The 72,089-nt window shown below is 36.3% G+C and overlaps 1 long non-coding RNA gene across 1 annotated transcript; it reads left to right on the top strand.

Annotated features, from left to right (window-relative positions):
• Positions 1–31,291: 31,291 nt before the first annotated feature.
• Positions 31,292–47,436, top strand: LOC116273713. Its single transcript, XR_004182033.1, has 3 exons — positions 31,292–31,330; positions 46,091–46,174; positions 46,661–47,436. It is a non-coding gene; the product is annotated as an uncharacterized LOC116273713 (long non-coding RNA).
• The last annotated feature ends 24,653 nt before the right edge of the window (positions 47,437–72,089 follow it).

Genomic DNA, 72,089 nt, shown 5'->3' on the forward strand with positions numbered 1-72,089 from the left:
TTTTGGCAGTATGGTCATTTTCACAATATTGATTCTACCCATCCATGAGCATGGGATGTGTTTCCATTTGTTTATGTCATTTATGATTTCTTTCAGCAGTGCTTTGCAGTTCACCTAGTAGAGGTCTTTCACGTTTATTTGTTAGGTATATTCCTAAGTATTTTATTTTATTTTTCGTAACTATGGGGGTTAAGTTCTTGATTTGATTCTCAGCTTGGTCACTGTTGGTATATAGCAGAGCTACTGATTTGTGTACATTAATTTTGTATCCTGAAAGTTTGATGAATTCGTTTATTGGTTCTAGGAGTTTATGGATGGGTCTTTAAGGTCTTCTAGGTACATGATCATATCCTCAATAAACAGTGACCGTTTGACTTCCTCTTTACCGATTTGGATGCCCTTTATTTCTTTCTCTTGTCTGATTGCTCTGGCAAGGACTTCCAATGATATGTTGAGTAGAAGTGGTGAAAGTGGGCATCCTTGTCTTGTTCCAGTTTTCAGGGGAAATGCTTTCAACTTTTACCGATTCAGTATAACATTGGCTCTGGGTTTGTTTAGATGACTCTTATTACCTTAAGGTATGTCCCTTCTATGCAGATCTTGCTGAGGGTTTTAATCATAAAGGGATGCTGGATTCTGACAAATGCTTTTTCTGCATCTATTGAGATGATCATGTGATTTTTGATTTAATTCTGTTTATGTGGTGTGTCACATTTATTGACTTACATATATAGTAAACCGTCCCTGCATCCCTAGTATGAAACCCACTATATCATGGTGGATTATCTTTTTGATATGCTGTTGGATTAGGTTTGCTAGTATTTTATTGAAGATTTTTGCATCTATGTTCATCAGGGATATTGGTCTGTAGTTTTCTCTTTTTGTTATGTCCTTCCCTGGTTTTGGTATTAGGGTGAAGCTAGCTTCATAGAATGATTTAGGAAAGATTCTCTATCTTTCTCTATTTTATGGAATAGTGTCAATAGGATTAGCACCAATTTTTCTTTTAATGTCTGATAGGATTTAGCTGTGAATTGATCTGGTCCTGGACTTTTTTTTTGGCAATTTTTTAAATTACAATTTCAATGCCGCTGCTTGTTATTGGTCTGTTCAGAGATTCTATATCTTCCTGGTTTAATCTAGAAGGGCTGCATATTTCCAGGAATTTAACCCCCTCCTCTAGGTTTTCTAGTTTATGTACGTAAAAGTGTTTATAGTAGCCTTGCATAATCTTTTATATTTCTGTGGTATCCATTTTAGTATCTTCCTTTTCATTTCTAATTGAACTTATTTGGATCTTCTCTCTTCTTTTCTGGTTAATCTTCCCAATGGTTAATCAGTATTATTTTATTTTAAAAAATAACCAGCTTTTTGTTTCATTTATCTTTTGTGGTTTTTGTTTCTTTGTTTCAGTTTCACTTAGTTCTGCTGTTATCTTTGATTTTTTGTTTTCTTCTACTGGGTTTGGGTTTGGATTGTTTTTGTTTCTCCAATTCTATAAGGTATGACCTTAGACTGTCTATTTGTGCTGTTTCAAACTTATTGATGTAAACATTCAATCATTCAATGCTATGAAATTTCCTCTTAGCACCGTTTTTGCTGTATCCCAGAAGTTTTGATAGGTCATGTCACTATTATCATTCAGTTCAAATAATTTTTTAATTTTGTCTCAATTTCATTGTTGACCCAATGATCAACCAAGAGCAGGTTTTTAAATTTCCATTTATTTGCATGGTTTTAAGGGTTTCTTTCAGAGCTGATTTCCAATTTTATTCCACTGGGGTCTGAGACAGTACTTAATATAATTTCAATTTTCTTAAATTTACTGAGACTTGTTTTGTGGCCTATCATATGGTCTGTCTTGGAGAATGTTCCCTGTGCTGATGAATAGAATGTGTATTTTGCAGTTGTTTGGTAGAATGGTCTGCAAATATCTGTTAAGTCCATTTGTTGTAGGGTATAGTTTAAGACCATTGTTTCTTTGTTGACTCTATCTTGATGACTTGTCTAGCGCTGTCAGTGCAGTATTAAAGTCCCTCACTATTATTTTATTACCATCTATCTCATTTCTTAGGTCTAGTATTAATTGCTTTATAAATTTTGGAGCTCCAGTGTTAGGTGCATATATATTTAGTATTGTGATATTTTCCTCTAGGACTAGTCCTTTTATCATTATATAATGTCCCTCTTTGGCTTTTTTTAACTGCTGTTGCTTCAAAGCTATAAAAATAGCTACTCCTGCTCACTTTTGGTGCCCATTTGCATGGATTAACTTTTTCCACACCTTTACCTTAAGTCTATTTAAGTCCTTATGTGTTAGGTGAGTCTCCTGAAGACAGCAGAAACTTGGTTGGTGAATTCTTATCCATTCTGCCATTCTGTATCTTTTCAGTGGAGCGTTTAGGCCGTTTACATTCAATGTTAGTATTGAGATGAGATGTGAGGTATGATTCTGTTCATTGTGCTATTTGTAACCTGAATGCCTCATTTTTTTCATTGTGCTATTGTTATATAAGTCCTGTGAGATTGGTACTTTAAGGAAGATCTATTTTGGTGTATTTCAGGAATTTTTTTCAAGATTTAGAGCTCCTTTTAGCAGTTCTTGTCGTGCTGGGTTGGTAGTGGTGAATTCTTTGTCTGAAAAAGATTGTATCTTTCCTTCATTTATGAAGTTTAGTTTTGCTGGATACAAAATTCTTGGCTGATATTTGTTTTGTTTAAGGAAGCTAGAAATAGGACTCCAATCCTTTCTAGCTTGTATGGTTTCTGCTGAGAATTTTGCTGTTAATCTGATAGGTTTTCCTTTATATGTTACCTGATGCTTTTGACTCACAGCTCTTAAGATTATTTCCTTCATCTTGACTTCAGATAACCTGATGACTATGTCCCTAGGGGATGATCTTTTTGTGATGAATTTCCCAGGTGTTCTTTGAGCTTCTTGTATTTGGATGTCTAGATCTCTAGCAAGGCCAGGGAAGTTTTCCTTGATTATTCCCTGAAATATGTTTTCCAAACTTTTAGATTTCTCTTCTTCTTTGGGAACACCAGTTATTTTTAGGTTCGGATGTTTAACATAGTCCTAAACTTTTTGGAAGCTTTGTTCATTTTTTAAAATTCTTTTTTTCTTTGTCTCTGATGGATTGGGTTAATTCAGCAGCCTTGCCTTCAAGCTCTAAGGTCCTTTCTTCCACTCGTTTAATTCTATTGCTGAGACTTTCCAGTGCATTTTGTATTTCTCTAAGTATGTCCTTGATTTCCAGAAATTGTGATTGCTTTTTGTTTATGCTATTTTTTTCGCTGAAGAATTTTCCTTTCGTATCCTGTATCATGTTTTTGATTTCTTTAAGCTGGATTTCACGTTTCTGTGGTGCCTCCTGATTAGCTTAATAACTGACCTTCTGAATTCTTTTTCTGGCAATTCAGAGATTTTGTCTTGGTTTGGATCCATTGCCAGTGAGCCAGTGAGCTGGTATAATCTTTTGGAGGCAATAAAGAACCTTTTTTGTCATATTACCAGAATTGTTTTACTGGTTCCTTCACAGCTGGGTAGACTATGTCAGAGGGAAGGTATGGGATTCAAGGACTGCTGTTCAGATTTTTTTGTCCCATGGGATGCTCCCTTGATGTGGTGTTTTCCCCCTTCTCCTAGGAAAGAGGCTTCCTGAGAGCCGAACTCTATGGATTGGTTTTGGTCTTCTGAATCTAGCCACCCAGAAGAGCTACTGGGCTCTGGGCTGGTACTGGGGAGTGTCTGCAGAGTCCTGTGATGTGATTCATCTTCGAGTCTTACAGCTGTGGATACCAGCACTTGCTCTAGTGGCGGTAGCAGGGGAGTGAAGTTGACTCTGTGAGGGCCCTTGGTTGTATTTTTGTTTAGCACACCGGTTTTGTAATTTTTGGCCTCCAGCCAGGTGGTGGCACTTTCAATAGTGCATCAGCTGCAGTCCTACAGGGAGGAGGATGCAAACTCACCCTAGGGACACCTGGTTAAGTATTGAGGTTTCTTAGGCAGTGGGCGGGGCCATAGAGCTCCCAAGAGATTATGGACTTCGTTTTTGGCTACCAGGGCAGGTAGAGAAAGACCACCACGTGGGGGCAGGGATGGGCATGTCTGAGCTCAGCCTTAGCTTGGGCAGGGCTTGCTGCAGCTGCTGTTGGGAATGGGGGTATGGTTCCCAGTCCAGTGGAACTATATTTTCAGAGGGATTATGGCCACATCTGCTGAGTCATACAGGTCACCATGGAAGTTGGGGAGAGCTGGCAGTCACAGGCCCCGTCCCATTCCCACACAGCCTGCAGTCCTAAAGGCTGGTCTCACTCCCCTCATCTTCCCCAACAGTACCAATTCTATTTCCAGGAAGCCGGTGACCAGAGCTGAGAGCTTGCCCCAGACCACGAGCCTCCCCATTGAGAAAGCAAACAGATTCCCAATTTTCCAGCATCTCGGGGAGCCTGCAGCAGTGATCCAGTTTCCTCAAAGGGTCTGTGGATTCTCTTGTCACTCCTGGTATGTTCCTGTAATAGTTCGTGGAGCAAAAGTTTGTAATGTGAGTGTCTACATGCTGCTCTTTCTGTCTGAGTTGGGGAAGCAAGCTAGTTCTGCTTTCTATCTATCATCTTAATCAAAGCCAGTGGGTTTCTTTCTGGCCCAGGGTGTTTGTAGAAATGTCATCCAAGAACTAGGGCTTGGAATGTGAGAGTCTATTCCAGAGCTGTGACCTATGCTGCCTGTGGCTGGGGTTAGGGAGATGCAAGCACTCCCTTGGCCACTCCAGCTGATGTTTTACTAGGTCACACGCCCCTCAAGTCCACTAGCTCTGAGCCCAGCACGGCAACAAGGTTTTACCCTGGAATTTTTGTCCTTGTGGCCTGGACTGCCTTTCCAGTTTATTTAGAACCCCAGAGCACTTTAGCCTGTGGTGGCAAGGCTTGCCAGAACTCTGGTTCTGCCCACTGAGATGAGTGATCCTCTCTGGCTAGGAATGGACTAAATGCTCCCTCTATGGGCACCAGGTGAGTTTTGCCTGGTGTTGCTTTCACTGTGATAGGGCAGTGCTGAGATCCAATGCAAAGTCCCACAATCACTGTGCTCTCCTTCCCCTAAGTGCACAGATTCTCTTTCAGTGCTATGTGACCACTGCCACAGGAAGGAAGAGGGTTGGCTCTGGCAATTCAAGACTGTCTTTCCCATCCTCTTTAGTGCCTCTTTCTGTGATATAAAGTTAAAACTAGGTACTCTGGCTGGGCGTGGTGGCTCACGCCTGTAATCCCAGCACTTTGGGAGGCCAAGGCGGGTGGATCACGAGGTCAGGAGATCGAGACCATCCTGGCAAACAAGGTGAAACCCCGTCTCTCTTAAAAATAAAAAAAAATTAGCCGGGCGTGGTGGCAGGCGCCTGTAGTCCCAGCTACTCCGGAGGCTGAGGCAGGAGAATGGCGTGAACCCGGGAGGCGGAGTTTGTAGTGAGCTGAGGTCGCACCACTGCACTCCAGCCCGGGCCACAGAGTGAGACTCCGTCTCAAAAAAACAAAAAACAAAAAACAAACAAACAAACAAAAAAAACTAGGTACTCTGATCACAGACCTGATTTTTGGTTCCTGTGAGGATGTTTTATTGTGTGGATAGTTGTCCAGTTCGGTGTTCCTGCAGGGAAAATGATGGGTGAAGGCTTATATTTGGCCACCTTGGAAAATAGAGTTTTAAATGTGATATTTGACTCCTTCACCTTCTCAAGATCGATGTATCTTCCAATCTACTTTCTACTTTTCAAATTTCCATTTATCTTGTTTTAAAAAAAAAATTAAAGCAAATTTTAGCAGGAAGTAATTTATAAAAATGGAGAAATTTATAATGAGTTGCCATTGTATATGAGACTTCCTAAAGTTGAACTGAATTTCAGGTAAATACAATTCCTTAAGAAGGTGGTTAACATTTCAGGCCCTCTTTGATCAACAATTTGTTCCTCTGTTATGCTCTGTAGTTATTGAAAACCAAGAGCAAATTTTCCTAATATACTAGCTATGATTTCAGAAAACTGTCTCATCATGTTTTTATTATAAGAAGGGATCCTAATTGCAACAGAATTTTTGAAAGAAATAGACAGGAGCCATATGGAACTTCATCTATTTTCTGCCAAGAAATTGTCTTCTCATTCAAAAGCTACAGACATCTAAGATACATAGAGGAATTTAATCCTTTATGTACAATGATGCATTTGCTTGAGCGACATTGATTGGAAGTGTAGAATGAGATTTGTATTTATTTATTTTTTATTATTTTTTAATTTTTTGAAACGGGGTCTCGCTCTGTCGCCCAGGCTGGAGTGCAGTGGTGCTATCTCTGCTCACTGCAAGCTCCGCTCCCCGGGTTCACGCCATTCTCCTGCCTCAGCCTCCGGAGTAGCTGGGACCACAGGCGCCCACCGCCATGCCCGGGTAATTCTGTTTTGCATTTTCAGTAGAGACGGGGTTTCATCGTGTTACCCAGGATGGTCTCGATTTCCTGACCTCATGATCCACCCGCCGGGGTGTCCCAAAGTGCTGGGATTACAGGCGTGAGCCACCGCGCCCGGCTGAGATTTTTATTTTTAAGAAATTATTTAAAGGTCATGGTTGTGAATTGAGTTATCCCAACTGGATTTTTCTGATCATTGGATTTCTAATTTACTTTTATCAAGCTTTAGATTGCCATTCATAAGCACACTTCAAGTTGGCCTTTTGTCAACTTTTACAAGATTTTGTGTGCATCCGTGTGGGTGGGGTTGCTTAAACTGGAAAAAGTAGAAGATAATTTATCCTTTGAAAGGTATTTGAAACATTCATGGTTAAGAGTAATAACTTGGTTCCAGTAAGTTATGTTTTTCCGAAATCACAACATGACACTGAATATTAGAATTAAATAAATCTAAGAATATTATTAAATTTCATATGCCAACTTGTGATATGAAAATTATGGATTGCAGAACAGAAGGAAAAATGGGTAACAGCTCCATGTAAGATGGTAGTGTTCAGTAGTGTAATAAGACTAGGGAGGAAGGAAACTCTGGGAAGGAGGCAGGGGTTTAACTCTGAGGAAGATGCATCTTCTCTTGTTAAAAAATTCAGGCTGCAAAGAATACACTGAACAACTCACCATCTTTCTCAGAAACAGAACTGGCTAGGTGTGGTTTGATGTATTTCATATTTGTCTGTTAATTTGTGGCTGTGTCTTTATTTCATTGTGATATAATACACCTCCAGAAAAATACACCTATCATAATTGCTCACAATGGTAAGGCTTGGAGGTTGTTGTATGGAGGGAGCAGGGGCCCATGGAGAAGTGACAGAAGGTCTTAACCTGGGTTGAAAAGTGTGGACTTTCAAGAAGTAGAAGCAGATGACTTTCAAATGCATAGTAGAGGATAAAGAAACACCACTTTAATTTTTTAGGGTGGCCTATATATTTTGTTTGGAAGCTTAAATTCTTGGTCATCACCTGGTAGTGTCCCTTCCCTGCTGCTGTGGCCCCTCTTACTGTTACTCTGACCTTCACAGGTCTTTGGGAACTGATCACTCATTGTTGATGGTATTTTTCTTCTCTATAGCAGTCTTTGCTTTTCTTCCCATCATCAAACAGATTAAGGATGGACACTCTCCTCATCTGTCTTACAATTCTTTATTTAGAGACTAATAAAGGATTTCATTCCTTGTTTCATATAAAGTCCTTTGTGTTAAAACTCTTTTATTTCTCTCTTTCAGTTTCTCAGAGTCCTTCCAGAGTATGTAGTTTGACATAAGATAACTTGAGCAATACTTACAAGTCAGCACTGCAAATCATCTCCTGCAGCATTCAATTGCAAATGACCCTAAATGACACGGAACACCAAATGGTAGGCTCTCTTACCTCAGAATGAGTTCCTGGATCATTAATTAGAACTTTCAGGAATGAATATGAGATTAGCTATCCATGTTGCCCTAGGATAGACATTCCAGTATACTAATAGAAAAACAAAACGGTAGAAGTAATTCAAAGATAGGTTTGCTGTGCTGCTTTTTTTTTCCCAAATAAAATTCTCCTTTTCTCCCTCTTTCCAAATTAGCATATATGTCAATGAATGTGTGCGTTTGTATGGATGACTTAGACATCCTGATGTAGAACTTCATAGGAATGAATTTCAGTGAGGTTTTCTAACACAGAAGACCACATCAAAGAAACGGAAACACCCTTTAACTGTTGACTGGCTTTCATCACTTATTATGTGAGAAAGGAAATGTCGGTAGCTTAAAAGAAGTTCTAAGATCAGTGTATTTGAGCCTTTCTAATTTTAAAATTTGTTATAAAAACCCATCAAAAACATGCATTGGAAACAAATACATTGATACTTTTCAGGGTGCTGGAGAAATTTATTTGTTTTCCCTGAGTGCAAAAGGTAGAGAAGTATAATCTTACTTTGGAGAGACGCCATGCTGGTTATCAGTGTACATGTTAGTTGTGTACAGTTATTGCTTTTCAGGAACTACTCCTCTGACTTTCACGGAGACAAAGACTGTGCTACAACCATGCATTCACAGAGCCATGGTGAAATAATTGGTGAGGCAAAGGTAGTAAATAATCCAATTGTTGGGGTCATTCAGACCTAAATAGACTTTCTCTTGAAGTGACCTGAAGTTGCCCTAATTATTTCTCTGTTCCAGGTGTATAGATCCTGTCTTAGAAATGTAGTGGGAGGTGAATGTGTCAGGCTGCGACTTTATTCTCTCCCTGGAATAACCAAGAATGTTCTAGAAAATCAATTTGCCCTCACCAGAAGGACTCCACTGAAGTACAGAATCATTGTCTACTGGGACAAAAGTTCCTTTGCAGATGGATATGGCTTCATTTCTGTTTCGTTAGCAGTGCTTCAGAGAAGATGATGGATAAACTTAGTTATTTGTTGCTTTTCTTATGAAAGATTTTACCCATTTCTTTTCAATGTAGAAGAATATGGGAGCCTGAAGGTGATTGCCGAGATTTGTCATTTTCAGTAGTTCAGGGATCTCCCTGAGAGAAACTGAAGGCATCTGCTTTCAACACTCATGTCTGTAAAGCCACCACAGAGAGGGAAATGTATGAACCTTTGGACTCCAGACACTGTTGCATTTGAAAAGAATTGTTGCTATGAATATTGGAATATTTTCCTTCTGTTCACTGCTTATGACTTATATGTAGGGCAGAAGATTGGGGGTTGCATATTACAATTGGGGGTTGTAATATTACAGGCATATTACACCCACTCACAAATTCTGAGTTCAAAAATGTTGTGTTTAAAAATTAGCCTCCTTGATTAGATTAATATGCAGAATTGTTAGGTGTTGTAAAACAACATGCAAATTATGTCCACATGATTAATGTGAAATGAAAAATCTAGCCAAATATCTTGTTCACACACAGTTTCCCCAAATTAGAGCATATATACTTCCATTTTTGTAAAATTATTTACCTTAAAGCAATTTTAAGAAAAAATTGATCTGTTTCTCTACTTTGCCTCTCAAATCTGCCTCATAAGTAATGGAATTTTAAAAGATGTGACAGTGTTATTTAAAACGAAATGAAATAAAATGGCATAAAATAAAAAAAAATACCCAAACTTTCCTTTCCTTTTAGTAAGCAGTATTTGTGACGGAAGTTGCCTGGGAGTGAGTCTCCAGAGACCAGTACTGTGGGGTGGAGGAGAAGTCATTTAACCCTCCTTGGCCTTTGTTTCCTCACCTATAAAATTAGGGCACTAGAGAAACGATGTCTGTGGTTTCCATCAGTTCCCTCCCTCTAGCTTTAAACACTATAATTTGCTTTTCTCTGCTATGCATATGCCACTGTCTAACATTCCCTTGGGAATGATACTTTCAGCATCGTTTTCAAATAGTATTCAAGAGAGAGAAAACTCCAAGGCAGCAGATCCAGTATTTTCAAATTTTAAGACTCAACTGAGAAGAAAAGTGTTCATCCAGAAAAGGATATAAATTCCACTTGACTTACATCGTAGCCCTTTCCACACACCTCCATTATGGAAGAGGTTGACATTAAAAAGATTTTCCCATCTTTAATGGCTGTGACTAAGAGTCTTGATTGTACAATATTTTGGCTTGCACTCCATAGTTCCCTCAATGTCCCCATCTATGTCCATGGGTAGCTCTCTAAGTACAGCAGCTGTGCCATCTGTTTCAAATATTATTTCAGCCCTCACTGTTTTGGGATAAATTTCATAAAGTGTATTGCATACACACACATTTAATTGAACAAACGAGAAGCCTTTCCAGTTTAAAAAAGCTTCCTAAATGACAAGAAGTGTCCAATTTCCATTCAAATGGTTACTTCGGGGCTTTTAAATGTGTGAATTCATCTAACAGAGGCTGGTGGTGTGTTTTGAGGCAGATGGCTTGATTTTGTGAAGAAAAAAAATTAAATGGAATTTACTATCGATCTTATTTTTTTTTGGCAAAAGACTGACATAATAAAGATGTGTGTATTACTGAGAATGCTTTTTAATAATGATTCTACCTTATGTTTTCCCCCAAGAATATGGTTAACTGACTAGGAAAATCTATTTAGAGATTTTATGTTTATCCATAATGATCAGCTTAGAGAAAAAAAAAAAAAAAAAAAAAACAAAAAGCTGCCCACAAACAGAATTGCTGAAATACAAAAGGAAAATAATGCTCTACAACTTTCTAAAGGAGTCCAAGAAGAAAGGAATGCTAAAGTTTATTTTGTTTCTCCTGTTAAATAGTTGTGAAGCCAACTGAAGATTTTTGAGGGAAGGAGAAGAGATTTCACGTCTCTTGAGATGTCCTTAGAGGAATATCTTTGGTGGGCCTGACAGGTATTGTGTCCAAGGCACTTTTATATTTAAGACCAGACGTTTTAAAAATGTGTCGCTGGAATTATTCGTAGCCACTAATGGTGTGTACTCTCAAATTTAGACTCATGTGAGCACATGTCAAAATTATGTCAAAAATTCTATGCTGTAAGGATCTTTATTTTCCCATTTGTAGTTTACAGAACTGACTGAGCTCCTCGTTAGTTCTTGATTAGTTAAAACACAGTATATGTCTCATACTTCTTGAATATGGTGGTTCAGGAAGCTAAGCCTAAGCCAATCGGCTCATAGCTTCATGTGGCAGCAGTTACAGATGATTCCCAACTTACTCAACTTACAATTTTTCCACTTTATGATGGTGCTTTTAGCTGTGTACATTAATGATGAATACTTATACAACATTTTTTTTCATTTTTAATACAGTATTCAAAAAATTGCATATTTAATATTTTATTAGAAAATAGGCTTTGTATTACATTATTTTGCCCAACTATAGGCTAATGTAAGTGTTCTGAGCATGTTTAAGGTAGGTTAGGCTAAGCTATAATGTTCAGTAGGTCAACTGTATTAAATGCATTTTTGACTTACAATATTTTCAACGTTTAGTTGTTTTATCTGGATATAACATCATCATAAGTTCAGGAGCATCTGTATTGGTTTAGAGGTAAGCGTATGACCTAAGTTGTCCCAAACAGTATAAAAGAAAGAGCAGTTCTTTGATTGCTGGAGAAAACTCGTTTTTTCTCTCCCAGTGGACATGAACAGGAAAACATTTAGCCTCTTTTTGCCACTGAGAACTTACTGGAAACATAAGGGGAACCAAGTTTAGAATAAAATAAAGAGTGTGAATAGCAGGATGAAAAGTAGAAAGAACTTGTGGCTTTGATGACATAGTTGAGCTTTTAGGTCCACTGCCCGGCAGTCCATTATGCTTCAGAGTCTCTCTTATGTCGTCAATACTTACTGTTAGAACACTTCTTATTGTTCCTACCGTTTGAGTCAGGTATTTTGATACTTGCAGCTAAAAGCATTCCAACAGGTACACTCGAGGATGTGGCTTAGGGTGAGGATGTGACTCAGGGTGAGGCAGGCTCAGACATGTACAACATGAGACTTCTCAATCAAGGGTGTTGGGTCTTCTCTCTTTTTTGACACATGTATTAATTTTGACATGAAGGACATTGGCTGGAAGAAAATAATGCTACAAATAATTATTAAATTAAGGTGGGTATTGGAGGCTATGCAGTGGAGCCTAAAGCTTTCATGTATTTTGAGATTGACTGAAGGTGGCTATTTTCTCACTAAACCAGTGGTTCTTAAAGTATAATCCCCAAACAGTCCTGACTTCTGGTTTCTTCTTACACATGTAAATAACTTAGAGATGTCTCACCTGTCCTCACCACAAGAGAAAACGTAGCTCAATAACTCTTCTTAGTCTATCAGGGAATTGAGGTGACAGGGTAAATTGCTGTTTAGGAAGCTGAAGGGACAGGCAAATACGAGAATCACAGCTTACCAGAAACACAAAAAACTGGAGCTAGTAATGGGTAGGAGCATTTGAGTGTTTCTTAAAGGTAACTGAAAAATTGCTGAAGCTGAGTGTGGACAAGCTTGAGAGTTAAAAACTCCTGGAGCCCAGTCTCAGGAGGACCGGGACCTGTCACGCTTTTGTGAGATTTATTTGTGGGATCCTGTCTTAGTCTGTTCAGGCTGTTATGACAAAAATACCAGACTGGGTAATTTATAAACAATATATATTTATTGCTTACAATTCTGGAGGCTGGGATATCCAAGATGAAGTCTCCAGCAGATTTGGCATTTCGTGAAGGCCCCATTTCTCATGGATAGTCTCTCTTGCAGTGTCCTCACATGGCAGGAGGGGCAAACAGGCTTCCTCAAATCTCTTTTATAATGTATTCAGTCTCCTGACCTAATCACCTCCCAAAAGCCCCAATTCTTAATAGAATCAATTTAGGGGTTAGATTTTAGCACATGAATTTTGGGGGTACACTCACATTCATATAGTAGCAGATTCCTACCAGATTCTTTTAGTGAAGATTGGAGAAAATTCCCCTTGTGGTTTTGGCAGGGCAACAGTAACCATTCTGAAATAAGCCCAGTGTGTTCTTCATATCAAAGTCCTGCCCTGCAGGAAAACTAGCTTACCAGAGCCTTATCTTATGTAGAGGAAGTGCAACTTGACAACTGAATCCTCTGTACTCTTTCTGCCTCAAGTAAGGGAGAAAAAAAGTCTAAGAAAGACTTCTGAAGGTCGCAGTCTGAGGACTCAGGCCCATAAGAAATGGCAATTTAATCATAATATTATAGAATGCTTCCCAGTACCATCACACTACACCAATAGGGCTCCTACATAATAACAGTGAGTTACAACTTGGAGCGCTGAAAGACAAAAACTGTATCCAAGAATGAATTTCTAGGGAAACCCAAAGACAACATGGGAGACAAAAACAAGGTGGCCGGTGGTGATTGAAGCCTCCGACACCTGTAGCTATACCGCACATTAAATTCAGCCTAACTGCTAGGCAGATAAACATATAACCTCACACTAAAGGCCTATTTACTTCAGTTCCTATTATTCAATAAATCATGTCGTTTTCAACAAAAAATTATAACACATGTCAAAAGGCAAGAAAAAAACGCAGTGTGAAAAATCAAGGTAAGCACCAAAAGCAGACTCAGATGTAGCAGACATTTTGAAATTATTGAGTATAGTCCCAGGATAAGCAGTACCTCCATCTCTTGGGAATCTGTTAGAAATGCAAATTTTTGGATCTCATCCTAAACCTATTGAATCAGAAACTGAGGGTGGGGACCAGCAGTCTGTGTTTTAACAAGCCCTCCAGGTGACTGTGTTTGAAGATCACTATATTAAGCAGATATAAAATTTGTAATATCTTCTTTTTCCTTACTTAGATTTCTCAGAAATAGTATGGTAATAAGGTGATTCAAAATGTAAAAGACTCCCTGAAAACATTGCTATAATTCTGACTTTTAGTTTTGTCCACCAACATCATTGCTAATGAATAGTTTCTGATGAGCACATGTGGTATGGAGTACCTGAGTGTTTGTGTCAGACTTACCATTTGACTTGGGAACCTTATCATCATTGTCAACCTTGCAGACGGTGTTTAAGTCCAGACTTATAGCTCATAGATCTCCCATCCAGGAGGTTAAAATAATTTCTCAGTGCAGGGTTTCCAGGCCCTAGGGCCCTACAGATTTTTTTCTACATTGGTTTTTATGAAAGGAATTTGGGAAAAGGGAGAAGATCTTTACACAGGTCCTTTAAAGGCAGACTGTGCTATTACCTCGCTCTCTCAGTTTTCTCAGTCAGTGCTCACTTGCCCTCTGGCCTGATCATAGTTATGTAGCCACCAGAGAGTCAGTTATTAAGCCTAATTATGATTGCTTTGAACTCCTCTGAGACTCTGATGTCATAGGTCTCTTTTTAGGCTTTTGATCACAGTTTTCTGTCTTAGGTTGGTGTTGCTCATACACTGGCTGCCTCTCTCCTCTTGGTGCTTGATATTCAGTGACGATAAATGTTTTTCATCAAGCCCAAGAAGAACCATAGCTTGCTATTACTTGCAGAGGCCTCTTAATTTCACATTGGAAAAGCTGAAGTCTGGGGTGGGGAGTGTGTGATAATTTGCTCCATTTATTCATTTGCTCAAAAATACTTAATGAGTACCTGCTGTGTGTCAGGCAGGAATCACAGAAACATGATTAGAATAAAGGAATAGTTAATTCCTATGCCAGTACTGCTTTTATAAATGTATTTGAATAAAAACAAAATGAAAGAAACTAAATCAGTGGAAGTAATACAAATAAATAGGAAAGGAAAAAAGAAAAACAACAAAGCGAAAAGGCCACTTGGGAGCTAAGTGCCCTCTTGATGACTAAGCACATATGTTTACTTTTCTGTCCTTAAAGTTCCACCAGGGCGAAAAATAAGCATAACACTAAAGCAGCACTAGGAAATGTGGAAGAGTGATACCAGCAGAAGCAAAACATTTCTGGATGATATAAAGCAGATGGGATTAGTCTGAGGAAATAACCAAATAGAACTGGTAAGTACAGTTAATACAAATGAAAGAGAGTAGCGATGGAAGAAGAAAGGCGTTTGTTGAATTTTAAACAGAAGTTTGAAAAGTTTGGAGTTTTTTGGAAAAGCCCAGGGATCATAATTATGAGGAGGTAAGGAAGATATTCAACTTCGTGGCATTTGATGGGAAGGCTAATGAACGTGGGGTGTTTCAAGCACCTGGAAAAGGGATTTCCACCCAGATCCAACAGAACTGGCATGAACAGTTTGAAAGGTAATAAAGGAGCAGATGGATTCTGCCACTGGGGATAGGCAAGGGATATTTAAAGTGACTACTGGGGTTATAAAGAGAAGTGGAATGGTGCTCTTGGGTAATGTAAGCTGCCAACAGGGCTAGACTTTCTCACCTTCTAATGGAAAACTCCCATCCACTACATGACTGCATTTTTGTGTCCCCCAGAATTCGTAGGTTGAAGCTCTAAATCTCAATGGGATAGTATTATGAGATGGGGCCTCTGGAGGTAATTAGGTTATGAAGGTGGAACCCTAATGACAGGATTAGTGCCTCATAGGAAGAGACATGAGAAAACTTGCTTCCTCTATCTTTGCTCTCTGCCATGTGAAGACACCTCAAGAAGATGGCCTTCTGCGAACCAGGAAGCAGGCCCTCACCAGACACTGGACCTGCCAGCACGTTGATCATGAACTTCCTAGCCTACAGAACTGTGAGAAATAAATGTCTGTTGTTTAAGCCTTGCATCTATGGTCATTTGTTACAGCAGCCTGAATGGACTAAGATACCACCTAGCTCACTAACTATAGTGATGGCTTCTATAATTTGTAATCATATTCATTATCAAAGAAGCTGTAACTTTCACACTAGCCACCTGTAAATATAAATGAACTACTTATAAATATAAATGAACAACTAAGAATTTCCATATATTGAAGAAAAAAAGCATAAAAATGAGCCACCAAAGTAAACAAACTGAAGTTAACTCTTGAAACAATTGAATTACTGGTGAAATATAGAAAAACTTACTGAAACAATTTAATTTGTATCTTAAGAGATATTTGAAGGACACTGCATTCACGTAGTTAGAATAGGCCACTAAGAAAAAGTGAAAAAAAAGGAAATTTCATAGAAATTAAAATAAACATATATTTACTGAAGCGAATATAACAGAGCAATTGATGTGGAATGTAAAGTTCTTAATTTCCAAAAGTGTTTTTCATCTAGATGGACAAGACTAGTCACGTTGGACTGATTTTTGTTCAGAAAAGGGCCACTTGAATGGGTACCTTAACCCACTGTCCAGGTGAAAGAAGATAATAAGGACGACGTTGGCTAACGAAAGCTGCCTTTAATCTGATTTTGAAATGCTGAGTTGGTTACTGGTGAGGAGATGGGAATATTTGCATGGGATAATGTTATGAGATGGGGAAAGAGTTTTCCATGAAGGTCAGTGTTTTCCCTTTTAAGGTCCGATGTTGTTAGCACCTCTCTCACCGATCAAGTTTAAGAAAAGTCCAGTGGCTTAGTAGACAAAGACTGGAGCAAATTCTTTGAATTCTTGTGAAATTAGGGAGAGAAAGGACTACCTCAAGAAGGAGATGCCAGCTTAGTTATGTGTCAGCTAGACAGCAATTGAAAAATACAAAAGGTGTGGCTAAATTCATACTCCTTAACTGCTGAGATATATTATACTAATTGACTAAATATCAACAATAAAGATCAGAGCAGAAATAGAGGCTAGAAAAACAAAAGCTCAATGAAACCAAGAGCTGGATTTTTGAAAAGATAAACAAAATCTACAACCTGTTAGCCAGACTAAAGGAAAAAAGATAAGACTCAAGTTTAATTATAAATGAAAGAGAAGACCTTAAAACTGATAGCATAAAAATACAAAGTATCATTAGAGACTACTATGAGCAATTATAGGCCATCAAACTGGGTATCTAAAAGAAATGGATCAATTTCTAGAAACATACAATCTGCCAAAACTGAATCATAAAAAAAAAGAAAATCTGAACAGACCAATAATGAGTAAAGAGATTGAAACTGTAATAAAAAACCTCTCAACAAAGAAAAACCCAGGATCTGATGGCTTCATTCACGAATTCTACTAAACACTGAAAGAATTAATGCCAATCCTTCTCAGACTTTTCCAGGCAATGAAAGGGGAGAAAACACTTCCAAACTCATTTTACAAGGCCAGCATTACGCTGTTACCAAAGTCAAATAAGAAACTACAAGAAAACAAAACTTCAGGACAACAAAAAAAATCCTGAATATTAGAATGGTGGTGGTTGAACACCAAATCAGTGTTACGGAAGATCAAGCCAAGAGGTTTTCTTGGAATGTAGTGCAATAATCTGTCGATGATTTCATCTGTCGACGAAAATTGTCCAAGAAACTTGGAAGGAATGATGTCATTCAGTATATGAGGTTTAGATATTTACAAAGTATGTAAAACGTTTAGAAATTCTAAAATCTTCCTAATAAAACTTGTATAAGGAGAAGCTAGAGAGAGTAGGAGGAATGACATAATCCAAGTAGTAATAGAAGAATATCTTTTTTTTCTAAACTGAGAGAAGGTACTGAGTTTTTTTTTTATTTAAAATAATTAGAATACAGAGCAGCAATATTGCACCAAGGGGCCTACGAATATCGGGGAAGAATTTATGAAGTCGAAGGAGAAAGAAAAAGTCTTACAATTTTCTAGAGAGTGAAAATACATTATCTGAAAAGGAAGAAAAATCAGAATGACATTGGTGTTTTCTAACACCAAATTCCAGAAAATATGTAGCTGTATCTATAAAATCCTGAGGGATTTGAATCTTGGATTCTTCATTAGGCAAGCTGTTATTCAAGAGAAAAGGAAAAATAAAGACAATTTTAAAGATGGAAAGTTGAACATCTTTGAAAAAATTAAAATTGCTCTAGGATGTTCTTTAGCAAAATGTAAGAGGAAACCAGAAAAGAAGACACGGGGTATCATGAGTAAAATACCAAATACGACTTATCAATAAGTCTAAGTTGTCATGAACTATTTGAAGAAACGATGTGTGAGTTTCATGCAGCTGTTAACTAAGAGTCCTAACATAAAAGAAGCACAGAAGCATAATAAAAGAGTTACTTGTAGTATTAATGTAAGTCGTTGAGAGGTTTCTTGTAATAAAAACTTACTAAGTATAAGCACATATCTAAAGGTGATGTATGTTAGAAACAGAAGCCAAGAAAAAACTATTATGAATTCAGAATCAAGCTGAAAAGAGAATTGATTGCATAATAAATTAAAAACTTATTAACCAACACTCCAAGATTATATGATGAGACAGCACATTATTATTAATTACCAATATTATTTGAGGACTTACTACATGACAGATATGCTGCTAAATGGATACTAACATTGTCTCCAATTATAGATGAGAAAACTGAGGACAGAAAAATTAAGTGATTTGCCCAGAGTCATCAGATAGAAGGGAGCAAAGACAGACAATCTAACTTCAATCGTGCTCTAAATCACTACTCTAATATTATATACTCAGCCTCTTATTGGAATATAGATTGTTCAAAAATGAATCCATAATAAAGAGAAACTAACACTATGTCTTATACAGTCTGCAGGTATTTGTCCAGCATGTGTCAGATATATTTATTATACCCTGTATACTCTGGAATATCAGTAACCTAGTATCACAAAATTCTGTGTAATAAACTGCCTCAAAACTTGGTGGTTTGAAACAACTATCATTTGTTCTCATGGATCTGTGGGTCACCTGAGAGGTTTTGTGCTAGGCTTGTTTCGCCTGGAGTGGGTTCCCCCACTTCCATGTGTCTCTTATCCTCATCTTAGGACCAATAGGCTAACCAGGGCATGAGCTTTCATAGCATGACAAAGTCACAAAAGAGCACACCCAAACATACAGGTGCTTTTCAAGCCTTGGTCTCATCACACCTGTTAACATTCCACTGGTTAATCCACATAGCTGGGGAGGAACTGGAACATCATATGGCAAATAATCTAAATACAAGGAGGGATAATAAATTAAGGTCATTAAGGCTTTGCAAAATCATCAATCTGCTTCTTTTGTAGTTGTGTTGGATGAAATAACATATTACTCATGTGTTCAAAGAAAACTTTTCTTAACCAAAATGATCCTTTAAGGATAGGATGGTGGGATCTTCCTTCCAGCCAAGTATTGAGACCACTGTCTGTGCAGCAACTGAGAAAGAAAAGTGAGGACAATCAAAAAGATTAAAGTATTTAAGGCAAATATATCTATACCTATATTTAGCAGGAAGGAAGGTGGTGCATGCACAAATGTGAGTGAGCATGCTTTTTCTGATTCTAGGTAGGGGTTTCAGAAGTGTAGTGGGAAGACCCCTTACTAAAATAGTCTGGAGATTAGCTTTTTGCCCTAGGTCTGCCACTAGTAAAAGACAAAACTTTTCTGAGTGGCCATTTTCTTATCATTAAAGTTGGTCCAGAGGATCTATGGGATTCTTCTAAGTCCTAAAACTTTAAGAAGGATATTTTAAAAAATGAAATATGATGTTGGTAAAAATTGGAAGTTACTGAAATGTGTTTTATAAAATTAGGAGCAGCAGTTGATTTATAAGAAGCAATAACAGCAAAGGCAGAGCAAGATGGCTGAATAGACGCCCCCAGCAATTGACCCCTGACAGAAACACCATACTGGAAAATCTATCCACACAAAAAATCACATTCATGAGAACCAAAAATCAGGTGAGTGATCATAATAACTGATTTTAACATCATATCAAGAAAAAAATACACTGAAGAAGGTAGAAAAGACAGCCTTGAATTGCTGATGCTACCCCTCCCCATTCCCTGGATGCGGACATGTGGCGTGGAGACAGAATCTGTGTGATTTGGGAAAGAAGAGCACATAGATTGTAGAACTGTGCATTGGAACTCAGTGATGCCCTGTTATAGTGGGAAGCAATACAGGACAGAATTCAGTCAGCACCTACAGAGGGAGCATTTAGACCAACTCTAGTCAGAGTCAAATCGTCCACCTAGTAGTTGGTACATGAGTTCTGGCAATCCCTGCCACTGTGGGCTAAAGAGTAGTGAGGTTCTAAATAAAAGGCAATCTTGGAAGACAATCTAGACCATAAGGACTTGAAAGGCAAACTTGAAAGACAATCTAGATCATATGAACTGCAATTCCTGGGCAAGTCCTGGTGCTGTGCTGGGCCCAGAGTCAGTGGACTTGGAAGGCATGTGACATAGTGAGATACCGGCTGATGCAACCAAGGAAGTACTTGTGACAGCTCTCCCCCAGTCCCAGGCTGCAGTGAAGCTCATAGCTTCAGGAGAGACTCCTTCCCTTGGCTTGAGGAGAGGAGAGGGAAGAGTAAAGTGGGCTTTGTCTTGCAACTTGAATACTGCTCAGTCACAGCAAGAGAGGGCACCAGGCACAGTCCTGAGGCCCCCATTCCAGGCCCTGGCTCCTGGATGACATTTCTAAACACATTTTGTGTCAGAAGGGAACCAATTGCCTTGAAAGGAAGGACACAGTTCTGGAAGTATCCATTACCTGCGTAAAGAGACCTCAGACTCTGAATAATCAGTAGTGGTCCAGGCAGTACTTGCAGTGGGACTTAAGTGTGACTCAGAGCTGTGCTGTTTCAGGTGTGACTCCAGTGAATTCTCAACTATGGTAACAATGTGAAGAGACCCATTCTGCTTGCGAAAAGACAAGGAAGAACAATGGGGACAATGTCTTGCAGCTTGGTTACCAGCTCAGTTGCAATGGAGCAGAAGACCAAGCAGGCTCCTCCAGTTCCCAATTCAAGACCTTGGCTCCTGCATGACTTTTTTGGCCCTATCTTGGGCCAGGAGGTTCCATTGCCCTGAAGAGAGAGACCCATGCCTGGCAGCATTCACCACAAGCCGACTGAAGAGCCTTGGGCCTTGAGTGAATATTGGCAGTAGCCAAGCAGTACTTGCTACGGCCTGGGATTGTGGTGGCCACAAGGAGAAACTCCTATGCTTAAATCTTAAAATATGTTAGTGGCATGACATTTAAAGTGGAAAGGGGAGGGAAGAGTGGGAAAGACTTTGTCTTGAGCTTGGGTACCAACTCAATTATAATAGAATAGAGCACCAGGTAGATCCCCAAAGTTACCAAATCCAGGCCCTGTCTCCTGGACAGCACCTCTAAACCTTCTCAGGGCTGGGGGACCATGCTGCTTTGAAAGGAAGGACCCAAGCCTGCCTGGATTTTCACCTACTGATTGTAGAGCTCTAGAACTTTGAATGAACATAGAAAATAGGCAGGGACTGGACACTGTGGGCCTTGAGTGAGACCCAGTGCTGTGCTGGCATTTAGTCTGAGCAAGCACAGTTCCAGTGGTAATGGCCAAAGGAGTGCTCATGTCACCATCTTCCAGCTCCAGGCAGCTCAGCACAGAGACTACATTCGTTTGAGAGAAAGTAAGGAAAGAACAAGAGTCTATGGTCATCCAGGGAATTCTGGCTCTTACCCAAGACCACACAGGTGGTACCTCTTTGAGTTTTTAAGATCCATGCCATTACTGGGCTTGGGGTGTCCTGTGAAGCTGGTATGACTGCAGTAAGCATACCCAAATCACAACGCCCAAGTACCTTTAAATGCCTGGACAGCCTTCCCAAGAAGAAAAGGTACAAACAAGCCCACACTGTGACAAATAAAATGGGTACCTAACTCTTCAATGCCCAGACACCAACGAATATCCACAAGTGTCAAGAACATCCAAGAAAACATGACTTCACCAAACAAACTAAATAAGGCACCAGCGACCAATCCTAAAGAGACAAAGATATATAACCTTTCAAACAGAGAATTCAAAATAACTATTTTGTAGAAGCTCAATGAAATCCAACATAACACAGAGCGGGGGAATTCTAATCCTATCAGATAAATTTAACGAAGAGATTGAAATAATTAAAAATAATCAAGTGGAAGTTCTAGACCTGAAAAATTCAATTGACATACTGAAGAATGCATCAGAGTCTCTTAACAGCAGAATTCATCAATCAGAAGAATCAATGAGCTTAAAAATTATTTGAAAATACAGTAAAAAGAGACAAAACTGGAAAGATTGAAAAAGAAGACTACAGCATGCCTGCAAGAGCTAGAAAATAGTCTCAAAAAGGCAAATCTAAGAGTTACCAGCCTAAAAGAAGAAGCAGGGAGAGAGATTTGGGTAGAAAGTTTATTCAAAGTAATAATAATAGAGAACATTCCAAACCTACAGAAAAATATTGATATCCAAGTACAAGAACATTATAGACCACCAAGCAGATTTAACCCAAAGAAAACTACCTCAAGGCATTTAATAATCGAACTCCCAACGTCCAGGATAAATAAAGAATCCTAAAAGCAGCACAATAAAAGGAACCAATCACATACAGTGGAGCTCCAATCCATCTGGCAGCAGACTTCTCAGTGGAAACTTTACAGACCAGGAGACAGGTGAAGTTTACAATGAGAAACTTTAACTATGTCTCTGGCATGACATACTTAAAGTTCTGAAGGAAAAAAAGATGTATCCTATAATAGTAAATGCAGTAAAAATGTCCTTCAAATATGAAGGCTTAACAAAGACTTTCCCAGAAAAACAAAAAACAGAGGAATTTTATGAACACTAGGCCTGTTCTACAAGAAATGCTAAAATGAATTTCTCAGTGTGAAATAAGAAACCATCTAAAGGTGCAAAACTCATTGGTAATAGTAAGGACACAGAAAAGCACAGAATATTATAATACTCTCATTGAGGTGTGCCAATTATTGATTTTTTTAGTGGAAAGATTAAATGAGGAAATGACCAAAAATAATAAGTAAAACAATGTTTACATACATAGAGAGTACAATAAGATATAAACACAAACAACAGAAAGTTAAAAAGAGGGGGGAAAAGTTTAAGTGTTGAGTCTTTATTAGTTTTCCGTTTACTTTTTTTATAAAATCAGTGTTAAGTTGTTATCAGTTTAAAATAATGGATTATAAGATATTATTTGCAAACATCACAGTAACTACAAGTTAAAAAATACATGACAGATGTGAAAAAAATGAAAATAAAAACCAGGAAATTAAAACATACCACCAGAGAAAATCACCATCACTAGAAGGAAGACAAAAAGGAAGAAAGAAGAGAAGACCATATAACAGCCAGAAAAAAAAAAATAAGAAAATGGCAGAAGTAAGTCCTTACTTATCATTAATAATATTGAATGTAAATGAGCTAAACTTTCCAATCAAAAGACACAGAATGGCTACATGGATAAAAAACAAGACCCAATGATCTGTTGCCTAGAAGAAACATGCTTCACCTGTAAAGGCACACATAGACTAAAGTAAAGGGATGGAAAAAGATGTAATGGAAACCAAAGAAGAGTATAAGTAGCTATGCTTATATCAGACAAAATAGATTTTAATACAAAAATTGTAAAAAGGGGCAAATAAAATTATTATTTAATGATAAAGGGGTCAGTTCAGCAAGAGGATATAATAATTTTAAATATATATGCATCTAACACTGCAGTACTCAGAGATGTAAATATTACTAGAGCCAAAGAGAGAGATAGACCCCAATACGGTAATAGCTGGAAACCATTAACACCCCATATTCAGCTTTAGGGAGATCATCAAGACATAAAATTAACAAAGAAACATTGGACTTAATCTGCACAATAGAACAAATGAACCTAATAGATATTTACAGAACATTTTATCCAATGGCTTCAGAATATACATTCCTCTCAGCATATGGGTCATTCTCAAAGATAGATCATAGTTAGGCCACAAAATAAACCTGAGAAAATTCAAAAAATTGAAATCATATACAGTATCTTCTTTGAACCACAGTGGAATAGAGCTAGAAATCAATAACAGAGGAATATTGGAAATTGGACAAACAAATGGAATTAAACAATATGTTCCTGAATGACCAGTGAGTCAATGAAGAAAGAAGGAAGGAAACTAAAAAATTTCATGAAACAAATGAAAATGAAAACACTGCATACCAAAACCTATGGAATACAGCAAAATCAATACTAAGAGGAAATTTTATAGCAGTAAGCACCTACATCAAAAAATTAGAAAAACATCAAATAAAAAACCTAATGGTGCATCTTAAAAAGCTAGAGGAGCAAGAGCAAACCAAATGCAAAATTAGTAGAAGAAATGGAATAGTAAAGATCAGAGAAGAAATAAATGAAATTGAAAGGAAGAAAACACTACAAAAGATCAATAAAAAAGCTGTTTTTAAAAGGGTAAACAAAACTGACAAACTTCTAGCTAAATTAGCCAAGAAAAAAGAGAGAAGACCCAGATAAATAAAATCAGAGAGAAAGAAGGAGATATCACAGCCAATACCAAAGAAATACAAAATATCATTAAAGGTTACATGAGCAAATATATACCAATAAATTGGAAAACCTTGAAATAGTATATTCCCAGACACATACAGCTTTCCAAGACTGAACCATGAAGAAATTCAAAACCAGAACAGATCAGTAACAAGTAATAAGATTGAAACTATAATAAAAACTCTTCCAGCAACAAAAAAGTTCAGGACCTGTTGGGTTCACTGCTGAATTTTACCAAAGATTTCAAGAAGAACTAATACCGATCCTACACGAACTATTCTGAAAAACTGAGGAGGAGGGAATACTTCCAAACTCATTTTATGAGGTCAATATTACTCTAATATCAAAACTAGAAAAAGACAAGTCAAAAAATAAAACTGCAGGCCAATATATCTGATGAACATTGATGCAAAAATCCTCAACAAAATACTAGCAAACCAAATTCAACAACACATTAAAAAGATCATTCATCAAGACCACATGTGATTCATCCCAGGGATGCAAGGATGGTTCAATATATGCAAATTAGTCAATATGATATATCAATAGAATGAAAGACAAAAACAATATGATCATTTCAATCAAGGCTGAAAAAGCATTTGATAAAATTCAACATCCATTCATAATAAAAGCCCTAAGAAAACTGGGTATAGGTGGAACATACCTCAACACGATATAAACCATATACAACAGACTCACAGCTTGTATCACACTAAATGGGGAAAAACTGAAAGCCTTTTAAGATCTGGAACATGACAAGGATGCTCACTTTCATCACTGTTATTCAACATAGTACTGGAAGTTCTAGCTAGAGCAATCGGACAAGAGAAAGAAAGAGCATCAAAGTTGTAAAAGAATAATTCAAATTATCCTTGTTTCCAGATGATATTATCTAGTGTTTGAAAAAACCTAAAGACTCCAACAAGAAACTTAGAACCAATAAACAAATTCAGTTATACTGTAGGACACCAATCAACATGCAAAAATCAATACCATTTCTATATGCCAACAGCAAACAATCTGAAAAAAATTAAGAAATTAATCCCATTCAAAGTAGTTACAAATAAAATACAATATCTAAGAATAGACTACCACAGAAGTGAAAGATCTCTACAATAAAAGTATAAAACAGGCCGGACGTGGTGGCTCACGCCTGTAATCCCAGCACTTTAGGAGGCAGAGGCGGGCGGATCACGAGGTTGGGAGATCGAGACCATCCTGCCTAACACGGTGAAAGCCCATCTCTACTAAAAATACAAAAAATTAGCCGGGTGTGGTGGTGGACACCTGTAGTCCCAGCTACTCGGGAGGCTGAGGCAGAAGAATGGCATGAACCTGGGAGGCAGAGCTTGCAGTGAGCTGAGATCGTGCCACTGCACTCCAACCTGGGTGACAGAGCCAGACTCCGTCACAAAAAAAAAAAAAAAGTATAAAACGTTGATGCAAGAAATTGGAGAACACCCAAAAACTGGAAAGCTATTTGATGTTCATGGATTGGAAGAATCCATATTATTATGGTATCCGTTCTACCCAAAGCCATCTACAAATTCAATGCAATCCCTATCAATATAGCAATGATATCCTTAACAGAAATAGAAACATATCTTAAAATTTACATGGAATTACGAAGGACTCAGAACAGGCAGTGTTATCCTGAGCAAAAAGAACAAAACAGGAGGAATCACATTACCTGACTTCACATTATATTACATAGTTATTGTATCCAAAACAGCATGGTACTGGTATAAAAACAGACACATAGAACAATAAATCAGAATAGAGAACCCAGATATCAATTTATACATCTGCAGTGAATTCATTTTTGTCAAAAGTGCCAAGAACATATACTTGCAAAAAACCAGTCTCTTCAATAAACAGTGATGGGAAAACTGAATATCCATATGCCGAAGAATAAAACTAGACCTTGATCACTTGCCATATACAAAAATAAAATCAAAATGGATTAAAAACTTAAATATAAGACGTCCAACTATGAAACTACTAAAACTTGTTGGAGAAACTCTCCAGGACATTAGACTGGGCAAATATTTCTTGAGTAATATCCCACAAGCACAAGCAACCACAGCGAAAATGAACAGATGGGATCACATCAAGTAAAAAAGCTTCTGGACAGCAAAGGAAACAGTCAACCATATGAAGAGAAAGCACATATAATAGGAGAAAATATTTGGAAACTACTCATCTGACCAAAAATTAATAACCAGAATATATAAGGAGCTCAAACAACCCTATAGAAAAAAATCTAATAATCTAATTTAGAAAGGGAGAAAAGATATTAATAGTGATTTCTCAAAAGAAGAAACACAAATGACAATCAGATCTATGAAAAGGTGCTTGACATGACTGATCATCAGAGAAATGCAAATGAATACTACAATGAGATATTATCTTACCCCAGGTAATATAGCTTATATCCAAAAGATAGGCAACAACAAATGCTGACGAAGATGTGGAGAAAAGAAAACCTTCATACATTGTAGGTGGGAATGTTATTTAGTACAGCCACCACGGAGAACACTATGCAGGTTTCTCAAAAAACAAAAAAAGCTACCATATAATCCAGCAATACCACTGTTAGATATATGTCCCAAAGACAGGAAATCAGTATATTGAAGAGATGGAACTAGATGTCATTATGTTAAGTGAAATATGCCAGGCACAGACAAATCTTCACATGTTCTCACTTATCTGTGGGAGCTGAAGAAGGTAAAACAATTGACCTCATGGAGATAGAGTGTAGAATGACGGTTACCAGAGCCTGGGAAGTGTATTGGATGGTCGGGTTGGGGGAGTGGGTTGTGGGGATAATTAGTGGGTACAAAAATATAGTTAGATAGATTAAATAAGATTTAGTGTTTGATTGCACAACATGGTGACTGCAGTCAACAATAATTTATTGTACATTTAAAATAACTAAAAGTATAATTGGATGGTTGGAGCAGAAAGAGTAAATGCTTGAGGTGATGGATAGCCTATTTATCCTAATGTAATTATGAGGTATTATATGACTGTATCAAAACATGCCATGTACCCTATGTGTGTGTGTATGTGTGTATATGTGTATATATATATACCCTCTCTATAGGGCACACGAGATATATAAAAATTACATATATATATATATATACCTACTATGTACCCACAAAAACTAACAATAAAAAATAAACAATAACATGTTATCTAAAATGATTAATTATAATTGAGCAATTACTACTAATATAAGGATGGATAGATTTTTTGCATAAAATTGTAAAGCTCATTTCAAATTGGTATTCCTTTTTGAACAAAAAGGGAACAGCAAGGTATTCTAAATTTTTTAGGAAACCAGTACTAGGTGAATCATGAGTAGAAAAGCCTAAAGATTATAGAAGTAACATTGAGTTACAAGTCATTGACGAGTCTCTGATGCAAAGTGATATACTAAGGACAATAATTAGTATAGAGGCTTTACCTTAACATGTGTTCTTTCCAGTTGACACTGTGTCCCATGTACTTCCTTTATTGTATTAGGGCAGCATATCGTTACCATTTGTTGTATCAACTCAAAAGGCTAGGGCCATGTTCCAAACATCTCCACCTTCCTTTAAAAAGCAGTTATAAACCTAAAATCCACTAATGTACATGTATATACATTATAGATTAGGTTAACATACACAAAATGACTTGCCTCACCAACTAGGAGTAGCAATATATCATATCTCTTTTATTTTGCTAATTAATCATTCAAACAACAGTAGTTTCCTATTAGCAGGAAGTCTAACATCTCCCGATGGAGTGCTTTTTTTCCTGGTCATTCCAGATTGTTCAGCTGGCTTTCTCAGACCAAAAGCTAGCAGTCATATTTCCAAGGTAATTGCAAATTTGTGTTAATCTTCTACTTATAGTTTCCCATTGCCATATGACGCCATTATTGAAGGTTGTTTCTGTCCAGTTCCATAAATGTTCACCAGTGTGTGGTGATGCCTTTCTAGTCTAAGTTCCTACATCGGGTTCCCTGCACTCTTGGGTTAATGTAGAGAGTGCCTGGTTAAGATTCTGAGTTCTGTAGTCCTGTTAACTGAATTTGAATATTGCCTTTGCTTCCTTTTAGCTGTGTGACTTAAGTCAAGTTATTGAACTTTCTGAGCCTCAGTTTCCTCCTCTATAAAATGAAGATAATAATAGAATTTATCTGACAGTGGTATTGTGAAAATTAAATGAGACAACACATATCAAGCAAACTGCCTGGCACCTCCAAGATTTGCAGGAAATGCGTGCTCTTACTATCACTGTGACTGCTATTATTACTATTAGTGATGCAGTAATCCTTTCCTGGAGAATAGCAACATTTCAAGTTTGCTGTAGTGCAGAGCTTAGTGTCTCTAGTATTTTTCTGTAGGAAAGAAACTGGGGTCTCTATGCAAATTAGTCTACCTTGAACCCATGGCTCTCTGTACCGCAACAATTGACGTCCTGTTTGTACATTTCTCCAAGAAAAATGGGAAAGTTTATGGTCGGCAACTCATGGATAATTAAATTTGAGTGGTCAATACATATAATCTTACTAGTACTTAGGAAAACACAAATTAGATAAAAACGAGATCATTTTCTATACCCAACTCATCTACAAAAATAAATTTCTGATAATATCAATCTGTAGAGTTGTGGCGCAAAGGCAAACTTCATGTGTTGTAGGTGAGATGTTAAGTCATTAAAACCATTTCGGTTCACACTGTCTCTAAGTTTTAGGGAAAGGAAAAATAAATGTGATTTATTCATAAAATAGAATATTACACGGTACTAAAATGAAGTGTGTGTGTATCTATCAACTTAGATACATTTGAAAAGCATAATGTTGAGTAAAAAAAAGCAAATTGCTAAAGGATGTATAGCATATACCATTTACATTAACTCACAAAACACTCAAATAAGTATACATACATATGTGATAAAAATATTAAAACATACAGCCTAATATTGTATACCAATATGAGGATGTCAGTTACTTCTGGGAAATGAGGGGAGCAGAAAGGAGGAACAGAGTGTTGGTGCAGTGGCTCATGCCTGTAATCCCAGTACTTTGGGAGGCCGTGGAGGGCTGATTGCTTCAGGTTAGGAGTTCGAGATCAGCCTGGCCAACATGGCAAAACCCCATCTCTACTAAAAATACAACAATTCACTGAGTGTGATGGCGGGTGCCAGTAATCTCAGCCACTCCGTAGGCTGAGGCAGGAAAATCTCTTGAACCCGGCAGGCAGAGGTTTCAGTGAGCCAAGATCACACCACTGCACCCTAACCTAGGCAACAGAGTGAAACTCCATTTCAAAAAAAAGGAAAGGAGAAACAGAGAACAGAGGGGGATTATAGCTCTGTATATAACATTTTGTTTCCTTTAAAAATTTATGACTACATTGTAACATGTAGTTTGTTACATATGTGTGATGTTGATAACATCTGTTACATATACGTGATGGGTTCATAGGTATTTAAAATCAATTTTTGTTTCTGTAAACATCAATTATTTAATAATTTGACATAAAGTAAAGACAATTAGAAGGAAAAATAGCTCTTTTAGCCTTCGAGATAATTGGAAAACACTTGGGGAAGAATAAAATTAGATTACTATTTCATATCATATATCAAAGAGAATTCCCTATGGGGTTTAAATTTTAAATAAAAAGAAAGTGGAGCAGAAGATAATGTAGGCGATTATTTGTCTGATCTTAATAGGAAAAGTTTAAGCATATAGACAAAAGATATTTAGACAAAAGAAAAAAAAATACAGTTTTTCTACATAAAACTTAATGCTTTGCTATGTCCAAAATCTATAAACAAAATATAAATGATGAGCTATTTAAATTGGCATTGTTAACATGTAAAGGATTTGTAGAAACAATAGATATAAAAGTATTCCATGCGAAAAATATGATTATGACAAGAACAATTTTCAAAGGGATAAATAACAATGACCAAAGTGTCAACGTGTTCAGCAACATGGTTATCAACTTTATGCCTCTCAGCTCCAAATTAACCCTCAGTACCTGCTCCAATATAATGGACTGGAATCTTTTATTTCTTTTGAACTTTTAGATTTAAGGGGTACATGTGAAAGTTTGTTCCATAGGAAAATTGTAGATAATGGGGCTTGTTTTACAGATGGTTTTGTCACCTAGGTAATCAGCATAACACCCAATGGGTAGTTTTTCAATCCTCACCCTCCTCCCACCCTCCACTTCCAAGCAGGCCCTGGTATTTATTGTTCCCTTCCTTGTGTCCATGTGTACTCAGTGTTTAGCTCCCACTTATAAGTGGGAACAGGTAGCGTTTGGTTTCCTGTTCCTGCATTAATTCAGTTAGGATAATAGCCTCCATCCATGTTGTTACAAAGGACAAACTATGCATCTGATGAAGGTCTAATATCCAGAACCTGTAAGAAACATAAATCAACAAGCAAAAAACAAACAATCCTATTAAAAAGTGACTAAAGAACATGAACAGACACTTCCAAAAGAAGACATACATACAACAAATAAGCATATGAAAAAAAGCTCAATATCATTAATCATTAGGGAAATACAAGTCAAAAGCAAAATAAGATACAATCTCCTACCAGTCAGCATAAGTATTAATATTATTAAAAATCAAAAATAACAGATGCTGACAAGGTTGCAGAGAAAAGGGAATGATTATATGCTGTTGGTGGGAATGTAAATTAGATTAGCCATGTTGCTGCAAAGGACATGCTCTCAGTTTTTTTTTAATGGCTACATAGTAGTCCATGGTGTAGAAGTGTATTTTCTTTATTCAGTCCACCACTGTTGGGGCATTTAGATTGATTCAGTGTCTTCATTATTGTCAATAACGCTGCAATGAACATACATGGGCATGTGTCTTTATGGTAGAACCCTTTATATTCCCTTTGGTATGTACCCAACAATGGTATTTCTAGGTCAAATGACATTTCTATTTTAATTTCTTTCAGAAATCCCCAGACTGCTTTCCACAGTGACTGATCTAATTTACATTCCCATCAGCAATGTGTAAGTGTTCCATTTTCTCTACAAGCATCTGTTATTTTTTGACTTTTTCACAATATCCATGCTGACTGTGTGAGATGGTATCTCACTGTGGTTTTGGTTTGCCTTTCTCTGATGATTAGTGATACTGAGCTTTTTTTCATATGCTTTTTGATTGCGTGTGTTTCTTCTTTTGAGAAGTATCTGTTCATATCCTTTGCCCATTTTTAAATAGGGTTGTTTGGTTTTTGCTTGTGATTTATGTTCCTTATAGATTCTGGATATTAGAACTTTGTCAGATGCTTAGTTTGCAAATATTTTCTCCCATTCTGTAGGTTTTCTGTTTATTAAGTTTCTTTTGCTGTTCAGAAACTCTTTAATTAGGTCCTGCTTGTCAATTTTTATTTTTGAAATTGCTTTTGGAGTCTGCATCATGAAGTCTTTGCCAGGGCCTATGTCAAGAATGTTATACTCTAGGTTTTCTTCTAGGGTTTTTGTGGTTTTGGGTTTTTACATTAAAGTCTTTGATCCACCTTGAGTTGATTTTTGTATATGGTGAAAGGTAGGGGTCCAGCTAAAATCTTCTGCATATGGCTAGCCAGTCATCCCTGAGCCATTTATTGAATAAGGTGTCCTTTCTCCATTGCTTGTTATTGTCAGCTTTTTCAAAGACAAGATGGTTGTACGTGTATGGCTTTATTTCTGGGTTCTCTATCTTGTTCCAGTAGTCCATGTGTCTGTTTTTGTACCCAGAACTATGCTGTTTTGGTTATTGTAGACTTGTAGTATAGTTTGAAGTTGGGTAATGTGATGCCTCCAGGTTTGTCTGTTTTTGATTTGGATTGCCTTGGCTGTTAGCCAGGCTCTTTTTTGGTTCTAAATGAGTTTCAGTCAACAGTTCTTCTAATTCTGTGAACCATGTCATTAGTTGTTCGATAGGAATAACACTGAATCTGTCAATTGCTTTTGGCTGTATGGTCATTTTAACAATATTAATTCTTCCTATCCTTGAGCATGGAATGTTTTTTCATTTGGTTGTGTCATTTCTGATTTCTTTGAGCAGTATTTTGTAATTCTCATTGTAGAGACCTTTCACCTTCCTGGTTGGCTGTATCCCTAGGTAATTTATCCTTTCTGTGGCAATCGTGAATGGGATTGCATTCTTGATTTGGCCCTCAGCTTGGCTGTTGTTGGTGTACAGAAATGCTACTGATTTTTGTACATTGATTTTGTATCCTGCAACTTTGCCGAAGTTAGTTTATCAGTTCGAGCATTTGGGCAGAGGTTATGGGGTTTTCTAGGTGTAAATCCATATTGTCTGCAAGCAGGGGTGGTTTGATTTCCTCTCTTCCTACTTGGATGCCTTTTATTTCTTTCTCTTGCCTGATTGCTCTGACTGGGACTTCCTGTACTTTGTTGAATAGAAGTAGTGAGAGTGGGCATCCTTGTCTTGTTCCAGTTAAGTAGAATGCTTTCAGCTTGTGCCTGTTTATATGATGTTGGCTCTGGGTTTGTAATAGATAGCTCTTATTATTTTGAGGTATGTTCCTTCAATGCCTAGTTTATTAGTGATTTTTAGCATGAAGGGATGTTGAATTTTGTGGAAAGCCTTTTCTGCATCTGTTGAGAGGTAATGTAGTTTTTGTTTTTAGTTACTGTTTATGTGATGAATCACATTTATTGATTTGTATAGATTACACCAACCTTGCATCTCAGGAATAAAGCCTACTTGATCGTGGTGGGTTAACTTTTTGGTGTGCTGCCAGATTCAGTTCGCTAGTATTTGTTGAGGATTTTTAAATCTATATTCATCAGGGTTATTGGTCTGAAGTTTTCTTTTTTTTCATTGTGTCTCTGCCAGGTTTCAGTATCTGGATCATACTGGTCTCATAGAATGAGGTAGGAAGGAGTCACTTCTCTTTGATTTTTTGTAATAGTTTCAGTAGGATTGGTACCAGCATTTCTTTATACATCTGGTGGAATTTGGCCGTGTATCTGTCTGGTCCAGGGCTTTTACTGATTGGTAGCTTTTTTTTTTTTTTTTTTTTTTTAATTTATTACTGATTCAATTTCAGAACTCATTATTGGTTGTTCAGAGTTTCCATTTCTCCTTAGTTCAATATTGGGAGGTCGTGTGTTTCCAGGACTTTATCCATTTCCTCTAGGTTTTCTTTTTGTGCACATACAGGTGTTTGTAATAATCTCTGAGGGTTTTCTGTATTTCTGTAGCAACAGTGGTAACGTCTTCTTTGTCAATTTTGATTATGCTTATTTTTATCTCCTCTTTTTTTTTAATTAGTCTAGCTAGTGGTCTATCAATCTTATTTATTTATTAAGAATCAACCTTTGGTTTCATTGATCTTTTGCATATTTTTTCTAATCTCCATTTCATTCGGTTCAAATCTGATTTTCGTGATTTCTTTTTTTCTGCTAGATTTGGATTTGGCTTGCTCTTGTTTTTCTAGTTCCTCTAGTTGTGATGGTAGGTTGTTAATTTGAGATCTTTGTAACTTTTTAATATGGATATTTAGCACTATATACTTTCCTCTTAACCTGTTTTTGCTGTGTCCCAGAGATTCTAGTATATTGTATCTCCATTTTCATTAATTTCAAAGCGTTTTTTGGTTTCTGTTTTAATTTCATTGTTTGCCAAAAAGTCATTCAGGGGCCTATTGTTTAATTTAATTTTCATCTAATTGTATGATTTTAGAGAGATTTTTTGATATTAATTTCTATTTTTGTTGCACTGTGATCCAAGAATGTGGTTGGTGTCATTTTTTAAAAATTTGTCAAGATTTGCCTTATAGCTAAGTGTGTAGTTGATTTTAGAGCATGTCCCATGTGCAACTGAGAAGATTGTATGTTCTGTTTTTGTTAGGTGGAGTGTTCTGTAGATGTCTGTTAGGTCAGTTTGGTGAAGTGCTGAGTTCAGGTCCCAAATATCTTTGTTACTTTTCTGTCTTAATGATCTGTTTAGTACTGTCAGTGGGGAATTGAAATATCCCACCATGATTGTGTGGTTATCTTAGTCTCTTTGTAGGTCTCTAAGGACTTGTTTTATGAATCTGAGTGCTCTGTGTTGGATGCATATATATTTAGAATAGTTAAGTCTTCTCATTGAATTGAAACCTTCACCATTATGTAATGCCCTTCTTTGTTTTTCTAAATCATTGTTGGTTTAAAATCTGTTTTGTCTGAAATTAGAATAGCAACTCTAGCCCTTTCTGTTTTCCATTTGCTTTGTAAATTTTTCTTCATCTCTTTACTTTGAGCCTATGGGCATCATTGTATGAGATGGGTCTCTTGAAGACAGCATATAGTTCGGCCTTCCTTTGACATCCTGCTTACCACTCTGTGCCTTTTAAGTGGGTCCTTTAGCCCATTTACATTCAAGACTATTACTGATATGTACAGATTTGAACCTGTCATTTTGTTATTAGCTGGTTGTTATGCAGACTTGATTGCATAGTTGCTTTATAGTGTCAATGGTCTATGAACATAAGCACATATATAGACCATTGTTTTTCTGTGGTGGCCAGTAATGGTCTGTAATATCCATGTTTACCACTTTCTTAAAGACTTCTTTTTAGGCAAGTCTGGTGGTAACGAATTCCCTTACCATTTACTTGTTTGGAAGGTATTTTATTTCTCCTACATTTATGAAACTTAATTTGTCTGGGTATAAAATTTTTGGTTGGAATTTCTTTTCCTCTTTTAAAATGAGCATAATGTCAAGCTTTGTTAGTAGATTAGGCTGGAGGGATGTTACTAGGGTAAGGGATGTTCTACTGGGTCTGGTGTGCTATGTTTTGTTTATGCTGCTGAAGTTGCATCATGAGCCTCAGCTATATGCACACAGTGCACACCCCCTCAGTGATCTCACAACCCCAACCTAGACTTGTTTTACACTTTCATGTGGTCCTCCTAATGCAGAAACTACACAGTGCAAAATGAGTCTGCAGAGGTACCCTGACTGCCCCTGCATGCCCACCCAGCAATCTTGATCACGTGTAACCTGAAAGGTTGTAACTCATGGCTTTTCCAGAGTGACACCATACCGTCCAGGCCTGTGTCCACAGTGCCATTGCTGTATTTGTTCTCATACCTGCCCATCCAGCTTTGGCTCAGCTGCATGCCAGAGGCCTTCTTCCTACTTGCTGGGTGACTGGGACCAACTCTTTGGATTTTTAATGCACTCAGGCACATTTCATGACAAATAATTTAATATGAGCATGCTATTCTCTTTTTGACTTTTGTAATCATTCCCAGATAGAATGTTCCATACTTGTTATACAACAGAAAGAAATGACTTGATTCTCCAAGATTAAGTAATTTTTGACTTAGGGCATTTTTAATTTATTTGTAAATCTTTACCAAGATTTACAATACCTTAATAAGAAAACACAAATTCTGCTAATGATATTCACTTAAAAAACTGCTTAGTTATTTGTATTCCAACTGTAATAGCAGATATTGACTGAAGCTGGTATCAACAATCAAGATTTATTGATCCTAGGTAAGTATTATAGAAAATAATATTAAGGTCAATACTGGCTCACGAGACCATTGATCTTGTATGAAGGCTAAAATGTATCAGTATTTCCATTATAGCACTACCTCATGAAGATTTCTTTTATGAACTGTAGTCTTCAGGAAGTATATGGTTCATTCTGAAGGAGGATGAGAAGACCATTTAGAAACTGTTAGAATTATGGGCATGAAGACTGAACAATAGTGCAGTTTAGTGGAACATCACAAATTCTTTCCTAAAAGCACTTTTGCAGTTTATTTTTATTTTGGTGGTTGCGTTTTTACGTGGAGTGCGACTGGTGCTAGGATGGTGCTGTTGTCAGCCATGAAAAGGCTCAGGGAAGAAATGTAGAGAGAATCAATGGGTTTAAGAATAAAGATGGCAGATCAGAACTGGGAGGATGAGCAGAGCTGAGAAGAGTCATTTAGATGTTCACTTATAATAATACTTCCCTGTTCTGTATAGCTCCTTTATGTACAGTTCTACTGTAGTTTGCAGGGTTATGTCACAAAGTGGAAACAAGAACCACAAGTAACAGAGGACACCACAAAGAACAAAATATCCTTAAGAAATATATTCATACTTTTACTGCAGAGAGTAAACTGATACATATGTGTTAAAATAAGATTTTGGTAGCCAGTGCAAATTCTTATTTTTGAAATCATGGGCTTACATTAAAATAGGACTGACTGCTGGCAGAAATGAGGAAGAACCATCAGTACCAAAGCATTAACAAAGAAAGATCTATGCAAATTTACAACAAAAACTTATTGAAACTTTCCTGTAGTCCTCCTACTGAACTCTTATTGAATCTACTAAGAACTCTCAACACCAAATTATATTGAAAAAAATGCTTTATTTGATCGGCAGAGGGATCTTTCAAAAGTGGATTTTTCTAACTGTAGTTTACCTAAAGAAATGCTAAAAAAAATTTGCAGTGGTGTGGTCTTTTAGCAATAATTAGAAAATCAATCTTTCAGCAGATTATTATTATAATAATTGTAGACATATATAGATAATGTATTTGTGGTGTTCACATATAATAAGGGAGAAGCTTATGAGGATTATTAAAATATGTCAATTATGTATAATTCAAATATATAATCTTAAGAAAAAATGGCAAATACTATTACAGGTAACACACAGAAGAAATACAAATTCTAATACACGTATTAAAAAGTTTACTTTAGTGATAACCAAAGAGTGCTAATTATGATTAGCATTAATAATGTGATTTTTTAAAAAAGACATTCCAAATTTTAATAATACAAAAAACTACCTAGTGTTGGTAAGAATTTGCACAAAATGGGGCCACACAATCTCTTTTTTTTTTTGAGATGGATGACTCTGCTCACCCAGGTTGGAGTGCAGTGGCCGGATCTCAGCGCTCACTGCAGCTCACTTCTCCCAGGCTCATTCTGCCTCAGCCTCCCGAGTAGCTGGGACTATGTATACCACCTCGCCTCTTCATAGTTTTTTATTTTAGTAGAGATGGGTTTCACCATAGCTAGGATAGTCTCGATCTCCTGACCTCAAGGATTCACCCGCCTCGCCCGGGATTACAGGCTTGAGCCACCGTGCCCGGCCTCACATAATCTCTTAAGTGAAGTATTAGTCAAAGCTGAGAGAAAGAGACTTTTGACCATACAATTTTATTTCCAGGAATGTATCCTAAGTAAATAACAAGAAATTAAGAATTTTAAGCACATGATGGTTTACCGTGACATTATTTAAAACAATAAAAAATTTAAAATACTCGAAATGTCCAACAATTGTTGAGAGAGGTATCCTCCATGGGTCCTGAGTATTCCTCCACATTCTTGGAAAGTGTTCCAGATTGCAAGGCTTATATGTTTTGTGTTCTGAGTAGCTTATGCAGCTAGTCACATAGTCAAATGAGTAGGTCAAGATGACCACAACCTGACCACCATGTAATTTATAACAGCACATACCTTGAGAGGAGAAAGCCTGGCTTATGTGTTGCTGGCTCCAGTGACTGGCAGCTTGTCAAAAAGCCTCAGACTTTTGGTCCTGGGTTCTTCTCTTGTAATGCAATCTTTTTTTTTTGTATACAAGTGTCAGCTGAAAGCATGGTACACCTTCCTGGGACTTGATGGGAGGGGAGGACAATGGAAGTATGCATATGATTCTATTTCTTGCTGTCCTGTGAGTGATAAAATCTTTTTTCTCCTACTTACAGTCTTGTGTCTTCTGTCACCATCCGTGAATCAGTAACAGGTTAACTTGTTAGCTTACAAGTGGGGTAAAAATCTCAGACTCTTCGTGGTTCTTGACACAACAGGGAGTTCACTAGAAAGTTAAGTGCATTTGAAAGAGTACTAAGCTGCTATTGAAAGTTATGGTCTCGAAAAATACTATCAATATACAAAAATGTTCATGACACATCAATTAGAGAAAAAATGACAAAACAGTACAGGTTGATATATATTTTTAAAAGTATGTACATGCTTAGAAAAATTCTAGAAGTGTATATATGAAAAGGTGAGTAAAAGCATCTTGAAAACAATTACATCATGTTTTTCATTCAGTGGTTCTCAAACTTTAGTGTGCATCAGAAGGCTGTTAAGATACTGCATGCTCAGCGTTAGCCCCACAGATTCTGATTCTGATTCAATAGGTCTAGGTGGTGCCCAATAACTTGTTTTTCTAACAAATTATCAGGTGACGCTGCTGCTGCTGCTGCTCTTCAGGGAACCATCCTTTCAGAACCATCATTTTGGTCCATGTGGTAGTTCAGTGTACTAGTTATAGGCATGAATGCTGGAGCCAACTTCCTTGCGTGGCTGTCTGATCCTGCCATGTCCTAGTTTGACTTTAAGCAAGTTTTAACATTTGTCTTGCCTCATTTTCTTATCTGGAAAATGAGGATAAAAATCTCCATTTTAGTAAGATAATAGCACTAAAGCCACAAAAATTTACCCACAATGTCTACCATTTTACAAGTGCTCTTATTATGTTGTGTAGACATCATAAATATGTTAAAACCAAGCATGTCACTACTGGTTCTTTGTGTTATAGCTATAGACCATTGTAGTGAACAGAGTATGAGATTTTAGAATCAGGCACACTGTATATACTGTCACCTACTATATTTAATTTACTCATCTATAAAATGGGGCAATACCTTCTCTCCTGCAGTTTTTGGAAGGGTTCAATGCAATTACATATATGAAATACCTGGGAAGTAACTTAAGTCAGTTAATATTAATTCTCCTGCTGCTCATACCACTTCTGACTAAGCATCACTCGTATATTTATCAAAAATTAATAATCACTTTTTTGTTTGAATGTTCTGATTGTTTTTGACTTCAGAGATAAATAGCCCACTCTCTTGAAGCTTACATTATATGGGGAGAAAAATTTAGGTTTAAGACCTTAAACTAGAAAGACTAGAGTATTGTAATGGAAAAGGAATATTAGGAGTGAGAAAGTTTGATTTATCTGCTATTCTGCTGCTAATTTAATGTTTAGTGTTGAACAAATCTTTTATCTGTGTCTCACTAGTAAAGTGAGAAGGTTGGGCATATATTTCTAAGATTCTTTAAACTCTAACAGTCTTTCAATCTAAAACTTCTAATGCTTTATACATTAGGTGTAAAAAACTGAAATGCCTTGTGGACCAGCCGTCATAGAAATGTGTGAAATGACTGGCTTGCTATAGAGAGTGGTGGAGATGCAACCACTTGGAGAGTGCATGCCTGTCTAAAGACATTTACATTAAAATTGTTTTTAAAATATTTAGCCTACTTTTAAAAATGCTTAAAGATCTTTAAGATAATCATCTTCTAAATACTTGTAGTTGGAATAGTGAGAAAGAATGGCATTCTGCCTTTAAACATGAAGATGTGTTAATGCTACAAAATAGAATATACTAGCTCTGTTATTGATTATTTAACTCTTTGCACTTCTCATTTCAATGCAAACTGAAATCATAGTAAATGCTGAGCAAGATAGATAGCCAAATGATTTTAAAAATCTGACTACAAATGGTCAGCTTGCACCTGAGGTTAGAGGTGTGAGGTAGAGTGTTCTGTATTTGCACTGCGGGTCACTGGTATTTGAAAGGCACATTAATCATGTTATCAATGGGTAATAATAAAGAATGGAAGTGTATTTATTATACATGTATAGAGATTATGACACTGAGTTCATTAAAGCAAAAATATCCTTTGGAAGAAGACTTACAGCAAATGGCAGAGATCGTGAAAAGAGATCATAAAATAAAAGATCTTGCTTCTTATTAAAAAATTTTGTCCTGAAAATTTTCATATATACTACTTTGCTGGACTTACGATTTTGGAAAATGAGAACAAAGATCAAATAATCTACTTGCATCCTTGCTTTGATTTAACTCAGAATGTTTAATTAGGTTTTCACAAACTAATGTAAATTAAAGAGTAAGAATGTCAAGCGAATGTTGGTTGTATAAAATATGGGTTACTTAGAAAAAAAAATTCACTTTGAAAACATCTACAAGGAAGAAGGCTTCAAACCTCAAAAATAATGATATTTGGCATTACTTTTGGGTTTTTTAAGTATATTAAGAATAAGTTTTTTCCACTAAGGTGTTAAAACTTCAGAAACTTATTAAAAATGTTTTACATTTAAATATACATTTTACGTTTAAATTTGACTAAGAGGCCAGGAAGAAATCTCTTAATGTTGACATTTTGTAGTAAATACGTTTGATTATTTTTTAAAGGTATTGAAAACACTTCTAATTTTGAGAACTATGTATTTTTTTTTGTAATTTAGAGCATACTTGCTATCACATCAGCATGTTGTGTGAGTAATATTTTACTTATACCTTCATCAAGGTATATTGACATGAAATAAACTGTGCATATTAAAAATATTAAATTTGGCAAGTTATGACACATATGTATACACATTAAAGTATTACAGTCAGTATAATGAACATTTTAGCACACCCTAAAGTTTCTTTTTCCTTTTTGTAATTCTCCCCTCCAACTTCTCTGACTCTCCTTCTCTCCGCTGCTGTCCCTCTGGCACGTCTAATAGGTTTTTTGCCATAGGAGCTGTTTACAGTCCCAAAAGACACAATCCTGCATGACATAATCCCAAATATTGAAATCCCCAAATCTCAAAATCCTAGAAATAAAATTTTGGAAAAAATTTTAAAGATGTGTAAAAATATATTTGTTTATATTTTTAAAATGGATTTATTTGAGAAACATATAAAAGCATGACAATACTTCATAGGTCACTTTATGCAAAAATGCAAAAAAATAGGCAACAATAACATACATATTTTTGTAAGCATAAACACTGAGGTATACTAATGGCAGTCACATGGGTATAGTAGTTATGAGCAGATGAACTATATTCATAAAGAAATAGTCAAAAAACCAAAATGTATAAAACCTATTACTGTGGGTGGTAATTGTGTGTACCTAGCTTTATAATTGCAGTCATCTGAAATACTGTGATGGACAACTGAAGTTTTTGACCAGCTCAACCAAAAGCCAGCATCACCACTGAGCCAGCCCTCCAAAGACCCAAGGTCTCATGAATTTTATCTGTCACAAATGCAGATGTACAAAAAGGACATCTCTTCACTTACTAAGGAAGTTTCCATTTTTTAATGTATATGCATCATGTTTACATACAGTCAACCTTATGATAATGCACATTTGCAAAAACTGTATAAAATGAATTTGAACTCACTAATAGTCCAACACAACTTATGCCTCCAGTATTGGAAATGATGCAGAGATGGAATACACAGCACAGTGAATTGTAAAAACTAATGCTGACAATTTAAGATAGTGGGAAAAAATGAAATAAAAGAAAAAATAAAAAGCTGAAAAGAAAATTCAACATGTAAAAAAGTGTATGACGGGGTGACAGGGATAGATTAGGAGTAATTGCATGCAGACAGTCCATAAGAGGTTGCTGATCTTCATGATTATTAACTATATTTTGAGGCCTTACAACATGATAAATAGCTGCCTTTTTGTTTTTCTTTTTTGACATAGTCATTGGAGAATACACTCACATTCATTTTCTATGTGGTCTTTCTCTTTGTGAAATTCTTCTGTGATTTGATATACACTGAAACTAGTGTTTCTATCTTCTATGCTATGCTGCTATGTTGTTTTTGGCACTTGAAAACCCACTTTGCACGTACTCATACACAGACCACAAGTTTGCTGGAAATAATACTGGTGATCAAACAGCAACACCATTGCATAAGTGCCTTCTCATCCTACCATGCACATAATTGTTTTAAAGCCAGTCAGTGACTTCACTGGCTTCTTCAGGCAAATGTGGTTTCAATTAATTAAAATCTCTTGAGAGGTCATCAGCTACAAGGAATGTCAATGCAGGAAAATGGCACATTTTTAAACAGCAGTTTTTATCATTGCCATTATCTCATGGCCAATCCACTTCTCTGAATTTTCTAACAAATGCATTGGGTTGAATGGAGCAAAACAAACTTTATTGACAACACTTTGAAACTCACTTTTAGAAGCTTTGATCACATCTAATTCCAAATCCGTCATTATGGTTTGGGGACTCAATTGAATTTTTTTTCTGCATTTAGACAATAACAAGGTAATAAGTCAATCAAACGTGATGCAACTATTTTGTGATTGTGATTTGGGGGATTTTAGACGTTAGAGAGTTTAGACTGTAGGAATTTGGACTTTAGGCATTTTTGATCTTCCGGAATTTCAGCATTTGGGATTGTGGTGTTCAGGATTGTATCTTTCAGAATGATGATTCAAACCCCTGTTTTATGGGTTAGTTTGCACATTCTAGAATTTAATATAGATGGCATCATGTAGTATGCACTCTTTTTTGTCTAGCATCTTCAACTCAATGTATTTATTTTGACATTCACTCGTGTTTTTGCCCACCTCAACACTCCATTTCTTTTAATTTCTCAGTAGTAATTTATTGTATGGGTACGCTAAATTTGTTCATCCATTTGCCATTTAGTTTGTTTACTGTTTTTTGGCTAATATAAATAAAGACAAATATTCTTTTACAAGTCTTGTTGTAGATACTGGCTTTCTTTTCTTGTGAGTAAATAATTAAGAGTTGAGTGGGTGGTGTGATAGGTGTACAGTTATATTTTTTATTAACTGACAAACCGTTTAACAAAGTGATTGTGCCATTTTAAGTTACACCAGCACTTCATGAGAATTTTAGTTGCTGTTCATTCTAGCCAACTCTTGGTAGGGTCTTTTAAATTTTAGTCATTCTATTAGGTGTGTAGTGATACCTTATTGTGGCCATAATTTGCATTTCCCTAGTGCATGTTGAACATCTTTTCATGTGCTTGTATCTTCTTTGGTGAAGCATCTGTTTCAATCTTTTGCCCATTTTTAAATTAGGATGTTTATTTTCTTATTATTGCAATTTGTGTCTTTCAAGGAATTGGTCTGTTTCATCTAGATTATCAAATTTGTGGGCAAAGACATTTGTTCATACTATTCTTTTATCAATCTTTTTAATGTTTATGAGATCTATAGTGATACTCTCTTTCACTTCTGATGTTAGTAATTTGTGTTTTCTCTCTATTTTCTTAGTTAGCTTAGCTAATGACTTATTGTTTTCTCAGTTCATTATTTTTAATAGATAAATAATAATTATATATATTTATGAGCTATAGTATGATGTTATGATATGCATATACAATATAGAGTGATTAAGTCAGGCTAATTAACACAGCCATCACCTCATACATTAATTTTTTCTTTGTGGTGAGACTATTCAAAATCTACACTTTTAGCAATTTTGAAACATACAGTACATTATTAAAACTGCAGTCACCATGCTGTGCAATAGTTCACCAGAGTTTATTTCTCCCAGTTGAAATGCTGTAGTCTTTGACTACTGTGTCTTCTTTCCCTGCTCTCCCCTCAGTCCCAGTCTCTGGGATTCCAGTCTGTAACTACCATTCTGTTCTCTACTTCTGTAAGTTATGCTTTTTAAGATTCTACATATAAGTTAGATAAAGGATTGTTAGTTTTTTCATTCCTGGATTATTTCACTTAGCATAATGTCTTCTAAATTTATTTATGCTGTTGAAAATGACAGAATTTTCTTCCCTTTAAAGGACGAATAGTATTGCCTTGTGTATATATACCACATTTTAAAATATTTATTTATTTTGATACATATTAATTGTAAATATTTATGGAGTACATGTGCTATTTTCATCCATGCATACAATGTGTAATGATCAAATCAGGGTCATCAGAATACCTGTCACTTCAAACATTCATTATTTCTTTGTTTAGGGAACATTACAAGTCTTTTCTTTTAGCTACTTTGAAATATACAATAAATTATTATTAACTATTATCATCCTACTATCAAACACTAGAATTTATTCCTTTTATCTTACTGTATTTTCATACCCTGTAAACAGCTTCTCTTCCTCCTGCCCTCCCTACTACTCTTCCCAGCCTCTTCTAACCATCATTGATTCTTCACCTCCATGAGATCCACTTTTTCTTTGCTCCCAACTTTTCTTGCAAGGCAGATCTCTGGCAACAAATTCCCTCAATTTTTGTTTGTCTGAGAAAGTCTTTATTTTGCCTTCACTTATGAAGGATAATTTCATAAGGTACAGAATTCTAGGTTAGTGGGGTTTTCCTTTCAACATTTTAAATGTTTCACTTAATTAACTTCTTGCATGATTTCTGGAGAAATCAGATGTAATTCTTAGCTTTGCTCCTCTATAGGTAAGGTGTTTCTAACCACGCCCCCACCCCCCCGCACCCCACCCCTTTGGCTTTTGCCAAGATTTTTTCCTTATCTTTGATTTTCTGAAGTTTGGCTATGATATGCCTAGGTGTCGTTTTTTAAGCATGTATCCTGCTTGGTGATCTTCAATTCTCTGGTTTAATGTTTAATATTGATTTGGGAGAAATTCTCAGTGATTATTGCTTGAATTATTTCTTCTGGGCGTTTCTCTCTCTTTTTTTTTCCCTTCTGTTATTCTCATTACATGTACATTTCACCTTTTGGAGTTGTCCCACAGGGTTTGGATATTCTGTTTTGTAGTGTTCTTTTACAGCCGGAATCCAGGTTGGGGACTACCTTTTTTATTAGCTTTAAATAAAGTAACTAATACCTTCTCAGTTGGTGGTTTGATGTTTTTTTTCTATTCTGACACCAACTTATTGGGTAACTTTGGATAAGTTAAATTTTCTAGTTTTCTTCAGTTGCTTAATGAAGGGTTAGAGTAACATTCTTGTGGCACAGAAAAACAGTGCTTATATTTTGCCTTAAGAAAACAGAGTTCTAATTTTGTTCTGATACTAATTTCCTCATATTATTTGCTGACATATATTTAAAACAAAAATATTTCTAAATAAAAAATAATAGTTAATATTTATGAGCAGTTACTCATTGTGAGGTATTCATGCAAGCACTTCACATGCATTGACTCAGGCCTAGTGGGTGAGTATTGAAATGTCTCCCTTTTATAGGGGAATAGTGAGTAACAGGGAGGTGAAGTAACTTGCCTAAGGTCACTAGCTGGTGGATGCTGGAATTTGGGTTCAAATATAGGCAGTTGGGTACAAAGCCCACAAGTTGTGTCAACTATTTTCTACTTATATATAAGACTATTTAAAATTTTCTTTATTGAGAAAAATATAATTCCATGAATTAATAAGATCTTATGCTTATAAAAAGAAAGCTTTATGTTAAACATTTGGTTATTTTAGTATCTTGGTATTTTTTTTCAAAGAACTGTTAAAAAGTTTCTTAAAATCTTTTTGCAGCATGTTTATGCCTCTTGTAAATCGGGGCAATGGATAAAAAATATTAATTAAAATATCCACCAGTATTCTTTTCAATTATTTGGTAATAAAAAATTCTGATAACATTTCAGAATTTTCTTAAGTATTCTTCTTTTAAAATCAACTAATTTTATATTTGGCAATTTTCTTATAAGTTTAGGCAAATAATGTAAATGGAGCAGAATGCTTTATCAACATGATCATCTAACTACAGATACTAGTCATTAGAAAGGGAGAGGATAGATGAAAGGAAAAGAAACCCTACACACAGACTCTGTTTTATTTATCTTGCCTGTAATAATCCTATATTTCACAGTAATCCCTAAATATTCCTAGAGAAGACTGAGGTGTAAACAGGTAAAATGATTGCACAATCTGAATGGGTAAAAAGTAGAAGAGACAGGATTTTTATTCTTGTTCTGATGCCAACTCCCTTGCTTTTGGCAGCAGACTGATGTGCTTCTCTATGAAGTGAAAACAGTGACATTGGCTGGCTGAATCTGTCTGTTTTGACAGAGCTAAGAGTGGCAGGTAGGTCAGGGGCATTGTACGTGTCTCTCAAGAAGATACAAACTACTCCACAAAAAATAAAGTCACCTTTGAAATCTAAGATACCCAGTCTGTCAAACAAGAACTTTCTGACCCTTCTTTCCCTTGCCTTCTCCTGTTGCAATATTAACCAGACCAGATTCAGTAAAATGAATGAGGAAATTGAGGAGCTAGGTGAATAAATAAAGATGAAGGTTCCAACTCAACTTTCCCTTAAGTGCTCTTAGTTGGAGCAAGGGAGAAGTTTGAGTCAAATAGCTGCAAGTAATTTTGTTATATTAGACAGGACTCTTTGTTTGCCTAAAAGTTGCTAGAAAAGCTGTATGTTTTTATCAGGGTTATCATGTAGGATTGGAGAAGTTCAAGTTTCCCCAGTCAGTAGTGAGAAAAATAATTTGTTTCTTATTTTGTCTGAATGTAGCTATTTCAATAAACAGCTTCATTCATGCATATTATTTTCTGTTACAGAAATCTGAAAATTAGGATATGTCTTCAAAAGATTTACAGAATGAACATACAAATTATTTCAAGAAGAAGGAAAACCATCTAAGATTCCAGCCTCCTTGAATTCTAGAAATCTCTGCTAATTTCTAACCTGTCTCTTCTGTGTACCTGCAGCAACTCAGTGTTTCATTTTTGATGGTAATTCTTTGGCCACCTGCTCTTTGTGCAATGCACTTTATTTTGTGTTCCCCATTGTCTGCTTATTATTCAATGAGTTTTTAAGGATCGAGTCATCTTAATAGTTATTAAAAGTAGATTTAGAGAGGCAAGGCCAAATATTTCTCCTTTCCTTAACTTGTAGGACTTTATAAAAATCTATTTGACAATGTTCTCAATTTTTCTGCTTGTATTGTGTCCATAGCTCAAGTCTGGGTAACACATTGTTTGCTTTTCTTCAAAATTGTTTGCTTTTCTTCAAAAAGAAACTTCAACAGAGTTTCTGCTGCTACAGAAGTGTTCTACATTTGTGCTGTCTGATATGGCCATCATGTGCCACTATGGAGCACCACCAGGTCTGCATCATTTGCTATGGAGCATTAAAATATGGCTCATGTGACTGGGGAACTGAGTGTTTAATTTGAACTTAATTTTAAATTAAACTAAATTTCATATAAATTTAAAGAGCCATATGTGGCTGCTAGCTACCATGTTGGATAGTACAGCTATAGAAAATGCATCTCTAAAATTGAATAAACCTCCGTTTCCCACAAAACTCCTTGTGGACCTCTCATTTTATTGCATTATTCATTTCATTTTAAAGAATATTTCAGAGTAGACTTCTTTCTTTTTTTTTTTTTTTTTTTTTTTTTTGCTTCTTAGAGGTAAACAGATAAGCAAGCCTTAATTCAGGGAAGAAATGCTTTTGCAAAAGCTCAATATTTCAGGCCAAAGTGTCCATTTGTCTTTAGTAATATCTGGCTTTGAAATTTTGTTGCTGTTGGCACTTAATGAAGGTTTAATTTCCATGCTTTGGTGACGGTATCGATGCACATTAGCAGTGTGTGCGGTACACACAGCGTCAAGCAAACAGCCACATGCATCAAGGTTTGTGCTTAACAGTCCTGCCTCAGGATCCCTGTGGATTCCTTGAGTATCCTTTTAAAGACTCTACTATCTGTTCTATGAGAGGAACAGATGCATCTTTCTATATAGTGCAATCAGCCAAGTTCAGGAGAGGGGAGGCCAGATGCTGTTCATATTTCTTTCAGAGTGTAGCGTATATCAGTGGTACTTAAAACCCATCTTCTCAACAGCTAGCACCTCTTTTTTAAAAAATGGTTTCCATTTTGGCTGAGATCAGGAACAATGGAGCTTTCCTTTGAGGTAATCTCTTTCATTGTTTATTGGCCTTTTTAAGGCAGTGCTTTAAGGTATACTCGTATTTTTATTTTAAAACCTGATTTTCAGAAGTTTCTATCTCTATGAGGAAAACAGCTGTCTTATCTTTAGTCCTTTGAAAATGAGACAATGATTTTATATTAAAGTAAATACTTTTGCTCACAGTATTATCTTTCTTTCAGAAGTAATGTATATTGTGTACCATGGATAAAGGGATGAGAAAAAAAATATGTATACATCCATAACTTATTACATATATTGTGCATACGTGTGTGCACACACATACAAACATACGAATCAGTTTGACCCAGAAAGTGGAAGCAACTTCATTAGAATACACCTGTATATTTGTATGTGTGTAAATATATAAGACAGAATTGCTTTTATTTCATACAAGACATAATACTTGGCAAAACAATTATAGGGAATTGAACACCACTAAAATTTAGCTTTAGTGTATATTTGCTTAAGAAAATATAAGATTTCTTCATACAATGTCAAACTTTTCTTGGTAGCAGATATGATTAGTCCCTTGGGCTTTTTTTCCTCTTGTGATTGGCCCCTTAATTATCTTGGGCTTTTCTAGTGATATAGAACTCACTACTCCACCAGGTAGTCTATCATATTGTTAGCTGGCAACTGCTTTAAGAAAACTGTTTAATATTAGAGTTGAATTTCCCTCCTCATAACACCTATTCATTCATTCTAGTTTTGACCATTTTGATGAGTATATTTTGCTTAAAAGATCTACATGTAAAGGTCAGCATGCAAATCCCATTGTATTTGTGTATACTAGCAACAAACAATGGGAAAACAAAAAAATTAAAAAATCATTTACAGTAACATCAAGTTATATAAAATACTTAGGAAAAATTTAGCAAAATATGCATATGTCCATGAAAACCACTCTAAGACATTTATGAGAGAAATTAAAGATACAAATAATGAAGAATTATACTATATTAAAATCACAGCAGTTTTTTTTTGTAGAAATACATAGTATGCTACAATTTAAATGTAAATGCAAAGGTCTTGGAAAGATTTTAAAAAGGAAAGAACAATGACAACATAAACTGCTCTAGTTTAGGCGACAGTGTGAGACTCAACTCTAAAAATCACAAAACCAAAAGCAAAAAGAATGGCTAGTAAACATATAAAAAGATGCTGCACATCATTAGTCTCTGGGTAATGCAAATTAAAACCACAATAAGCTATAACTATATACTTCCTGGCATGATGAAAGGATTTCTTTGTTTGTATTGGCAAAGATGTGGAGCAATTGGAAGTCTCATTCACTGCTTGGGGAAGTATTAAAATGTGCAATTATTCTGGAAAATATTTTGACAGATTCTTTTAGAATGAAACATACACTTAACATATGATCAAGGAAACCTACTCTTACATATTTAACCAAGAGGAAAGAAAACATATATCTGTACAAAAATATCTGCACAACAATATGACAGCTTGAATTATTATAGCCCTAAAATGAAAAACATCCAATTGTCAACAGGTAAATGGTTAAATAAATCATGGTATATGGATACAATTGAATAGACTCAGCAACAAAAAGAACAAAATAATGATACATGCAACAACATAAATGAATGTCATGCTGGGTATAAAGAACCCAAATGCAAAAGAGTATATATACTGCATGGTTGGGAACAGGCCCCCCAAAATCTGGCCATAAGCCCCAAAACTGGCCATAAACAAAATCTCTGCAGCACTGTGATATGTTCATGATGGCCATGACACCCACGCTAGAAGGTCGTGGGTTTACCGGAATGAGGTCAAGGAACACCTGGCCCACCCAGGGCTGAAAACCACTTAAAGGTGTTCTTAAACCACAAACAATAGCATGAGCGGTCTGTGCCTTCAGGACATGCTCTTGCTGCAGATAACTAGTCCAACCCATCCCTTTATTTCAGCCCATCTCTTTGTTTCCCATAAGGGATACTTTTAGTTAATCTAATATCTATAGAAACAATGCTAATGACTGGCTTGCTGTTAATAAATATGCGGATAAATCTCTGTTCGGGGCTCTCAGCTCTGAAGGCTGTGAGACCCCTGATTTCCCATATCACACCTCTATGTTTCTGTGTGTGTGTCTTTAATTCCTCTAGCATTGCTGGGTTAGGGTCTCCCCGACCGAGCTGGTCCTGGCACTGCAGAGTTCCATTTATATTAAATTCTAGAACGGGTAGAATTAATTTGTAGTGACAATAGATTAGTGGTTGCCTGGGGACAGGATTTGACTTAGCAAGGGTTGGCAGTAAATGTTTTGGAATGATGGAAATGTTCTAGATCTTTTTTTTTGTGCTGGTAATCATCTAATTGTCCACATTTGTAGAAATTATCAATATACTTAAAATGGGTGAATTTTATTATATTAAAATTACAGTTCACTAAATTTGGTTTTAAAAATAAGGCTAAATATTCTTTTTTTTGGACAGAAAGAACTTTTTAGAGCTTTATTTTGATTTTATGATTTGCATGAAATTGAAGTAGGAGGCAGTACTTGACTCTGGAAGTGGTGCTTGGACACCAGATCAAATTGAAGACTAGGCAAAATAGGGGTGAGGTGGATGCAGAGTTCCATAAGACACCCCCATTAGTGTGCCATGTCAGTTTACCATTGCCATGGCAACACCCAGGAGATACTGCCCCTTTCCATGGCAATGACCCGATGACCCAAAAGTCACTACCCCTTCCATAGAAATTTCTTCATTAATGACCCCTTAATGTACATGTAATTAAAAGTAGGTATAAATATGATTGCAAAACTGCCCTGAGCTGCTACCCTCTGCCTATGGGGTGCCCTTTGGGAGCAGTCACAGAGCTATAACACCACTGGAGCTGTAACACCGATGCTTCATTAAAGCTATTTTCTTCTATCCCTGGCATGCTCTTGAATTCATTCCTGGGCAAAGCCAAGACTCAGCTTGCTTGCCTTATATGAAAATTGTTAAACCATTATTAGAATTGTTTTTCTGCTGGTAGCATATGATAACACTAGTATATAACTGATATCATTCAACTGCTTACAAAATTTTACAGTTAATGAAGACAGCCCACTAACAGCTATCATTTCACATTTCATAAGTTTGCAAAAGTAAGTGAAATTAATTTAGAAGAATAGTCTTTTGATCATAATGAAAAGTTACGCTTCATAGAATTGTACAGATGTACATGTTAAACTATTGTCTTTGATCACATTTTCCTGAAAACAGCTATTAACTTTTGAAATGGATCTGATGCTTCTTCAGCAGATTCTGATACTTTTTGTTTTTCAAGGAGTCAATGAAATCGCTATGGGTCCATATGTAGATGGTGAACTTGCAAACACATTGCAAATTACACGTACATCACCAATTTTCTTGAGAAACAGAATTTGAGTTCTTATTTTTTAAAACAAACATGCATTTATGACTTTTTAGCTTCTCATAAATGAAAATGAAACAGTTTATTGAAAAACAAGCTAAAATGCGTTACCAAACAATAAAGCATATAGGTATTCAATAAACTTCAAAACCCCCGTGGTTACAATGTTCAGACTACTCTTTATATAGCAGAACATCTCAGCCTGTATCCCTCACGTATTTCACATACATCTGGCATAGAAATGCCCCAATTGTTCACAGACCCTGCTACATGGTAGTGTGGCAACTTCTTGCGTTTCTAAGGGGAAACCTAGGAATGGCTCTACAGGCGTGTGACAAGTACGTTTTCTCAGGGCCCCACTTTCAGCAGGGCCTCACTTTTGGTGGAAAACTGTGCTGTCATCCTCTTGGAATTCTTCATAATTTTATTTTTGAAGTCGTGTTTTGTAAGTGAAGTCTGAGGGGATAGTAAAGCATGCATGCGAGCAGAGGAGTAATTAACAACAAAATTGGATGAAAGAAAATAAAAGCAACATATTTTTAAATGTGGCAGAAAATTCTGATGTAGTTTTCCTGCTAATCACGACTGCTAGCAGCTTTTACTTTCCTAGGCTGAAGCATAGTTCAAAGGGTACATTTTGATTCTGGCTTTGCTGTTTTCTCCAGATTTTAAATGTCTTCTTGTTTTGGTGGGATAGCTGTTTTGTGGATTGTAAAACTGTGTCATATTTCATATGTTCTGTGAAAGGATAGCTATGTTGGAAACAAACTGGGCACATTTTCAGAGAACATTTGTCTGTTGATTGACATTTACTTTTTCATAAAAATTGATGGTTTTGAATTATAAAAGCAGCCCTAAGTTATTAAAAAAAAAAATACTAAAGTGCATGAAACAAAAAAATGGAAAACCCAGACTCTTACCCCTCACTATCCCATAATTTGGCTTCCTAGAGGGAGCTAAAATTAATGGTTTAGTATCTCTTCTTTTGGAATATATCTCTGTGTGTGTATGTGTGATATCCTGTAATTTGCTTTTTTATTCTCAACAGCATATTGCAGCTATCCTTCCATGTTAATACGTAAGTATCTTCTGTATTTTATGGATAGACTATAAATTTTTAAACCAATCCCAAATTGGTTGTTTCTAAATTTTTAAAACATAAATAACCTGTAATGAACAGATTTTTTTTTTTTTTAATATTCATCATTTATAATACACTTTAAGGGCATAAAATAACATTATAATACACTTTAAGGGCATAAAATGACATAGAGGACATGAAATAGCTGCATGTCATTGTAAATTGTTAGCTATATTATGAAATCAAGCACTCTATTTCTGCATAATACCAAGATAGCATCCCTCCCTACTTACTGGTTGAGAATCCTGCTCTAGGCTAATTCACCAGATCTGAAAACAAAGATTCTACTGCAATGTTCTGCTAAGGATACAATCATGAATTTACTTTGATGGTTGCAAATGCAAGTAATTAAAAGATAGGCCCCTGCTCCTCCCTCTTTCTTGAGTTAGTGCTTCAGGGCAAAGGATCAGAAACTCCCCTGCAGAGTTGCCCTAACAATATTTAATGAGCACTAGGAAAAGCTTAGTTTTCTATGCCTAAGGCTTCACCACTTTTACTGAGTAGTAAGATCAGAAGGATTGCAGCCTAAAAGGTGCTCTTCCTTATGACTCCTGTACACCTTCAGATTCCACACACGTTGAGGCTCTCATTAAGGTTGCGGTTGTGATGCCTGACTGGAAGGAGGGGATTGACAGTTATTTTGATCAACAGGGCTGACAGTTTGGATTTTGGCTTTTTCAATGGTGTTGCTTTAACATTCAGCACGAAGCCTTCCAGCTGCCACCTGTCCTCACTCATTTGTAGACTGGCGGTCTCTCCAGTAGGCCCTGGCCTTGCACCTCGTTTGACCACTGCCTGGCCTTCCCCATTCCCATTCTGGGGTGAGTCATTATCTCTGGCCCTACTTTCTATCAAGGAGTCCAAGAAGATTTTTCTTCTGTTTGGACACTTGATGTGCTTTTTTCTGACATCGGTTGAAATCTCAATGACTTCACAAGCTTCCCTCCCTCCCCTACACATCAACCTGGGTGCCAATTGATTCCAAATCCTTGGAGAAATTCTGTCTTCTTTCTGTCCCTTCTTTTAGATTTTTCCCTTACCTTCTCTCTAATGTTTGTGTTTACTTTTTGAATTTTAATCAATATCAAATAAAAACAAATCTAGACTTAAGTAAGGAGATACTTTATTGCAAGAGGGGGAAAGAGACCTTTGCAGCAGAGGAACGGACACTATTGCAACAGGGAGGGTGCTTGGGCCACGAGATGGGCAAGCATCTGAAAGGTTGGTCAGATAAGCCTTGTCCTTTAGAGGGAGGAATAAACAAGAAATAACAAGAACCAGATGTGAGGAAATAGGATGAGTGAGTGGCTGTGAAAAGTCACAAGACAAGAGAATGTTTTACACCAAGATCAATATACTTTCTAATATTTCACTTAAATTTGTCTGGGTTTGGCTCTATTTTCAGTCATTTTGCAGGGTCCTTGATAGGTCCTTCAGTTCTAAATATTGTTTCTGTAATAACTTTCTCTCATTTCTTTTCCCCAATCTTTTCTCACTGAAATTCTTTTCATTGGATGTTATTCTTTCTGGATTAATCCCCTCTATCACTCAACAGAAAAGATTATATCTTATGTCTCATTTCCTTATTGTTTGATTTCAGGGAGATTTCTTTCTTAAATAAAACTTTATTGTTACCTTATTGATGAATTTATAATTTGGGTGATTGTATATTTTTTTATTTCTGAGAAATGATATACCTTTTTCATGTTATTTATATTTATAATTGTCTTCTCTTATCTGTCTGGAGATACTAATTAGTACTTTTTAGAATTATATATTGATTTTGTTCTTGCCTGTTCTCTGAATTAGCTCCGTTTTTCCTCTGGAGCAATTTTTTCCCTACTATCTTATCTCTCTGTCTCTCTTTCATATTGTAAGTTTTCCTTAAAAGTTGGTAACTTTTTCCTCTGGAGTAAATTTTTTCGTATTGGCTTATTTCTCTCTTTCTCCGTCTTTTGTATTGTAAGTTTGTCGTAAAAGTTTGGTAACTTTCGATGGTCTGTTTCGATGGAATGTAAGCGAAATAAAAGGTAATTGTGAGCTGCAGGAAAAAAAAAAAACAAAAACCACACAGGAAAAGAAACATTATTAAATGATACAATAAAAGACGGGTATTAGTCCATTGTAGGTGAATTAGATTTTTCCATTGGTGGCGTTATTTCAGAAAGCTGAATGGGGATCTGATAATCATGCTGTGGGATTTTGCATGTGCCAAGATGTCTCTGAGGCATTTCATTTTTTTCAGGAAGGAGCATTTTGATACCTTGCTCAGGTCAAGACGCTTAGCTAGTGAGTTTTGACCCTCAGATGTCAACTTTTACATATACTAAATTTCAGTTTATCTCCCAGTTTTCAGTCTCAGTTCTCACCTCTGCCTTCCTAAGTACTTGACATTTCTGAGTGGTGAGAGCCTCTTGGGATTCTGCAGAGAAAGTGGTTTCCCCTCACCTGTGTGCCCTCTGTGAATGCTTCAGGTTACACTTTTTCTGTCCTCCTTCCTCAGTTACATACCTGTGTGCAGTCCTCTTGTTCTAGATATTTTCTTGGAATGTATTCTCTATCCTTTCCTCCCATAGCCCTATTCTGTGGATGGGTATTTATACCATTTTTGTTCCTATGGCTTCATTTACTGGGGTCTTGGTAAAGGAAGGAGATAATAATAGTCAATCTGTTACTTCTAAACGTGAAATTTTGGGGTTTTCAAAGTTTTGTCCTTGCATCACTAATTTACCCAGTCTAGTTGAAGACTTGATCGTCACAAAAAATTTGATCTCTAAATATATCCATTCAGGAATTCACGGCAAAAACTTGCAAATGAAAGTTGTGAAGGAGTTAAAAATATACCACCCCGAAATATGCTAACTCTGGCAGCCTGACTATTTTGAATTAAAAGCACTTAAAAAAAAAAAAAAAAAAAACCCAGCAGTTGCAAGGTCATTCTGACCTTTATTCTGTTTCTTAAAAGCAGCAAATGAAGTTCCCATGTGAAAGATGCCTTCTTTAAAGCAAAGGAGAATAGCATTTTATAATCAAGGATGGAAAGTTGAAGCTGAGAGAAATCTGCCCAGACAAATCTTATGAGACTAACCCTTATCTTCCTGGTCACTTCGTTACCCAGTTAACTATTCCAGCATAAGGCCTCTGCCTTATCACGTGTCACAATTTAATATTCTTTTTCCATTTCAGTGTGTATGTGATTGACTTTAGCTGCTCCTGTGGATCTTCGTTTCCTCATGAGTGCACCAGTCAAGTAAAACTTAGACAAATAAATGTATATGCTTTTCTCCTGTTTATCTATCTTATGTCAGTTTTATTCTTGGGCCCAGCAGGAACCCTAAGAGGTTGAAGGTAGAGTTTTACATCCCCTACAGGGGTTATCATGGATTTTACTTAGAATATATAAAAATTTATAATTTTTATTTAACATTGACATCATTTGACATTCCCTGTGGACGTTCCCTAAACTCACAACAACATTCTGGAATCTGACATTTTCCTTTTTACATCCTCATTACAATGTTTGTGTCTTGTAAGAGGCAATGTACTAGGAATGAGATGTCTTCGGCTAAAGAAAGTGTTTTTACTGCACTCTTGTTAAGTTAGGTGATTTGGACATATTGTTAAACATCTATTAGCTTAAATTTACTGGAGAGATTAGATTTTTAAAAATCATTTTTAAATTCTCTTCATCACTGGAATTTCACATTTCTCTAACTCTAAATAAGATGGAATATTTAGCCCGCATTCTAGAGGCCAGTCAAATGTCAAGAATTGTGACAATGTCTGGCACAAAATGGGTGTTCAATAAATTTGGCTTAACAATAACAACTAGAATTGGAATCTAAATTCATTCCTTCAACCAATCAATGAACGAGTGCTTACAGAGTGCTTTTTTTGGGCCAGGCATAATTCTAAGTTGGGAAAGAAGTGATGAATAGAGAAAGCATGAGGGTTTGCCTTCATGCAGCATACATTCTAGTTGAAAAAGACAGGTAATAAAATAGTACAAAAATATGTATTCAAAATAAGTACGGTAAGGGCTATACAAGAACTAAACAAAGTAAACAACGCTTAGAAGATGGTTTTGCAATTTAAGATCAGATGCTCAAAAAGGCATCTCCGGGGATGTGCTATCTAAGCAAAGACCTAAAGGACAAGAAGGAGCCTGCTAAGAGCAGAGCTAAGAGAGAGTGCTCCGGGTAGAGGAAAGGTGCAAAGGTGCACCTCGTGCAAAGGTGTTGAGGCACAAAAATTGGGATTGCTGAGAAGCTGCCATTTGCCATCTAGAGATGAGGGAGAGGTTGAAAAGGTAGGCAGGAGACAGAGTATGAAAATTTTCTAAACCAAAGTGAGGAATTTGAATTTTATTCTCTTTAATGTGGCTTGTTAGGAGACTTTTAAGGTACATAGTTACATGAACTTATTTGTATTAAAAAGTTATAACCCTCTTAGCTATATCAAGAATGAGCCCAACCACTCTATTTACATTATGAGCTACTCTCATCTGATATTTTTCATCTCTCATTTGCTTAACTTTTCTCCTTAGTATTTGTCACCATCTCAAATGCTGTATATATTTACTTATTATTTATTGTCTGCTGTTCCAACTAGAGTGGAAGTTCTATAATGATTAGGATTTTTGTTGTTTTCACATTCCCAGCAGATGGAAAAGTCTCTAGCACATAGTGTGCTCATAGTAAATATTTATTATTGAATTAATCAATGGATTTTTAGGGGAGGATCAGGCTGAACTAGAGCAAGAAGATCAGATACAAAGCTATAGTAAGAATATATATGAGATATATAGTGTTTTAGACAAGAATAGTAGGAATGAAAATAAAGACAAGTGGACAAATTCAAACTTTATTTTGGGGGTATAATTGAGAACATTTATTGATTGGTTGAATGAAAAAAAAGTGGGAAATATGAGGAATCAAGAATGGCTCGTAGGTTTTTATCTAGCAACTGAATAAGATTATGGAATAATTTTCTGAAATGGGACAGTTAGGAGAGAAATATATTTTGGGGAAGATGTTAGTAAGAATCAAGACTCTCATTTGATAGCCAAGTGGGAATGTCAAGTACACAACTGGTTATATAATCTAGCACTCATATGAGAAGCCGTTGGGAGATAGAAATTTGGTAGTCATTAGCATAAAGACGGGCTAGATAAAGCTACTGATGTTAATGAGATTGCTGAGAAAAGCACAAGGCTCAGGACCAAGAAAGGCGTGATTCTAACATTTAATTGTGAGACCCTCAAAGGAAATGGAGAAGGGCACTTGGGTATCATGAGCCTAGGGAGAGCTCTAGGGAAGAAAAGCAAAAATGGAAGTCAAGAAAGTCATGAATGGCCCTGTTGAATGAAGCTGAGCAGAGATAAGATGACTCAGAAGTGTACATTGGTTCTTGATAAGAGCAAGTGAATTGTACTGCTTGGAATGAAACAAATTAGAAATGGCCGAAAGTTGTATTAACCTGTTTTCACAGTGCTGATAAAGACATACCTGAGACTAGGCAATTTACAAAAGAAAGAGGTTTAATGGACTTACAGTTCCACGTGGCTGGGGAGGCTTTGTAATCATGGTGGAAGGCAAGGAGGAGCAAGTCACATCTTACATGGATGGCAGCAGGCAAAGAGAGTGCTTATGCAAGGAAACTCCCATTTTTAAAACTATCAGATCTTGAGACTCATTCATTATCATGAGAACAGTGCAAAAAAGACCCACCCCATAATTCAACCACCTTGTACTGGGTTCCTCCCATGACAAGTGGGAATTGTAGGAATTACAATTCAAGATGAGATTTGGATGGGGACACAGCCAAACCACATCAAAAGTGAATCAGAAGTAAGGAAGAAAACAACTTTCATTGTGAATAGGAGGAAAAAAGACAGCAATAGAAAAAGGGGGTGTATTATTTAGGAAATAGGGGGCCAACTATGGGAATAAACTCTTCAACTGACAGTGGATAATTGGGAGGTGCTCTGTGGGCATGATATAATATCATATTAAAAATATATATTTTTAAATATTTCATATATAATATTTTATATCATATAATATTGTATATTTCATATCATATTTTTATGCTATATATTAAATTATATATTTACATATTTTTATATATTATACATCATATTTTATATTATATATCATATGTTTATGATAAATATATGTTTAAACATATGATATATATCATGTTTAAAAATACTATCATATTTTATGATTTATATATAAATCACACGATTTATATATATATAAAATACTATCATATTTTGTGATTTAAAATACTATCATATTTTATGATTTAAAATATCATCTGAAGAGATATTTTTATATGCCTCAGTAATCAAGGCTATTTAATTTTATAATTTATCAAGATATCTTCAACTCTAATGACTGCAATATCAGATGGGTGGCATCTTAATTATTGGAATCTCTGACCCTGTGGTTACTGTCATGAGGGAGCTTTGTCTAGAATCTTGGCTCTTCTTGGTACTTGACACATGACTCTGAGCTTATATTTGTTCATCTACTGATTGGGAATAATACTAATGCCCACCACACAGGGATTTTTGTGACATTAAATGAAATAATGTCTCTATGAATTGACTTGAATTATTTATGTCTGTACAAAAGATAAAATGAGTATTTACTGAAATATGTATGACTGTACCCAATTGGTCATAGTGCAGCTTTTATTTTCTGCTCTAAAACAGTGCTAGATAAAACATGCCTTGAGGGAAGAAAACTACATTTTACCCCCGTTTGTATCCTCAGTACTCAGTAGTGTGCTTAGCTCAGAACTGGTGCTCATATATGTCTGCTGAATTAAAAAAATGAAACACCAGGCAATTACCTGCAAATTGTAGAGCAAGAGAGAATTAGGTATAACCACATTAGTTCTGGTTTTGTAGTTCTGCCCTTGACATACTGTAATGGTGAATGGTTCCTTACAAAGGATCCATTTGGCACTTAAATGAAAAAAGCTGCTTAGGAACACACATGTGTAGCTATCTTTCATATCTGCCTGAAGTCACACAATGGTGTTTTCACTTCCAATTTCCTTAACTGTTTCATTATTATTCATCCATAACTAGACAGATAATTTGTTGTCATTTTTACCTCTAATCATATTTTGAGACCAACATTTCATTTCAGTATTGAAAGTTCATCAATAAAGGTTCTTGGATTTGATTCTGAACATTTTAGTCCTTTACCACATATTCTAAATGAGTCCACTGTAGTTGTTGAAGATTCCTTGAAGACCAGGCATTAAACCTATCAGGAAGTCCTAAGAAACAAGACCCAAAAAAGTGCTTTCTGCTGCCTCGACTTGTTAGAATTAGGGCAGAAAAAATGACTTAAGATTTTGGTCTAGGTGTCTGTCTGTGTGTGTTCATCCATCTTATTTTGTCATTAACTTTCCTTCCTCATACCTGCTGGGCCCCCCTTATGATCTCTCCTGTCTAAAGTCTTGTGTAGTTTAAGATATGAAATGCAAGTTTCAGCAATACGTTTTTCTCAGTCTGTAGAAACAGGTCTGTAGTTTAATTGTGTCCTGCACAGGGAGATACATGGGCCTTTGTTAATAAATTAGATTTGGATTAGATTAGTTTAGATCTAACAGAAGCAATCTTTTCATTTGAGTGGAAACAATTGATATTAATGAGATAAAATATTTAAGTTCAGCATTTATCTCTTGCCCATTGCAGGGTTTTTGCATCAAATAAAATCAAATATTAAAAAATGCTATGTTCTCTGAGAACCAGAAAAAGGACACTGACTGCCATTTAGAGAATGTTGATATATCTATAAAAATTATTGCAGAGTTTAGTGGGGCCAGATTATGTATTTAAAATTGAATATATAAATCCTGAATCTATATCAAATCTTGGCATCATATCACTATGGTTCATTAGGTGAAATTGGTTTTCAGAAATATATACATGGGGTAGGGTGTGGGTTATCTCTTCATGTATTAGATTTATGATGTTGTATAGTTTGGCAATATATAATAATGCCTTAAAACATTCACATCATTTAAGTTCACTTCTGAGGATAAATCTAAAGTGAAAAATAATAAATTCCCTACCATGCTTCTAAAAACCAACACAACCAACCAATTCCCCAAATTCCAGAAACATTTAATATAGTAATAGCTTAAAATGTTGAAAAATAAAAACAATGTCAATAGTCAAAATAGGGGAAGAGTTAGGTGAAATATGAAGCCATTAAGAGGATGTATAGTGAAGTATTTGCAGTTCTAGGGGAAAAGCTTATGTTGCAGTATTCGATATGAAAAGCTGTACATAATTTTAAAATGCAAAACAGCACCACTAGCTAAAACATAATGCAGAGAAAATAGATCAGAAGAAAATTCACCATTTATGAGTGATTGTGTCTGGTGATTTTAATTTTTTTCTTTATAACTTTGTGTGCTTAGCTTTTTTAATATATAATGGACAAGTGTTACTATTATCATCAGAAAAAAGTGAAATAAACTTGTGTGTAAGCAGCTCAGTTTAGCGATGATGATTTATCCTCTAACATCCACTGGTCACTGGTGATAGCCTCCTGACATGGTGTCTTCCTGTCTGAAAGTATTTCCTATATTCTTTAAAACCTTTGATCCCATTCATTCTGAAAGCAGCACAACCTTGCAAGTCCTGAGTTTGCAGCTTTCTTAGGGGATTTTCAGATGTGGTTTTTAAAAATTAGATGTATTTCATAAAATGGTATTTTCCCTTTATATCTTGAAATTTATTTATGCTAAAACTTTAACCGCAAGCCTTGTATTGGTTTGGTGGTTATTAAGTTGTTGATAAATGTCTGACAATATTAAGTTGAAAGTTTTTTTTAGTTTTATTCTGAAAATGACCTAACCTTCCTTGGAAAAATAAACTTCATCTTTAACTGAGACTGACACTGGGTACTATGTGACAAAATTGTTAGTATGGTCCACCTACCTCCCAAAAGGATTTGGTACAGAATTCCTGAATATATTACTGAGTTGTCTCATGGAAAATCCTAATTTATATACTCACCTAATAGCTCTTTATTACATAATAATCACTATTGCATTTTTCAAACTTTGAGACATTTTTTCATTCATGTCAAACTTTGAGACTTTTTTTTTCATTCAGCAAACATGCAATGAGCACCTGTTATGTAAGAGATGTGATAACAAGCAATAGATCCAATATTACAATGTATTTAGGTATGTCAAGATTCTAATCCATTTGGTAAAATCACAATAAAAATGAAATATGCATTTTGATTATATAGGTGCAAATATACTTAGCTATACCAGGGTAGGGATTTTTGTCTGCTTCGTTTTTACTAGCTCCTAGTAAACAGTAAATGTTAAATAAGTATTTGTTAAATAGATGAATAAGTGAAGTGTACTGATTATGAACCTTTAAGAGGTATGTGGATAACAAGAAGGAGACATTTGTCAAAAGTCCTGAAAATGGGAGTTAGGCAAAATGCATATGAAGAGCAGTCCACTGACTCATGGCTAATTCCCAAGGAGAGTGGAGGGCAAGCCCACATCTGTCTGTGCTGCCATAGTTTATTCTGTCATTGCTTTCTTTCAGTGAACTGCTCCCACACATCTCCCAGTCCATGTTGCACAGGTGCCTCTCTGCTAGTGCGGAGAATTTGTTCCACAACCTTATACACAAACCTCGCACAATGGGATGCTGCCTATTGCTCTTGGTCCCTCCAGAAATTGAGTGTAAAAACCAGTCTTTCCATCGTTGCTTTGCTTCCATTCTCTTCGGGAGTTAGGCACAAGCAAATCTTCTTAAAATTAGCTCTTAAATTCATAAATAGACAATAGAAGACAAAGACGCCCTTTGATTAATGATAAACAGTGGCATCCAGCAATCTTATTCTTTAGTATTCACCCAAGAGAAATAGAATCATATGTCCACAAAAAATTTGTAGACTATTTCCAGCAACTTTATTCATAATAGCCCAAAATGGAATCAATCTAAATGTTCTGTAAGAGAAGAATGAATAAACAAATTGAGGCACATACATACATACATTAGAATATTATACAGCAATAAAAAGAAATGAACTACCGATACATGCAACAGCGACATGTTTCTCAAAAACACTGTGTTAAACAAGAAAGGTCAGATACATAAGCATGAGGTGTTTGACATAATGTTATTCCACTTACATGAAGTTCAAGAAGAGGTAAAAGTAATCTAGGGTGATAGAAAGCAGAAAGTTATTGCTTGGGTGGAGGGGAAGGAAGGAAAGGACTGGAAAGAGGCACATGAGAATTTTCAAAGGGATGAAAATGTTCTTTGGTTTGGGGTGACATAGCCATATACGATTGTTAAAACCTATCAAAATGAACACTTTAGTTCTGTGTATTTTATTTTATTTTCTATATATATACACATATATAAAAAATACCTTAATTTTTAAAAATGAGAAAAAACAAAATACTTTGAGAACTAAAATATAAGATAAATCCATTTAAAGTAATACATATTTACTAAGCATGAATATCTTGGCTGCTGTTTGAGGGACTGGAAGTACAAACATGAACAAGACATAGTACCTCCCCTGATGAATTCACAACCTAGAGAGGAAAACAGATGTGGAAAAACAGAATTGACCAGTATTTTATTCACACAAAACTTTTCAGAATATAATATGTTTCCAGAATATACCCAGGTATAAAATGGATTATGTTTTAGAATTGTATAATAGTCATCTTAGGTAAATAATTTTACTATTGTATGAAAAATCTTCAGTCTGCCAAATCTGATAGCTGTGCTGTGGTAGAAAGCCTTCAGCACGGCTCCTGATTGTGTTCCTATCCTTGTGGAGACCCCTTCCACAATGTACCAGGTTTGATATGGGTGATTGATAACATATGGCAGAAGTGAGGGTAAGTCATTTCCAAGATTAGGGTATAATAAAAAATAATGGTCTCTGTATTATGGTTTCTCCTCTCTAAAGTCTTGTGTAGTTTAAGAATATGAAATGGAAGTTTCAGAAAATACATTTTTCTCAGTCTGTAGGAACAGGTCTACAGTTTAAATGTGTTCTATACAGGGAGATACACAGGCCTTTGTTAATAAATTAGATTTGGATTAGATGTTTAGGTTTAACAGAAACTATCTTTTCATTTGAGTGGACACAATTGAAATTAATGAGATAAAATATTTAAGTTCAGCATTCATCTTCTGTATTGGCTGCTCTCATGCATCCTCTGTCTCTCATATCTCATTTTGGGAGAAATCAGTTGACATGTTGTGAATACTCAGGCAGCCTTAGGTTGACCCAAGGGAAAAGAAATACAGACCTCTGGCCAGTCATCAGTGAAGAAGTGGTATCTGCTAACAACCACATGAGTCAAAGCACACCCTGATCAGACATTCAGAGGAGACTGAATCCCTGGCTGACTTCTTGACGACGACAACCTCTGGGAAGACCTTGAGCCAGACCAAGTTTAGCTGCTGTTAAATTACTAACCCACAGACATTAAAAAATAATAAATATCTATTGCTTTAAGCTGCTAAACTTTGAGATAGTTTGTTGTACAACAGTAAATAACCAATAAATATGATCTTTCCTAAATGTACAAAATATGAGTTATTGGGTTAGTGAATCATTCCTGATTGTAATTTGAACATCTCAAGTTTCTTGTTTTATTAAAATACTAATCAATGACTAAGAACCAATGATTTATAAAAATATGGTACACCTAATTCTTATAATAACTTACACTCAGTAAATAGATTACTTACACAAAAAATGTTACCCTCTGAATGAAAACTTATGGTGTATATCTATTAGATCAGTGCAAAAGTAATTGCGGTTTTTGTTCTTTAAAACTAATGGGGAAAGCCGAAATCATTTTTGCACCAACCTAATATCTAGCTACCAAACTAAAACATACAAAACTATAACTTAATAAAATTTAACTGCCTCTCCATATGAAAGGTCAATTTTGTGTTATTGAAATGACTAATGAAAAAGCAAATGAAAATTAGAATGAATTTAAATTAATAATCACAAACTTCATTTTAACCTTCAAAATATACAATATCATTCCAATTCATTATAGTTGAGACTGTGACATCATTTACAAAGAAACAAACTGCAGAGGTAATTGGACTGATTTTTAAATTAAGGCAACAAAATATGAAGTTTTAGAATAGCTGAGATTATTGCTCTGCCACTTGAAGATGACCAGTCTTCACCCCATTGAATGTTTAGATTTAAAATTATACCACTTATGAGAGGTATTAATTTAGTCTAAACTCTTTTCTGCATTGTTGGTGGCTGTCACAGTAAATGATGTACCTGAAAGCATAAAGTGATCTTTCCTCCTCCAGCTCAACAGAAAGTGAAGAGGATGTAGATTCTTGCCTGAGAGTATTTACCAGGGCTTCCCCCTAGAGCTTGGTAGCTAAAGCTATAAACACTTGACTGGGTGATGGGATCAATTCTTATTTCTGGGAGTCTGAAAGGGGATTATGGAAAGCCACTAAGATGATAAGTTTCATGTTTCCTGATTTGGTCCCAGACCAGTGATTCTCAAATTTGGTGTGTATTGAATCATATGGTAACCTGTGAAAACATAGATTGCTGGGGGCCTATCCCTAGGTGTTTGTGTGTAGTAACTGCAAGATGTGGCACAGGAATTAGTTACCCAGTGATGATGCTGTTTCTGCTCTCCAGGGACCACACTTTGAGAACAACTGGTCTAGAACGTATGATTTCTGTTTGTCTTTGGGAGAGCTGTGCCTGTGTCTGTGGTCATTCTTCATCGAGGAAGTGGAACCTGCCAACAACCACATGAGTTAGTGTAAAAACACACCCTCCCTAATCAGACATCCCTAGGAGACCGAATCCCTGGCTGACTTCTTGATTAGAAGGTCTTCTTGGAAGACCTTGAGCCAGACCAAATCAAGCTACTCTTAAGATACTCCTAAATTCCTAACTCATTGAAATTATGAAATAGTAAATATCTATTTATTTAGGGGTGAAGAGGAGGAAGCTAAACTACATTTCTTAGACACCTTGGTAGTTAGATGAGTTCTGGTCAATAGAATCTGCATATGGTCTTAAATGCCACTTGCAGGTCCCCCTGCCCTAAAACGTCTCAGGTGATCTTCCATATTGTCATCCAGTCACTCTTCAGGCAGCTGAATGAAAAGGATTAAGTGGAGGGAAGGCTTTGAGAAAAGCCTTTGCATGCTTGTTTCTTCTAATTATTCTTCTCTTAAGAAAACTATGTGATATAACCTGTACATAATAAACTATATGTTATGTGACTACCAAAGTCATGAATTTGGCTTGGGCAATAGCATGACTTATCATGTAGAAGTGGGTATATACAACTAGGCACAAGTATGTCCTGAAAAACACATCTAAGTGGCATGAACCAGTGGCTCAGATGCTCCAGACCCTACTCTTGCTACACATCTGCCTATCTCTTTACCCATGCCTATAGCCTTATGGGAGATTCCCTATGACTAACTGACAGAGGAAGAAAGACTATTTAGCCTTATTTATAGATACTACTGCATCATATGGTAATGCAAGCAAAAGGTCAGCTACTCTAGCACTAATGTGCCCTGAATACTATGGACAGAGTTTTGAATACTTTGTTTACTTGCCTGAAAAGAGAGGTAGCAAAGGTATGTATCTAAGGTAATCACAGGGAAGCAAGCTAACAGTTTGTTTAGAAGGAACTTAGAAGTCACAAGATTGATGGGTTGCTGAGAAGCAATCTAGGGAAGATTTCTGTGGATAGAACTCTTGGAACGGGGACATAGAAAATATTTAAATCACATGTGAATGTTCACCAAAGGGAAGCCCTTTGAGTGAGGTTTTTGATAATAAGGTAGACAAGATGACCTATTCCATGAACGTCAGTCATTCATTCCTGTGCTTGCTTTAATGGACTAATGAACACAGCAGCTACAGCTTCAGGGGTGGAGGTGGATGACAGACTAAACTGTCTGTCATCACCGCTGAGTAACTAATCTACCAATAATAGTGTCCACTTTTGAGCCCCTGATAATACACCATTGTCTGGGGACCAGCCAACCACCTGGTGGTGCATTGATCACATTGGATCTCTTCCATCATGGAGGGGGCCGCAATTTGTCTTCATAGGAAAAGGCACTCCCTCTGCCTTTCTTGCCTTCAATGCTTCTTCTAATACTATCGTCTACAACTAATTGAATGCCTCAAGGTATCACACAGAATCTTGCTTTTGACCAAGAAAGACCTTGTACAGTAAAATAGCAGAAATAATGGGCTTAAATCCATGTGGGAGTCAGGGGGAGGAGATACTGGTTTTATCTGATATTCCTTCACTGCAAAACACAGATGGCCTGACAGAACAGTGGAATGGCCTATTAGATTCATAGTTACAAGGCTGCCCTGGATTATAACACTTAGGAATTTGAGGAGCTGTCATATACAATGCAATATATGCTGTGAACCAGTGACCAGTATGATGTTATTTCCTCAAAAGAAAGAATACTGGAGTCCAGGATCCAAGGGATTGAAACAGAGTGGATTTATTCACTCTTACCCAAAATAATCCTCTCACAAAATTTATACTTTCTCCTTCTGCATGTTTTGGTTCTGCTGGTTAAAAAACTATTATTTCTTAAAAAGAGAATAATCACACTGGGAGACTAAGAAGGGCTCCATTTAACTGGCAGTTGAGATTGCTGCATGGTTACTTCAGCCTTCTCAGGCCATTGAACCAACAAGCCAATAAGAAAGTTGCTTTCCTGACTGTGATGATTGATCCTGGTTATCAGAGGGAAACAGGGTTTCCACTGCAAAGTAAGAAACAGCATGTAGAACTCAGGAGTTTTTTTTTTTTTTTTTTTGAGACGGAGTCTCGCTCTGTCGCCCAGGCTGGAGTGCAGTGGCACGATCTCAGCTCACTGCAAGCTCCGCCTCCTGGGTTCATGCCATTCTCCTGCCTCAGCCTCCCGAGTAGCTGGGATTACAGGCGCCTGCCACCAGGCCCGGCTAATGTTTTGTACTTTTAGTAGAGACGGGGTTTCACTGTGTTAGCCAGGATGGTCTCGATCTCCTGATCTCATGATCCGCCCGCCTTGGCCTCCCGAAGTGCTGGGATTACAGGTGTGAGCCACCGTGCCCAGCCTGAACTCAGGAGATTTTTAAAGGTATCTCTTGGTACTTCCATGACCAGTAGTAAAAGTTAATGGATGACAATAGCAATTTAAGTCAAGGCCACAAATGGCTTAGACCATGCAGGAATCAAAACATGTGGCAGACATAAGCACATGGAATGAGTTGTGGAAAAAATAAATGATCAGTTACATAAATGAGGATGGTGATAAGTATGCATATTTTTTCTTTGTTTGGTTATATACTAAACAATATGTTAATCATTTTTTCCTACCCTATTTTTTGCTATTTTATATAAGTTATGTGACTGGTGGTTAGCCCTCTGCCTACTAGGGCTGCCATAGCAAAGTATCGCAGACTGGTGGCTCAAACGACAGATTTTATCTCGCAGTTTCTGGAGTCTAAGAGTCCAAAAGCAAGGTGCCACCGGGCTTGGATTTTCCTGAGGCCTCTCTCCTTGGCTTGCAGATGGGTATCTTCTCACTTCATCCTCACATGTGCTTCTCTCTGTGTGCATGCACTCCTGGTGTCTCTTCCTTTTCCTGTAAGGGCATCAGTCCTGTTGGATTAGGGCCCCACTCCTCTAACCTCATTTAATCCTAATTACTTCCTTAAAGGCCGTATCTCCAAATTCAGTCACACTGGGGATAGGGTTTCAACACATCAATTTGGGGAGGACATAATTCAGTCCTTAATATCTTATAATTCAATATTTACAATATTAAAGAACAAAGGGTACTTTGAGAATAGAAATGAACATCGACAGAGTTGGATACAGTGAATTATGGGACTCGAGGGACAAATGTCTTCTCTTTTAGGTGAAAGGAAGAACCTGCTTTTATTTCTAAGGAATACATTCACCAAGTTAGATGAAAGCATAGTATTGTTTTTTACTTTTGTTGTTTCAAAACTTAGATACTGGTAAACAGATATGTATGGATGGTGAGTATCCAAAGGTTATGACTGAATGATACTGAGGATCATCCCAGTCTGTCTAAGCTATCTCTACAACTACTTTTCTAGGCTCTTCCCAGTAGACCTCTGATTAAATTCTGCCAATAAGAGACATTAGTGTAATACTTGGAATGTGGAAGTAAAGGAGAAGCTATTATTCTTTAGTGGTGACTGTGGACAGGTGTGTGGGTATCAGCAGGGGTAGATATGATATTGGTTTTGTCTCATTCTAGGCCACTTTTTGAGAATCGCCTACTTTAACGCTGTGGGCTGCTGAGATCCTTCACGGGAGGCTTTCCTGTGATCCCTGCATGCTGGCTCCTGAAAACTAGCAGTGACCTTTCTTATCTTTACTCCCCAGCCATTCTGATGGTAATCTTCTTATTCATCTCAATGGCTTTCATTTTTAGGACCTACCCTGATTGATATAATTGAGAGCATACATAGTTATGCAGGCAACTCTTACTGGTGAGGAGATTTTAAAGAGTGGCCCATCAGGGCGCTATCTCATATAGATTTATGGTATAAAACTTTGAACGTTATGAGTTGACCCTTTGAAGGCCCTCAGGACATTGTTCCAGAATTAATGAGTCTTAAGGGACAGACCTTCTTGCTGGAGGCACGTAGGTGATTCTTATTGAGAAGAATCCTTGGGGTAGTTAGTAGTATTTTCCTAAAGGCAAGTGGGGGTAAAAGAAGGTGGGTTTTTATAAAATAGAGAAATCTGATGTCTGGTTAGCCAAAAAGAGATGGCATTAAAGCAAACTTGTTTTGCGTTTCTCTCTTGATTATTGAAAATGTTTTATTTGTGACATAATTTAACTTTTCACATTCTTTGTGCTCTTTCCCTTGAATTACCCAAACTTTTCAGTAAAGTCTATTTGATGGTGTTGCAGAGAACTGTGGGACAAAGTGTGAGAGTAAAGCGTCATTTACTCTCTCTTGCTGTCATCATATTCCGTTCGAGGGGAGTGTGCACCTGAATCCAGGTGGGGATCAGTGGGAAACAGTGGCCTGTGGAAGAGTGAGAAACAGCACAGAGAAGGGCATGATGTTAATGGGACCATTTGGTAAGGGAGTGAGACTGACTTTCTGCTTTCCAAAGAGATAACACAGGGAGCTGATCTTCGAGAGCATGGGGTTGGATACTTGGGCATATGAGTAAAATAAAAGAAATGGATTAGCTGCTTTCTAAACCCACTTTCACCTTCAAGAGCTTACAGTTTTATAACCCCTGAGCAGAACCCTCCATACTTCTGATCTATTTCTGTGCCATTGCTTAAGGCATCAGGGTAGCTGCATGTATTTCTTTTGAAACTCAGTCCTTGAACACCATGTCTTGATTTTTCTGACAATCGGCTAGTGGAAATGGGAATCTCAGATGTAAAAATAAAAGGTACATTTTACGGGTCAGGTTTTACAATGAATGAGGATCTTGAGTATAAAAATTTGAAGTAAATTGCATGGTTAATCATGGCTGTCCTATCTTGTTATTTGAATTGTCTTTCTTTAGTAACTGGTCTCTTAAGGAGCTCCTCTTCTAATAGATCCTTATGAGGTTAATTAGATCACTCATTTAACAGTCATGTTTGGCTTACTCAATCTTTGTTTGCTTGTCCTCAGACTCATTTAGTAGTTCAAAGTCAAACTTACTCTCTTGTTATCTAAATTCTGACTTCGTGGTTTCTAAAAGTTTTCCAAGAGTAAAACTTGGAAATCACGTTTTACTTCAACCACGTTTAAACCAAGTAAAACCCCTTTTTGAGACTAATATAATCCACCTGGACAAAAAGGCCATCTGCTTCCCTCTTATATGCCTTGTCTAGCTGATTTGCCTCTGAACAATAGACATACTTTTTTTTTTTGGTGGTTTCTGCATGACCTGCTCCAATCAGACACCTTACCTTTTGAGCTCTTTTTTCTCTAAGAGCTTTTCTAGTTCTCTTAATTCTTAATCTCAGTGTTTGTGTAGCTGAGCTTCCCCCTCACTTGTTTTATGTCTTGTGAAATATTGCAGAGAGTTTCAGTATAGCCCAATCTAGTAATGAAAATAACTGCTTCTAAATTTAAATTGGCATTATGATTATTTGTCATGGACCAAAGGTGAATTACATGATAGAGGCGTTATGATGGAATTGAATAATGTTATAGCTACAAGGGACAAGAAGATCCAATCTAGTGTGATTCTCTCATTTTGAAGATGAGAATTATGAGATCTTCACAATTGTTTAGTGCCCTATTAGTAACTAATGTGAACACAAACTGATTTTGACTCATTGCAAACTCTCTAATATCATACTGCTACTTTGATATTATTTTTATGGTATAAATATAGAGTTGGTAACTTTCAAATCTCAAACTATAATTTCCCTTCCCTGAGCAACTGTTGTTAAGAATGTGTCAAAAGACAAAAACGAAAGTTTTTTTTTTTTTTTATAATTTTAGGTAGGCAAGTTCATTTCTTCCTTTAGTTTGATGCAGATTTTATTTTCTTCCCTGGGAATTTTCCTAGAATGTTCTAAAAGATTATATTATAATGACTTAAGGCAGGGATATTTTCTGAAAATGACCCATTATTCTGTTACTCTCCATTCAGGCAAGTTTCAATTTTGCCAATTTAAATTATATGGGGGAGAGTTATTGGAACTACATATTTGGATTAGTTTTGTTTTTTGATATCTGAAGCGGCAACCTTACTAATGAGTGGAGCTTGTCCGGCAATATATTGGCAACTACATATCAAGGCTGGTTAAACTTAGTGGTGAGGGCTTTCGGTGATGGACTACTCTAGGGCTATGCAGAAAAGCCATATCTGAACATGTAAAGTGGAAAATTGAAACAATTTATGTATCTTGATAATTCAAATAAATGTTCTAACGTTTACCTCAATTACTTTGAATCTGCAAGAAAATGTGTTCCTATGTTTGAATTAGTCTGAAAATGGACTCAGCGTTTTATTCCAATTTACATGTCCAGATATAGCTTTTGGGAAATGATAATAGTGACGGCTTCCATTATGTTCCAGGCACTATTAGGTGATTTTAATATATTATTTCTACCCTCATACCAACTCCACAAGCTAGGCATTGTTATTCATTCCCATTTTACTCATGAGGAAACTAAACTCATAGAGGTTACAGGATTTATGAAGAGCTTGAAATAGTAAATTTCTTTGAAGAAAATTGGCAAAGCGATGAAAGAAAGCAATACATGTTGTTAAGTCTTGGGGAATAAATAAATGCTGCAACATTATTTATTGGTTTGAAAAGACAAGAAGTTAAAGCCTAAAGACTTTGCACCTCCAGCAGTCTTCACTCCTCTTGCTTGGCCATAGTATGATGGTGATTTAGGTTTTTGCCTTCCTTTCTTTGTGACTTTCGATCATTATTTCCATGCCTGCTTTTTCTTTTGTTTTCTT

The sequence above is a fragment of the Papio anubis genome, chromosome 2 (assembly GCF_008728515.1).
Source record: "Papio anubis isolate 15944 chromosome 2, Panubis1.0, whole genome shotgun sequence".
Taxonomy (NCBI): Eukaryota; Metazoa; Chordata; class Mammalia; order Primates; family Cercopithecidae; genus Papio; species Papio anubis.